Genomic DNA, 60,948 nt, shown 5'->3' on the forward strand with positions numbered 1-60,948 from the left:
GTAATAATGAATGTTTGGCACATATAGATGATGTATTAACTAATTTAAGAATTCTATCCCAATTCTCAATAGGAATAATAAGATTAAGTTCTCTTTCCCAATCATTTTTGGTCTTATCAAAGGGCACTGAACGTATCTTCATAATTATATTATAAAGTTTTGATATAAGCCCTTTTTGAAAAGGGTTTAGTTCAAACAAACTTTCCAAAGTATCTGAAGACAGAGAATTTGGGAACGAAGGAAGTACCGTACTTAAAAAATGCCTAACCTGTAAGTATCTAAAAAAATGAGATCTAGGCAAATTATATTTATTAGCTAGTTGCTCAAAGGACATAAAACAGTTGTCCAAAAATAAGTCGGAAAATCTTAATAATCCCTTAGTTTTCCAAGCCAAAAAAGCATGATCTATAATTGAGGGATGGAAAAAACAATTAGATACAATAGGACTATTTAACATGAATTGAGTCAACCCGAAAAATTTCCGAAATTGAAACCATATACGTAAGGTATATTTAACTATCGGGTTGTCAATTCGCTTCGGCAATTTAGAAAGAGCAAAAGGGAGAGATGTTAGAACAGATTCCTAAGGTACACCACTGGTCACCAGCCTCCATGCAGAATATGACCCATCTACAAACACACTTTGCCTTCTGTGGGCAAGCCAGTTCTGGATCCACAAAGCAATGTCTCCTTGGATCCCAGGCCTCCTTGCTTTCTCAATAAGCCTTGCATGGTGTACCTTATCAAATGCATTACTAAAATCTATATATGTACACTACATCTATGGCACTACCTTCATCAATGTGTTTAGACAGATCCTCAAATAAATCAATCGGCACGACCTGCCTTTGACAAAGCCATGCTGACCATTCCTGATCATATTATGCCTCTCCAAATGTTCATAAATCTTGCCTCTCAGGATCATCTCCATCAACTTACCAACCACTGAAGTAAGACTCACTGGTCTATGATTTCCTGGGCTATCTCTGCTCCCTTTCCTGAATAAGGGAGCAACATCTGCAACCCTCCCATCCTTCAGAACCTCTCCCATCTTCATTGATGATGCAACGATCAATGCCAGATGCTCAGCAAACTCCTCCCTCGCTTCCCACAGTAGCCTGGGGTACATCCCATCCAGTCCTGGTGACTTATCCAACTTGGTGCTTTCTAAAACCTCCAGTGCATCCTCTTCCTTAATATCTACATGTTCAAGCTTTTCAGTCTGCTGCAAGTCATCCCAACAATCACCAAGATACTTTTCCTTAGTGAATACTGAAGGAAAGTATTCATTAAGTACCTCTGCTATCTCCTCTGGTTCCATACACACTTTTCCACTGTCACACTTGATTGGTCCGATTCTCTCACATCTTATCCTCTTGCTCTTCACATACTTGTAGAACGTCTTGGGGTTTTCCTTAATCCTATCCGCCAAGGCCTTCCAATGGCCCTTCAGGCTCTCCAATTTTCATTCTTAAGTCTGTGAGACCACAGTAAAGAATACAGTCTGTGAGATCACAGTAAAGAATACTGTCTGTGAGATCGCAGTAAAGAATACAGTCTGTGAGATCGCAGTAAAGAATACTGTCTGTGAGATCACAGTAAAGAATACAGTCTGTGAGATCGCAGTAAAGAATACAGTCTGTGAGATCACAGTAAAGAATACAGTCCGTGAGATCACAGTAAAGAATATAGTCTGTGAGATCACAGTAAAGAATACAGTCTGTGAGATCACAGTAAAGAATACTGTCTGTGAGATCACAGTAAAGAATACAGTCTGTGAGATCGCAGTAAAGAATACAGTCTGTGAGATCACAGTAAAGAATACAGTCCGTGAGATCACAGTAAAGAATATAGTCTGTGAGATCACAGTAAAGAATACAGACTGTGAGATCACAGTAAAGTATACAGTCTGTGAGATCGCAGTAAAGAATACAGTCTGTGAGATCGCAGTAAAGAATACAGTCCGTGAGATCACAGTAAAGAATATAGTCTGTGAGATCACAGTAAAGAATACAGACTGTGAGATCACAGTAAAGTATACAGTCTGTGAGATCGCAGTAAAGAATACAGTCTGTGAGATCGCAGTAAAGAATATAGTCTGTGAGATCACAGTAAAGAATACCATCTGTGAGATCGCAGTAAAGAATACAGTCCGTGAGATCACAGTAAAGAATATAGTCTGTGAGACCGCAGTAAAGAATACAGTGTGTGAGATCACAGTAAAGAATACAGACTGTGAGATCACAGTAAAGTATACAGTCTGTGAGATCGCAGTAAAGAATACAGTCCGTGAGATCGCAGTAAAGAATACCATCTGTGAGATCGCAGTAAAGAATACAGTCTGTGAGATCGCAGTAAAGAATACAGTCTGTGAGATCACAGTAAAGAATACAGTCTGTGACATCACAGTAAAGAATACCATCTGTGAGATCACAGTAAAGAATACCATCTGTGAGATCGCAGTAAAGAACACAGTCTGTGAGATCACAGTAAAGAATACAGTCTGTGAGATCACAGTAAAGAATACAGTCTGTGAGATCATAGTAAAGAATACAGTCTGTGAGATCGCAGTAAAGAATGTAGACTGTGAGATCACAGCTTTCAAGTGTAAACAACACTTATGTAGGCAAGCATGAGGAAATCTGCAGATGCTGGAAATTCAACCAACACACACAAAATGCTGGAAATTCAATCAACACACACAAAATGCTGGCGAGACACAGCAGGCCAGGCAGCATCTATAAGGAGAAGCACTGTTGATGTTTCGGGCCGAGGTCCTGATGAAGTGTCTCAGCCCGAAACGTCGACAATGCTTCTCCTTATAGTTGCTGCCTGGCCTGCTGTGTTCCACCAGCATTTTGTGTGACTTATGTAGGCATCCGTTAGTCTCGAGATACTATGGATTTGCACCTTGGACAGTTTCCAAGCAGGGTTGTATGGGAGACCGGCAGCTGCCCATGCTGCAAATCTCCCTTCTCCATGCCACCGATGTTGTCCAAGGGAAGGGCAAGGGCCGATACAGCTTGTGATCGGGTTCATTGCAATGTGTGGTTCAATTCAAATGTGATCGAAGTGACTTTGACCGTGGAATGATTGTTGGTGCCAGATGGGGTGGTTTGAGTATCAGAATCTGCTGCTCTCTTGGGATATTGATGTACAACAGACTCTCCAGTTTACAGAGAAGATGTGAAAAACAAAACAAAAAAATCCAGTGAGTGGCCGTTCTGTGGGTAAAATGTCTTCTTAATGAGAGAAATTACAACTGTGGCTTGGGGAAGAGCATCTCTGAATGCACGACATATAAAACCTTGTGTGTATGGGCTACAGCAGCAGAAGATGATGAACATACACTCAGTGGTCACTCTATTTGATACAGGAGGTACCCCGAGTGTATTTCTGACCAATCAGAGCACAGGGAAATAGAGGCCACTGAAATCAATTGGGTCCACAATCGCCAATGTGTTCTCTTCTTATTCGGTATGTGGGTTCTGACCTAACAGGAAGGTAGAGTTGTCCCACTACCTTGAACTGCTGTCGTTCATGTGGTGACTGAGGTGTGTGCACATTGGCTTCAGTGGTTCCCAGTGACCAAACATCGAGCATTCGTCATTGGCTGTCAGGTTTTGGGGGCATCCCCAGGTAGTGGAAAGTGATGGAGAAGCGATTGCCTTCTTTGTATCCTCCTTTTCATACTTCCCATTCCACACCGACATGTCTGTCCATGGCTCGAGGCCAAATTCAGGTTTCAGGAGCAACACCTCATATTCCAATCTGATGGCTTGAGCATAACTTTCTCAAAATGAAGATTATTTGTCACTTGTACATCAAAACATCAAAATATTCCATTGTGTCAATGACCAACACAGTCCAAGGATTGTGCTGGGGGCAGCCCGCGAGTGTCACCAACATTGCATACCCACAACTTACTCACCCTCACCTGAACGTCTTTGTGGGAGGAAACCAGAGCACTCAGAGGAAGCCCATGAGGTCACAGAGTGGACATACAGACTCCTTACAGACAGCAGCACGGACTGACCCCCAGGTACTGGTGCTGTAATATGCTATGCTGACACTGTTATACCGTGTTGCCCTTCTCTAACTTCTGGTAACCATTCCCCTCTGTCACCCCCCACCTCTGCTTTTTAGTTGTATTCCTCATTACACATACTGGTGGCCCTCTAAGCCACTTCTCTTTCGCTGCCCCACCCACATGACCTGTCCAATACCTCGCTATCGTTCCCCACCACCTTTCCTTTCTTCCGTGGCCCACTCTGTTCTATTAGATTCCACCTTTTTCCCTTCATCTCTTCCACCTATCACGTCCCAGATTCTTTCTTCATTCACCCTTCCCCACTCACCCATCTACCCCCTCACTTGGACTTGCCTATCACCTGCCAGATTGTAAACCTCTCCCCCAGCTTCTCACCCCTTCCTTTACAGTCCTAATTAAGGGTCTTGCCTGAAATGTTTATTCATTTCCACAGATGCTGTCTGACCTGCTGAGTTCCCACAGCATTTTGTGTGAGTAGCTTAGATCTTCCTTGGTGTCAGATATTCCGTGTTCGAGAGCCACCCACCTCAGAGAGCCATATTAATCCATGGAGAATTACATTATGGAAGCTTGGCTACAATGACAATATTTTCAAATTGCAAGAAGCAGCAAATGATGGAATATTTGTGACCAGGCAAAGGTCACGGAATTGTCCATCACATTGGGCGGAGAGCTCTATAGTTCCCTGTTTTATCTCTCCCTCCTTAGAGAGTGGGATGATTTTTGCCTCATGACAATCCATGGGAAGAGTTGTGAAGGCAGAGGATAACTGGAGTTTTCACTTTCTTCTCAGCTCCCTCACACAGAGCTCTGAGATGTTGATGAACAGAAATACTTCAATAGGAGTTTGAGGAGAGTTGGAGTGTCACCAACCACTCAAGCAAGTTTCTACAGATGTACCGTGGAGAACATTCTGACTGGTTGCATCACCGTCTGGTATGCAGAAAGTTGTAAAAAGCTGCAGAAGGTTCTAGACTCAGCCAGCTCCATCACAGGCACAACCATCCCCACTATCGAGAACATCTTCAAAAGGTGATGCCTCAAGAGGGCAGCATCCATCCATCATGAAGGAACCTCACCATTCAGGACATGTCCTCTTCTCATTGCTGCCTTTGAGGAGGAGGTACAGGAGACTGAATAGACCCACATTCAACGTTTTAGTCAGAGCCTCTTCTCCTTTGATGTCAGGTTTCTGAATAGTCCATGAACCCATGAACACTACCCCACCATATTTGTTAATTTTTACTATATTTCTTCTGTTTTACACAGTACTGTTGCACAAAACAACACATCTGGTGATATATGTCAGTGATAATAATCCTGATTCAGATTCAGATTTGAACTTGGATATTTACCCTTCACTCTCAGAGGAAAATGCTGCCCTTTACTCTTGTTATGGCCCTTCTAAAAGCCTTCCACATTCCAGTCGACCCCAGCTAGATCCTGCCTGATGCTCTCCTAGTCAAACCTACTCCAGCTTCAGATTTAAGCCTGTGGTCCTGCACTGTCTTTATCCATAACTATTTAAAAACTAACATTGGTACTGAAATCAGTGTATTATTGTCTCATATACCAACACACTGAAAAGCTTGTGTTGCATACAGTTTCTACAGATCAGATTATTACACAGTGCATTGAAGTAGAACAAGGTAAAGCAATAACAGAATGCAGAATGCAGAATAAGCAAGCAGGATGGACAAAGGAGAATCAGTTGATATTGTGCACTTAGATTTTCAGAAGGCCTTTAACAAGGAGCCACACATGAAGCTTCTTAACAAGCTATGAATCCATGGTATTGCAGGAAAGATTGGAGATGGATAAAGCAGTGATTGATTGGCCGGAGGCAAAGACTAGGAATAAAGGAACCTTTCCTGGTTGGCTGCTGCTTCAAGTGGTCTTCCATTAGGGTTTGTGTTGGGACCGATGCTTTGTACATTATATGTCAAACATTTGAATGATGGATTTGATAGAGTTCTTGCAAAGTTTGCAGGCGATTTGACGATATGTGGAGGAGCAGGTAGTTTTGAGGAAGTCAAAAGGCTACAGAAGGCATTAGACAGATTAGGAGAATTGGCAAGAAAGTTTCAAATGAAATACAATGTTGGAAAATGTATGGTCATGTACATTGGTAGTAGAAATGAATGTACAGTCTATTTTCTAAACTTGGACAAAATCCAAAACCTGAGATGCCAAGTAAATTGGGAATCCTTGTGTAGAATACCCACAGGTTTACTTGCAGGTAGAGTTGGTGGTGAGGAAGGCAAATGCAATGTTCACATTCATTTCAAGACGTCTAGAACATAAGAGCAGGGATGTGATGCTGAGACTTTATAGGGCACCGGTGAGACCTCACCTTCAGTACTGTGAACAGTTTTGTGCTCTGATCTGAGAAAAGATGTGCCAGCATTAGAGAGGGTTTGGAGGAGGTTCACAAGTATGATTCTATGAATGAAAGGGTTATCGTACAAGGAACATTTGACAGCTCTGGGTCTGTACTCATTAAAACTTAGAAGGATGAAAGGGCATCACTTAGAAACCTTTTGAACTTTGAAAGGCCTAGGCAGAGTAGCTGTGGAAAGGATGTTTCCTATGGTGAGGTAGTCGAGGACAAGAATGCACAGCACCAGCATAGAGGGAAGTCCATTTGAAACAGAGATGTGGAGAAATTTCTTTAGCCAGATGGTGGTGAATGATTAGACTTTGTTACCACAGGCAGCTGTGGAGACCAGGTTGACGGGTGTATTTCAGGCAGAGTTTAATAGGTTCTCGATTGGACACGACATCAGTGGTTACGGGGAGAGCATCAGGCAGTGGAGCTGAGGAGGGGAAAAAGGAATCAGCCATGATTGATTGGTGGAGCAGATTTGCTGGGCCAAAAGGCCTAATACTACTCCTGTAACTTATGGTCTGTGGTTTCATGGAATTCTGAGGATTACAAGCCACAAGTCTACACTCTGCATCAGTGACCAGGACACCTCACTCCCCGACAGGCTGAATATCTTTTACACCCAGGTTGATGCACAGAGGAAAGTGCAGGCGAGGAAGGCACCCTCCCACCAGTGGAACAGACACTCCATCTGGCAGAAGCTGAGGTGAGGAAGACCCTGACCAAGGCAACTCACGCAAAGCTGTGGGCCCCATAATAGACCAGGTCAGGTTCCAAATGACTGCACAGCCCAGATAACTGAGGTGCTGATGAATATATTCAACATCTCTCTGGAAATGTTTATTGTCCCCTCAGTTTTCAGGATGGCAACGTTCAGTCCAGTTCTAAAGAAGGTGACGGTAACCTGTCAAAGTGACCATTGTCCGGTGCCATTAACATCAACCATTATGAAATGCTTGGAGTGGCTGGTCATGAAACGCATTAAAGCCTTAATCCCGGCCACATTGGACCCTTTCCAGTTTGCCTTTCCCTTGAATTGATCCACTGATGATCAGTGACCTCTGCTCTCCACTCTGTGTTGCCCCGATTGGAAAATGGGGTCTCCTATGTCAGGCTGCTGTTATAGAATTCATTTTGGCATTTAACACCATCGTATCTCAGGAAATAGCGGGGAAGCTATTTTCACCATGTTTTAACTCCTTCCTCAGTAACTGGATCCTGGACTTCTTAACAGAAAGGCCACATTCAGTCCATGTAGGTAGCAATGTCTCTGGGCCCATTACTCTGAGCTCGGGTACTCTCCAGGGCTGTGTGCCCAGTCCACTGGAATTCACAGTCCTGACCCGTGACTTAAACTGTGTCCTCTGGTTTGCAGATGAGACAACATTGGTTGGCATCATCAACAGCGATGATGATGTGGAGTACAGAGAGGCTTCTGAACTCCCTGCCGTATCGCATTCAATGTGTCACCGGCAAATCTGTCTGAGCCTTATAATATTTAATTTATAAAATTTACTTTGTTTATTTATACTTAATTCATCTGTAGATTTTAACCTTTAAGTTATTGTGCATGTATGTTATGTGTACTACTGTGCTTTACACCTTGGTCCAGAGAAACATCGGATCGTTTGATGGTAAATATGTATATAATGAAATGACAATAAATTTGACTTGATGGGAGAGGGGAGAGGTGAGAGTGTCCGGGGTGTGTGGGGTTTTTGACAATGCTGGCTGCTTTACTCAGGCAGCAGGAAGTGTAGGCAGAGGCCATGGAGGGGAGGCTTGTTTCTGTGATGTGAAGTTTCTTGCGGTCACAGGCAGAGCGGTTATTGTACCAAGCCGTGATGCATCCGGTCAACATGCTTTCTATGATTCAAATAGAGAAGGAAGTTCATGCTGAAACGGAACCCAAAGCTGTGAAGGTTAAAATTATTGCTTGTCCCTGCGGACGTGTAACCAGTGGTTTGATGTATGAGTGTGCTGGAGGGTGTGCAGTTATCCACTGAGGATAGTTGAGCCTTTTGTCTAGTTCTTTGCATTTTTTTCACTTCTCCACCCTCATCACGAGAGACCCTCAGAATCGTTCTCCACTCAACCCAAAGAACTGAGCTCCCTCAATCTGGAATAATTTCAGTTTATCTCTACCACACACACTGACATTTCCCCAAAATGTGATGACCAGACTAAACACTGGGGTCTGTGGACCCTTGGTTATGGTGGGGGTCCATGGCATAAAAAAGGTTTGGAACCCCTGTACTAGGTTTTCAGAATGTTTCATTGTGACCATAAGTCCATAAGACAGAGAAGCAGAAATAGACCATTCGGCCCATTGAGTCTGCTCCGCCATTCCATCCTGTCTGATTTATTATCTCTCTCAACCCCCATTCTCCTGCCTTCTTCCCGTAACCATTGACACCCTGACTAATCAAGATCCTAACAACCTCTGCTTTGAATATATTCTATGACTTCGACCCCATCTGGAGCAATGAATTGCTCAGATTCACCACCCTCTCATTAAAGCCATCTCTCATTTCTGCCACAATTCAAAACATTTCTCTGACCACTTCTTCACCTGTCTTGCCCCCTGTGATGATGTACGCACATTTTCTCTGAATCTTTCCCCTTTCTAGCACGGCTTGCAGAATTGCATCCTCTTTTCTTTCTTCCTCCCTGCATTTAGCACTTCTCTTTTCTCAGTAAAAGCTTACACTTGTTCCTTCTCTGCTACCTCCCCATACTATAATTATCTCCTTGAATTCTCCCACAATCCTCCTCTCGATCCACCACTTCTCCAAGTTCGCTTCACCTGTCAGCTTGCAAACTCTGTCCAGTGCAAAATTTTCAGTCATTAACATATGTTCATAAAGAGAATGCACTTCAAAAGGGCAAAACTAAAATAAATTTATTATCAAAGTATATATCTGTCACCATATGCAACCCTGAGATTGAATTTCTTGAGGGCATACACAGTTAATCCAAGAAGCACAATAGAATCAATGAAAGATCACACCCAAAAGGATGGACAGTCAACTCGTGTGCAAAGAGAACAAACTGTGCAAATAGAACAGAGAAAAAAAACAATAAATATCGAGAACATGAGATGAAAAGTCCTTGAAAGTGAGTCTATAGGTTGTGGGAACAGTTCAGTGATCTGATCCACTCTGTACTTCCATTCATTCTGAAAGATAACATTTTCAGATTTAATTCTTTCCTGTTGCTCAACAAACTCTCAGTCCAGTCTGTTTACAGTTCCGTATCTCCTTAGGACGTTGGAGACATTTGGCCCATCGAGTCTAAATCTGACAGTTTACGGGGTGATCCCAGCACCCACAATCTATTCGTAAATTCCCGTCAGTTCCTCTCAGACTGTACAGAATAGCTGTTCAGTCGGAATGGTTTAAAATGGCCAATTAACCTATCTGGGCTGCACCTTCAATCCTGACGTGGTCTCGCATCACTTGCCTTTTCAAAACTATCAGCTGGATTGTCCTCATCATCCCTATTTATTGATCAAGAGACTCTGAAATTTGGATGAGACAACTGGTCCAGAGGGGGTCGGGTTGCAGAGACAGGGAGGGGTGTGTGGTCCAGAGGGGGTCGGGTTGCAGAGACAGGGAGGGGTGTGTGGTCCAGAGTGGGGTTACAGAGACAGGGAGGGGTGTGTGGTCCAGAGTGGGGTTACAGAGAGAGGGAGGGCTCTGCCTGAGAGTCCTATCCCACAGTGCATCAGCCCCTAGGCTAAGCAAAAATAATGTCACTGTTGGATTGAATGGGTTAATCATTTGTGAATACTTCCTCATTTTGTTTCCCTTTCCTGATTAAAAGTGTTCTCTTCAACAATTTTATCCACACAGTGAAGCTGCTGCAGGAGAGGGCAGTGACCCCTGAAGTGTCTGTCTGATTAACTCTGGAGACGAGCAGTGGACTGATCCTGGGTATGTAATTCCATGCTTGTAGCCAACTCTGGCAAGAACTGGTGATGTGAGACATTGTACAGAGTCTGATCATTGGTGGACTTTGTGGGGCTCTACATCGTGTTTATTGGTGGACTTGGTTGTGGATCTCAATTCTCGGCTTTATCCGGGAATAGATCCACCACGCCACCACATTCCTGCCATCCCCTCTGCCCTTTTGCCCGCTTTATCCTTCTGTTCCTGCCCATTCTAGTGTCTGTTCAAATGCCTCTTAAACATACTGAATGTATCTGCCGGGAACCCCTTTGGCAATGCATTCAGTAATCAACAGGCAGAAAATAATTTCCCCTCAGACCCCCTTTAAAACCCCTCGTTGGCACCTGCACCCAGCATCCTCTTGTTGCTGACACCTCACCATGACAAAAATACATTCTAGTGATCAACCCTCTCTGTGCCTCTCCTAGCATTCTATTCCTATCAGGTAACCCCTTGTCCTCCTTCACCCCAGAGGGGGGGAGAGGGGAGAGGGAGAGAGGGGATGGAGAGGTGTGAGATAGAGAGGGAGAGAGGAGGAGAGTGAGGGGGAGAAAAGAAAATGGATCCCCTCCAAACGAGGAGGAGACATTTTGGTGAATCCCCACTGAGTTCTCTGCAGCACAATAACTTCCTCTGTATAGTGTGATGACTGTAACTGCACGCAGTTCTCCGAGTGCAGTCTGACCAGTGACTTGTAACATTGCAACATATCATCCCAACTCTGATATTGTGCACACTGACACATGAAGGGAAGTATACTGTATGCCTCTTTCACCATGTATGAGGAAGCTAAACAGAATGTACAAACTTCTTACAGAGAGCAGTGGGAATGGAACCCTGGTCACTGGTACTGTAAAGTGTTGTGCTAACCACGATGCCACCGTACCTCAGTGGACTGTGTCGCACATCAGACAAACCACCGCAGAGTCAGTGCTCAAGGAGTGTCACACTGTCGAACGATGGTCGAGTCAAACAGCACAGGAACAGGCCCTTCAGCCCATCCAATGCACGTCGACTAAGCCAGCCCATTTGTTAGCATTTTCCCATAAGTGCATTTTAAGTGTAATTGTACTGCCTCATGAAGTTTCACTGGTAGCTTGTTCCAGGGTCAGAACACCGACTGAGTGAAAAAGTTATCTCTTCAGGTTCCATTAAATCTCAGCCCTCTTACCTAAAACAGGAGCCTTCTGGTTCTTAATTCAGTGGACCTGGTAAAAGACTGGGCTTATTCATCCTATCTCTGCCCCTCATGATTTTATGTACCTCTAGAAGACATCCCGCATTTCCCTAGGCTCCAGTGAATATATCCCAAAATACACAACCTCTCTGCATAACTCAGTGCCTCGAGTCAGAACAACACACTCCTTAATCTACGCTGCATTCTGTCCATGTAAAGAGCTTTGTACTTTGAAAGACCAGTGAGAAGGAACAGGAAAAATCATTCAAGCGACAGCAAAGGGGCAGTGTCACACTGTCAGAGGGACAGTACTGAGGGAGTGTCACACTGTCGGAGGGGCAGTAGTGAGGGAGTGTCACACTGTCGGAGGGACAGTACTGAGGGAGTGTCACACTGTCGGAGGGGCAGTAGTGAGGGAGTGTCACACTGTCAGAGGGACAGTACTGAGGGAGTGTCACACTGTCAGAGGGACAGTACTGAGGGAGTGTCACACTGTCAGAGGGACAGTACTGAGGGAGTGTCACACTGTCGGAGGGGCAGTAGTGAGGGAGTGTCACACTGTCAGAGGGACAGTACTGAGGGAGTGTCACACTGTCGGAGGGACAGTACTGAGGGAGTGTCACACTGTCGGAGGGGCAGTAGTGAGGGAGTGTCACACTGTCAGAGGGACAGTACTGAGGGAGTGTCACACTGTCGGAGGGGCAGTAGTGAGGGAGTGTCACACTGTCGGAGGGGCAGTAGTGAGGGAGTGTCACACTGTCAGAGGGACAGTACTGAGGGAGTGTCACACTGTCGGAGGGGCAGTAGTGAGGGAGTGTCACACTGTCGGAGGGGCAGTAGTGAGGGAGTGTCACACAGTCAGAGGGACAGTACTGAGGGAGTGTCACACTGTCAGAGGGGCAGTAGTGAGGGAGTGTGACACTGTCAGAGGGACAGTACTGAGGGAGTGTCACACTGTCAGAGGGACAGTACTGAGGGAATGTCACACAGTCAGAGGGACAGTACTGAGGGAGTGTCACACTGTCAGAGGGATAATACTGAGGGAGTGACACACTGTCAGGGGGACAGTCATGAGGGAGTGTCACACTGTCAGAGGGAAAGAACTGAGGAAGAGTCACACTGTCAGAGGGACGGTACTGAGGGAGTGTCACACTGTCAGACGGATGGTACTGAGGGAGTGTCACACTGTCAGAGGAACAGCACTGAGAGAGTGTCACACTGTCACAGGGACAGTACTGAGGGATTGTCACACTGTCACAAGGACAGTATTGAGGGAATGTCATAGTGTCAGAGGGACAGTACTGAGGGAGTGTCACACTGTCAGAGGGACAGTACTGAGGGAGTGTCACTGTCAGAGGGACAGTACTGAGGGAGTGTCACACTGTCAGTGGGACAGTACTGAGGGAGGGTCACACTGTCAGAGGGACAGTACTGAGGGAGTGTCACACTGTCAGAGGGACAGTACTGAGGGAGTGTCACTGTCAGAGGGACAGTACTGAGGGAGTGCCGCACTGTCAGACGGACAGTACTGAAGGAGTATCACACTGTCAGAGGGACAGTACTGAGGGAGTGTCACACTGTCAGGGGGACAGTACTGAGGGAGTGTCAGACTGTCAGAGGGACAGTACTGAGGAAGTGTCACACTGTCAGGGGGACAGTACTGAGGGAGTGTCACACTGTCAGAGGGTCAGTACTGAGGAAGTGTCACACTGTCAGGGGGACAGTACTGAGGGAGTGTCACACTGTCAGAGGGTCAGTACTGAGGGAGTGTCACACTGTCAGGGGGACAGTACTGAGGGAGTGTCAGACTGTCAGAGGGACAGTACTGAGGAAGTGTCACACTGTCAGGGGGACAGTCATGAGGGAGTGTCACACTGTCAGAGGGACAGTACTGAGGGAGTGTCACACTGTCAGGGGGACAGTACTGAGGGAGTGTCACACTGTCAGAGGGTCAGTACTGAGGGAGTGTCACACTGTCAGGGGGACAGTACTGAGGGAGTGTCAGACTGTCAGAGGGACAGTACTGAGGGAGTGTCACACTGTCAGGGGGACAGTCATGAGGGAGTGTCACACTGTCAGAGGGACAGTACTGAGGAAGTGTCACACTGTCAGAGGGACAGTACTGAGGGAGTGTCACACTGTCAGAGGGTCAGTACTGAGGAAGTGTCACACTGTCAGGGGGACAGTACTGAGGGAGTGTCACACTGTCAGAGGGTCAGTACTGAGGGAGTGTCACACTGTCAGAGGGAGAGTACTGAGGGAGTGTCACACTGTCTGAGGGACAGTGCTGAGGGAGTGTCACACTGTCAGAGGGACAGTACTGAGGGAGTGTCACACTGTCAGAGGGTCAGTACTGAGGAAGTGTCACACTGTCAGGGGGACAGTACTGAGGGAGTGTCACACTGTCAGAGGGACAGTACTGAGGAAGTGTCACGCTGTCAGAGGGACAGTACTGAGGGAGTGTCACACTGTCAGGGGGACAGTACTGAAGGAGTATCACACTGTCAGGGGGACAGTACTGAGGGAGTGTCACACTGTCAGAGGGACAGTACTGAGTGAGAGTCACACTGTCAGAGGGACGGTACTGAGGGAGTGTCACACTGTCAGAGGGACAGTACTGAGGGAGTGTCACACTTTCAGGTGGACAGTACTGAGGGAGTGTCACACTGTCAGAGGGACAGTACTGAGGGAGTGTCAGACTGTTGGAGGGACAGTACTGAGGGAGTGTCACTGTCAGAGGGACAGACCTGAGGGAGTATCACACAGTCAGAGGGACAGTACTGAGGGAGTGTCACACTGTCAGAGGGACAGTACTGAGGGAGTGTCACACTGTCAGTTAGGCAGTTCATGAGTAGAATACCCCAGTGTTATGTCTGCATCCCTCTCAATTAATGCTTGGACCAAGATCCTCAGCTGAGCCTGAAATCTTTCCCCTCATGGATTTTAATCATTAATAACCTCTCCCATTTTGGGGAAAACTGTCCCAGCCAGTCCAGTCTCTCCTTCTAACTCAAACACTCTAATGTTGGTAACATGTTTCCTGCATTCTCTCCAGCTTAATGACATCCTTCCTGTAGCTTTGTGACCAGAACAGCACAAAATGCTCCAAGTGCAATCTACCAACACATCGAACAGTTTTAAGAAAACATTCTAACTTTAGATCTCACTGTCCTGACCAATACGTCCAATGTGTCAAACGCTCCTTTCACCACTTTTTGTCAGTTTCCTGTTCCCTTCTGGTTCACTGGAACCCAGTTCCTCTTACAGGTGTCCTTGTTTTCAAAGCTCCCTTTAAAATGCTCAATACAACATTAAAACTGAATGAATTAGTAGTGTGTGGGATTACTAATGGGAATAGTGTGGTACAGACTGGGAATCTTGTCCCTCACACTGATGTTGGAATCACAGCAGTTTGCTGGAGATTCATTGTAACTACTTTCTTTTTCAGTCTAAGGGAGGAAAACTGACAGAATATGCTGGATCTGAGAACAATCGGAAAGGTGTACTTCCTCCTGCCACTTCTTCAAGGTAAATCAGCAGCAGCTCGGGCAGCAAATCCCTGATTTTCCTCTAGTCTGGCTGGTGTGACACTAACCAGGGTACTCAGGGCTCAGTAGGGGGCTGGGCTGTGTGTCCGGCTGGTTAGCTGAAAGAGCCAGAGTCGTACAACTCATAAAGAGGCCCTGCAGCCCAAATTGTTCCTGCCGACAAAGATTCTCATCTAAATTATTCACAAATGGAAAATTTTCTACAGGTGTAGGAAATTTTGAGCAACACACACAAAATGCTGAAGGAATAGAGCAGGTCAGCAAGCATCTCTGGAGGGGAATAAACATTTTGGGTGGAGACCCTTCATCTCGACATTTGGCCACCTCTGCCCCATATCCTTCTAAACATCTCCACTCCAAGTTCCTGTCCATATGTTGTTAATCTACCTGCCTCAACAACTTCCTCTGGCAACTTGTTCCTCATAGAGTGGCGTTTCCTATCGTGGCAGAGTCTCAGACTAGATGCCACTATCTCTGAACAGAATCTTCCCTTTAGAACAGAGAAGAGGAGGATATTCTTCAGCCAGAGTGTGGTGAATCTGTAGAATGACTTGCCACAGACAACTGTGGAGGCCAATTCATTCGGTTTATTTAAAAGCAGAGGCTGATAGTTTCTTGATTAGAAAGGACCTCAAAGGTGACAAGAAGGCAGGAGAATTGGGTTGAGAATTCCATTGTGTGAGTATGGTGGAACAACTCGATGGGCTGAATGGCCTAATTCTACTTCTGTGTGTTATAGTTTTATGGTCTTCTATATTGTTCACTTTCTGGGAGAAGAAATTGCTCCTCGATTCCCTATTAAATCTCTCCCCCATCACTTTAAACCTGTGCCTCTGTGGTCTTGATTTCCCAACTCTGGGAAAAAGACTTTGAACTTTTACCCTGTCTCTGTCCGTTATGATTTTATACACCTCAATATGATCACCCTGTATGATACACTACGATGAAGAGTGTCCCAACCAGTTCAACCTCTCTCCGTTACTCAGTCTCTCATCAGGGTTGTGGAAGCAGCTTTAACAAGATTAACCGGTGGGAATTAGATCATTCGGGGATGGAACGTGTGGGGCAGTGGGGCGAGAGCCCGGCTGATTGGTGAACAGCTTCACAGAGACATCACTGGCTCGATAAGAATAGTCAGTGACAACTCAACAGTGTAGGTTCAGTCTTGCTGACGGTGGAAATGTGTGAAACCACGGGTGTGACGGTGGAGTTGATGTTGGTGCTTGTGAAGTTGGTTATTATTTCCAACACCCACCTCCAATATCCCTGGTACGACCCTCCTCCCCAGCTGCGCTCTCCTGGTGCGGTGAAATACAACCCCAGTGTGGTACAGGACACCTCTGCAGGGGTTTGATCACCTTTTCTCATTTCAGCGCCGCTTGCTGATGCAAATGGAATGGGGTGGGGATGCAGATGGGGGCTTTCAGGTGCAATTTGAGGGGCATTATTATAGTACCGCGACAACGTGCCTGTAAAGACTTTGGACATTCTCGAAGGGCCGCTAACTTCACTTCAGAGGCAGAGGACAGCACTGCGGAGCCTTCCCGAGATGCCCCTACTCCTGCTGATCCCCCTCCAGTCAATCTCCCGCACCCACCCCCCACCCACCAGTGGTGGTGAAAGTCAGGGATGGGCGCGGCGTGGATGACGCTGAGGGGTGGGTTCAGGTGACTGAAGGGAATGTGAAGAAAAAGAACAACCATCTCGAGGCCTCTCCCCCAGAGGAGAGGGGCAGGAGGTTCCTCCTGAACCCGGCCCGAAGGGCCCTGTGGTGTCTGAGATTCAGCAAAGGCCTGGGGAGGCCGGGGTACAGAAAGTGGTGCCTGAGTCTGAGGGAGCCTCCGATACGGAGGGAGTCCAGACCCGGTGCATGAGGGGAACCGGAGTATTCCCGGATCACCATTCTGCTCAGTTATTCAGAAGGAGGGAGTCTCAACAGGCGAGGAGGGAGGGACTCTGATAATGTTGTTACCAGGGAGGGTGACAAATGTGTAGAGATGAACATTTCCCGGATGGCTCGTGCCCTCTGATCAAACTCCAGGAGGATCAGTGAGGTGTCTGCTCTGAGATCAGATTATACGGTACTGGGTGGTGGCAGTGAGTGGGAGACCTGCCCTGTCCCGCCTCAGGACCTGTCTCTGGGAGGGATTCTGGATCCTGGGGTGGTGGCCTTTCCTCTGTCACTGATCATGAAGATAGGGTGGTACCCGCGGTGCGAAGCTCACAGTCCCTTTTCGTGATGCACCCAGGCTGTTCTTGTAAGAGCGACATTTCACTTCCTTGCCTTCAATTGTGGATGAGACATGCCTTGGCGGTCTGTTTTTACCCCCCAGCGGGGTTGTTCCTCAGGTTTTGTTTGCACTTCAGCCCTGTGCTCCTGATATACAGGCACCCAGTACGGAAGGGGCAGGTCCTTCCGAGGATCCACTGGTGGGCTTGGCCAAGTTGGCCATTCCTATGTCCGGGCGGAAGACAGTCAAGGTGTCTGCTCGGCCCAGGCCGACTCTCTGCCCCTCCCTGTTACGGGGATATGTTCATGCCCGGCTGTCCTTGGAGAGAGAGCATGTGTTACTCTGGGTACACTCGGGGATTTCCGGGAACGGTTTCCCTCCCACCCCAAGGATTTGGCTGATTAACATATTTTAATTGGAACTTGTTCACCGTCTTGTACGTTTGTATTTGGTGTATTTTTGTGTGAATAAACTTGTAACAGAAAAAGGGTGGTGCAGAAGGAACACTGCACTGTAGATAGTGGAGTGTCACACATTCAGAGTCACGTGTGTTAAAGTGGAGTTTATCATCAGACGCTCAAGTCCATGTCAGCACGTGTAATGAAAAACTTCCTTGCAGCAGCATCACAGGTACGTTAACACGAGATGTACAACATTCAGAGGAACAACAAATTATAACACAAGTTTACAAGAAAAAACACAACTGAAACAAAAGAAGCCCATTGTAATGCGAAGTGGTCACGGTGTTGCGATACTGAGGATGTGGTTGTGTTTGATCAAGATCAGGATGTTTGAAGGGAAGGAGCTGTTCCTGAACCTGGTGATGTGGGCCTTCAGGCTTCTGCCCCTCCTGCCCAATGGGAGCTGTGAAAACAGGACACGGTCCGGATGGTGGGGATGTTTGACGATGGGCGTTGCCTTCTTGAAGTGGCGCCTGTTGTAGATAGTCCCAGTCGTCGGGAGGGATGTATTGTGATGCATTGTGCTAAGTCCACTACTCTTGCCAGTTTATGTTCCAGCAGATTCAAATCGCCGCAGTGTGACGTACTGTGACGTTACACGTTGACTGGGCTGCAGTACGAGCAGGACAGTGTGTGGGATTCCTGCATTGTTGACTGGGACAGGTTGTGAGAAAGCTGCACTGTTAGTGTGGGAACTGTCAGAACGGGCCCCTACTGCAGTCTGTCTGTCACCAGCATCTGTGGGACTCAGTCACAGGCACGTCAGCATCCTTGTACCTGTGGGAGTCCCACAGGGATCCCTTACATAATAATGATCCACATTCATTCCTAGATCCATAAGATCTGACGGATCCAGTGTAGTAGATGGATGGAAGGAGTAGAGACAGTGACACGTGGTAGAGCAAACAGGAAGTGATTCCCAATAGAGGAGAGCAGACCAGTTTTGGCCACTCCATTTCTTCCTGCACTGTTAGATGACACCTCTATCTTGATTCTTCCTGACAGTGAGAGACCAACTTTTTGTTCCTGAGCCAATGAGGCAAAACAAAATGAACCTGCACCACTCATCCTTCCACCCCCCCCCCCCCCCGACTAACAGGACCATCCAACCATGAGGAGGCCTGGTGGGTTTCCTTGTGTCTCCCACGCATAGTACGCACCATGTCCACAGTGCAGGAGTAATACAGGGGGTGGATATCAAGTCCGATGTGTTCACAAGTCATCCATTACCAAACTTTGTTCATTCTCTCCTCAGGCACAGTGTCGAATGAGTGGAGAGCTGACAGACCATTACATGTGACAGCACAGAGAGGTTTGTGTGCCCGGATTCCATGCCACTACCGTTATCCGTCACGTGTGGATAAGAAGTCAAGGACTGGTATCTGGTATAACAGTGAAAATCAGGAAAATCGTCATATAGTCTTTCACTCCAGCGATCACAGTCAGGAGATACAGAAGTTTCAGCATCGGACCCGTCTGTCTGGAGACTTGAATGATGATGACTGTTCCCTGGTTATCGACAACATCACACAGGAAGATGAAGGGCCATACTTTTTTAGGATTGAGTTTACCGGAAGTAATCGTTACAACTATCACCCTGTCACGCGGCTCCGTGTTTCTGGTAGGTGTTCTGTGTAGTGACTCAACAGCAGACATTCAGCAGTCAGTGGGGAATAATATAAACTTGTACTGGGTCCATATTCACTTCATCACAGCTCCCAGTTTTCAGGAAACTTCCCATTCATTCCCGAAGCAGCCCCTGTACCTTTAGCGTACCGACTGTTACTATGTTATGAAAGCCAATTTATGTTCCCAAACATATTGAAGTACCACTGTCATGGACACAAGAGGTTGTCAGAGTTACATGAAGTTTCTTTCCAAACTAGGTACCTCTCATGTGGCAGAGTTTGGCTTCCCAGCGACCCTCCACTCCTTCTCCATCCCGACCATCCGCACTTCCTTCCATTCCTTCGTCCTTTGTGTTTTTATCCACCATCCAGGCCACGCCCTGATCTCACTACTAACATCGGGCAGGAGGTACAGAAGCCTTGTGACCCACACCACCCAGTTCAGGAACAGTGAATACCCTTCAAACACCAGTCTCCTGGAACGGTGTGGATAACCTCAAACACCCCTACTCTGAGCTGATTCTGTGCCGTGCAGACTCACTTTCAAGGACACTTTTCAACTCATATTGACAGTACTATCATTTCTGAATTTGCAATTTGTCTTTTTGTTGTCAGTCTTTGTCTGCTTGTGTAGATTTTTATAAATTTGGTTTGATTTCTTTTTTTCCTGTAAATGCCTGCAAGAAAGTGAATCTCAAGGTAGTACAGTACATGGTAACAACCTGTATATGTACTTTGCTAATAAATTTAATTTGAACTTTTTGAACATCTTCACCATGACCAAGTCCACTTGGCCCATGTCTCACTGTTTGGGGAAGGACGTACCCCACTGGATGTATCAGTGACTGAGTGATATTGTGGCTCTCAGTGGAGGACTCTGTTTCCCATTTCCCCTCTCAACAGCTTTCAGAACAGTAATGAACCCCACACTGTTCAACTTTCCCTCACACTCTACCCTCATTGTTCAGGGATCATCCCATAAACACCTTTCCTGTTGTGGGGCTGGGATTTCTATCTGAACTGATGCATCTGGTGATATTGAACTAAAAGGATTCATTTCTCTCTGTTAGATTTCACAGATAAACCCACGATATTCGCTGCTGAACTTGTTGAAGGAAAGTCTGTGGACATAACCTGCATCTTCAACACCACGTGTAATGGAACTTCACCCACCTTAACCTGGGTCACCCCCACGGATGGACCACCATCAGTCTCAAGCAGTGTAACTCGGTGGCACAACACTCTGACATATACTTCTGTCCTGACCATGACCCCAGCACTCAAACACCACGGGCAAAATCTCACCTGCAGAGTCAGATACCCATCTGTTTCATCGGAGCAGACCCTCACACTAACTGTGCAGTGTAAGTATGGAGAACAGTTATCATACAGGTACAGCAATACTCCACAGAGTACACAGAAATAGTCTGCAAATTTCAGCAGGAGGATAACTAAATCATTTATTTAGTAACAAGTATTGCCCTGAATATCCATGAGAAAATGATAAAACATAGGAGCAGAATTAGGCCAATTGGTCCATCAAATCTGCTTAAACATTCAGTTATGGCTGATCCATTTTTCCCCTCCTCAGCCCCACACCCCGGCCTCTTCCCCATAACCTTTGATGCCATGGCCACTCAAGAAGCTATCAATGTCTGCCTTAAATACACCCAATGACCTGGCTTCCACAGTTGTCCATAACAAATTCCAGAAATTCACCAACATCTGGCTGAAGAAATTTCTCCACATTTTTGTATGAAATGGACGTTCCTCTGAGGCCCTGTTCGCCTGTCCTAGACTCCCCCACCATGGGAAACATCCTTTCCACATCTACTCTGTCCAGGCCTTTCAACATTCAAAAGATTTCAATGAGATCCCCTGACATCCTTCTAAACTCCAGCAAGCACAGGCCCAGAGCCATCAAACATTCCTCTTATGATAAACCTTTCATTCCCAGAATCATCCTGTGAACCTCATCTGAACCCTCATCTGAACCCTTTCCAAAGCAAGCACATCTTTTCTTAGATAAGGAGCCCAAAACTGTTCACAATACTCAAGGTGAGGCCTCACCAGTGCCTTATAAAGCCTCAAGATTACATCCCTGCTCTTATATTCTGGCCTCTTTGAAATTAATACAAACATGGCATTTGCCTTCCTCACCACCAACTCAACCTGCAAGTTAACTTTCAGGGTGTTCTGCACAAGGACTCCCAAGTTCCTCTGCATCTCATTTTCTCCCCATTTAGAAAATAATCCGCACATTTATTTCTACTACTAAAGTGCATGACCATGCATTTTCCAACATTGCATTTCATTTGCCATTTTCTTGCCCGTTCTCCTAGTCTGTCCAAGTCCTTCTGCATCCTACACACACAAAATGCTGGTGAAACACAGCAGGCCAGGCAGCATCTATAGGGAGAAGCGCTGTCGACGTTTCGGGCCGAGACCCTTCGTCAGGACTAACCGAAAGGGGAGATACTAAGAGATTTGATAGTGGGGGGAGGGGGAAATGCAAAATGATAGGAGAAGACCAGAGGGAGTGGGATGAAGCTAAGAGCTGGAAAGGTGATTGGTGAAAGTGATACAGAGCTGGAGAAGGGAAAGGATCATGGGACGGGAGGCCTCGGGAGAAAGAAAGGGGGGGGGGGGGGGAGCACCAGAGGGAGATGGAGAACAAGCAGGGTGATGGGCAGAGGGAGAGAGAAAAAAAACAACTAAATATGTCAGGGATGGGGTAAGAAGGGGAGGAGGGGCATTAACGGAAGTTAGAGAAGTCAATGTTCATGCCATTAGCATGGTGGCTACCCAGCCGGTATATAAGGTGTTGTTCCTCCAACCTGAGTGTGGATTCATCTTGACAGTAGAGGAGGCTATGGACATTCTGATATGTCTATCCATGGCCTCCTCTACTCTCAAGATGTTTAACAGGAAATGCCCGCCCCTTCGCAGTGGTAGAAGCCTCGGTGTGTTTCTAGTTTCTATTTCCCTTCCTACCTCAACCCACTCCTTCACCCGTGCCGCGCCCATCACCGACCTCCGTCGCCACAGGCACGGGGAAAGGGGGAGGTGTGTGCCGACGGGAGGAACAGAAAGAGGGAGCAGCGGGGGGAGGCCCAGCGACGTCGGCTTCAAAGCGTCATTCCTACTGACTCAAGTTGGTTCCGTACGTTGTACAGCATCTTTCAGAGCCATTAATTTGAAAGGGTGACTCACTTCGCGGGATGTAATTTCAGAGCCCGCAGTCTCCGCATACGACTGCGATGCCGACATGTTGGAGATGCACTCTGTCATGGCAGTCACTACTCAGTCCGAAATTCGACAACTACAGAACGCTAAACACAGCGAGACCCCAGCAAATAATCTCTCAAAAGGAAACAGTTCAGAGAGGGGAGGGAGATGGGAGTTATCCGTGGATAGGCTGGATGTCCGTCTGGTTGAAAAACCTCAGCGCCATCCGTGCTGCTGCAAAAACGAAGGTGTCTCCCAGGTCAGTCCGCTCTTCCTCCGGCCGCGCCGAAGTCTTCCCAATCGCCCTGGGCTCGGCAATCTAAACGGGAGGGGTTTCCGCTGTTTCAAAACGGATTTAATCCGTTCCCGCTCCGGACAAAGTTAAACACTCGAACTTTGGCAATCCGTCAGCTGCAGCCACTGCTCAGCGCTCGAGAAACACGGACCGAAAACTTCAAAAACCGGGTCCTTGCAGGAAAGAAACCGCTCTAGTCCACTGTCAATATGACACCCTCACTCCCAAAACTTTCTGGAGGTCTCTAAACCCGTTCTTTTAGAATTTGGCCGCTATTTTCAACTTTAGGAGAGAGATCTCACACTGTATCACCCCTCCCACAGTTTGACTCTTCCTCAGAATTACCCCTCCCTCACTGTAACTCACTATCGCCCCCCCCCCCCCACAGTGCGGCGCTCCCTCAGTGTGACAACAATATTCATTGATGATGCTCAGCATTGTCTCTGCGATATCACACTGTCCCTCGTTTCTGCCCTTCAGACTGGACAACTCCTTCTCCGTAAGAGTGTGGGGCTGTCCTTGGTAGTGAGCTTGCGGCGACTGTGGCGGCTGCAATTACCGGCCGCACCACCAAGCGGGCATATCAAGTGTCCTGTAGCCGCCCATCCTCCTGATAATCTGGCAAACGGCTGAGCTTCTGCTTCTTCTTATTTTGTTGTATGACGGTTGCCAAACCAGCTTTAAGGTGCATTACCGCCACCTGCTAGACTGGAGTGTGGATCGTTTGATAAACAGGAGGAATGAAAAGAAATGCATTCCCTAAATTCTATACAATAAAACAGAGTCTTTCAGATACTCCATGATATAGGTCCGTATTTCTCTTGAACTCCCAAAATGTCTTCGATACCCACAGCAGTTTTATTTTTGTTCATCTTAAGCGCCCCTATCATCTTCACCCTTTCTCTTTCATACTTCTTACATTTAATCAATACATGTTCAACTGTTTCTGGTTGATTGCAGTTTTCACACAACCCAGTTGGACATTTCCCTATTTTATATAATGTGTCAGTAAGACTTGTGTGTCCAATTCTTGAACGACTGATGATCACTTCTGTCTTTCTATGCCCACCTGATATTCTTTGGTATCTGACTTGTCCTTGTATTTTGTACAGTTGTCTCCCTGTTTCACTCTCATCCCAATGTTTCTGCCATGTCTCCTCAATACGTGTTTTTATAATGCTTTTGACTTCCGCTTTGCTTAGAGGGATCTGGACCTGTATTATAGATGATTTGAGAGATTGTTTAGCTATAATGTCAACTTTTTCATTACCCTCCACACACAATGAGCAGGAACCCAAAGGAAGCTTACTTCTACCCCATTTTGGTCAGTGTATATAACTTGCATAGAACCTCCAATAAAATATCCTGTCTACTTTCTGATTTTCTTGATTTGATAGAGGTTAATGCAGACAAACTGTCTGAACAGATTACAGCCTTTCTGACATTATTTTCTTCTAACCAAGATAATTCACTCAATATTGCCATTAATTCTGTTGTATACACTGATAAATGGTTTGATGTTCTTTTCCTGATACTAGTTTTGCACAGAGGAATGTAGACTGCAATACCTGTGTGGCCAGAGCTAGGGTCTTTGGAGCCATCCGTAAATATTACTAATTTGTTTCTAAAATGCAGGTCTATATATTCTTGTACTATCAATTTGATTCCACAGTTAGACTACTTTTTTAAAAAGTTGTTGCAGGTTTGTATCCACTGTATGTATTGTAAAGAGCCATGGAGGAATATCGGATAATGGAACTGAAGGGCTATATTCCATTTTGTGCAGACCATATTTTTGTGCTGCTGCATCCCCAATCCATCCAAGGCTATTATAATTTGGATTATTATGTTCCCAGCAGTCTTTTAATATAGCTTTAGCTGGATGTGAGTAGTTATGCCCCATGATGTTAACCCAGTAATGTAGCATTAGCTTTATTCTTCTAAGTCTTAAAGGCATTTCCCCTGTTTTGACTTGAAGGGCTGATACAGCTGATGCACCACTACATATCCTGAGGGCCTGAGCTCGCTCAACATCCAGCATTTTTAAATTACTTTCAGCAGCTGACATGTATACTGCACATCCATAATCCAATGTAGCCCTTATTAGAGCTTGATAAATATTTAATAACGATATCCTGCTTGTACTCCAATCCTGTCCAGCAAGACACCTCAATAAGTTGTTTATTTTGTTACATTTGTTCGTAATTTTCTCAATTTGCTTTTTCCATGTAAGGTTCTCATCAAATAACAAACCGAGGAATGGAATTATCTTTATCTGCTCTAATTTTTGTTCATTTGATTTCACGCAAACTGGTTCCTGATTTCTTGAGAAACATATCACTTGCGACTTACTTAGAGACAATTTGAAACCCCATTTATTTGCCCACTCCTCCACTTTATTAATTGCGTCTTACATTTTCCTTTGTATATGAATTAAATTTCTTCCCCTCACCCATAAAGCCCCAGTATCTGCACATAGGGATTTCCCCACACTATGTTCAACTTGCGCAAATATGTCATTTATCATTATGGTAAATAGTAATGGAGTGCAGACACTACCTTGTGGTGTTCCATTTTCAACTGAATATGTCCTGGAGTACTCTTCTTCCACCTTGACTTGAATTGTTTGATCAAAAAGAAAGTCTAGAACCCAGTTATATAATTTTCCTTCCACCCCTAATTCTTTCAATGTAATTAACACTCCCTCTTTCCAGAGCATATCATATGCCTTTTCTCTGTCGACGAATACTGCCAGGACCATTTCTTTCATTGTTTGAGCCTTTCTAATTTCAGATTCCAAGCTAAGTATTGAATCTACTGTAGTTCTTCCTTTGTGAAAACTGCTTTGGTAGGGAGAAATAAAAATTCTTTTTTCTAGAAAGTATGTAAGCCTATCAATTATTATTCATTCAGTAAGTTTACCTAGCTGTGAAGTTAATGCAATTGGTCTATAGTTTGTCGGGTCTGATGAATCTTTACCAGGTTTTAATATTGGAACAATAGCAGAATGTTTCCATGCAGATGGTATTTTACCTCTTCCCCGTATATCATTAAACAGTCTCTGCAGAACTAGAAGTGCACTTCCTGATAAGTGCTTCAACATTATATTCCAGACTTGGTCCTTCCCAGGAGAAGTTGGCCGCGTATTCATAATAGCCCTTTCTATTTCTGTTTTGCTAATAGGTGTCTACAGCACTTCTTCTGATGTTGCTCTTTTGTCCGTAATTCCTGAATTTTGCTTAAGCCTCTCCTCCCTTTGCTGTCTAGCCTCAACTGTCAAATTTTCCAAGCTATGTATGCTAACAAAAGTTTTCGCCAATATTTCTGCTTTTTCTACATTGTTAATTGCAATTTTGTCCTTGCTTTCTAGCACAGGAATCTCTTTGCTACTTCTTATACCATTCATTTTCCTTATCATGCCCCGTATTTCAGACGGTTGAGTTTCTTTTCCAATTTTGTTACAATATTGTCTCCAGTGTGCTCGCTTTGCTTGTCTGATTATTTTCCAAACTTCTGCTTGTGCTCTCTTTTATATTGTATTAATGTTTCTACCAAATGTTGTCTTTTTAACACTTTAAATGCTTTTTTTCTTACTTTTATACTTCTACTACATTCACAATTCCACCATGGAACACTTTAACTCTTTCCTCTACCTTTAAGTTTTGGAATTGTTTCTTCTGCTGAATTTTTAACTGCTGCTGTGACTAATTTATCATTCATTTCTTCTATATCCAATATATTTTCATCTAAAATCTTTATTCATCTTACTTCACTTCTTCTTTGAAATATCTCCCAATCTGCCTTATTTAGTTTCCACCTTGACACTCTAGGTCCTTTATTTTGTTCTATTTTAATCTGAATCTTTGTGAGTATGGGATAGTGATCACTTCCTAATGTAGTTTGTTTTAATACATTCGAAGTACTGATCCCTGTTAATTCTCTACTTACAAATGTTAAGTCTATTGTGGATTCTGTGTTTTGGGAAATGTTAAATCTCATACTTTGTCCATTATTTATAGATGCCAATTTTTCTTCATCTATAAATTCTTGTATCACTAATCCGTTTTCATCAATATTTTTACATCCCCATAGTTTACTGTGTCCATTGAAATCCCCACACCATATTATTTTCCCTTTCATCCCACTACCCACTGTGTTTACTGCATCTTTGCTTAATCTTCTACATGGATTATAATAATTTATTATTACCAAACTTTCTCTGCCTATCCAAATTTTGATTGTTATTGATACATATTTCTGCCCTATGTTGATTATATTATACCTCATCCCACTGGTTATAAATATTGCTACTCCTCCAACATTGTCATTACTTCTATCCTTCCTAATAGCTGTAAAACAAAATCTAATTGTGGTTTCAACCATGTTTCTTGTATACATAAAATCTGAGGTTTTTTCCTTAAGCTCTGATACATATTTCTTAAATTCTTGACTATTTGTGATAAGACTCCTTGCATTCCGTTGTAAAATATATATACTGCCATTAAGATCCCGCCTCCCCTGCCTTTGAACTGTTTGATCCTCCATTCAACGTTTCTTTAGCTACTTCCCACCCAAGCCCTGTAATACCAAGATATTTTTCTGCAGACTTGACTATAATTTTAGCTTTCTCGGTTCTCTTGTCCGTTAACACTAAACAGTTAATTACATCTACCATGAACAGTACGAAATCCTTTCTACTCATTATTAGTGTATCCTTATTTATCACATTACAGCCCTCACAGTTCACTGGTTTATTATTCCCTATATTTGTTCACTTGATAGCCTTCTCTTTTTCAGCAATTCCTTTCACTGCCTCTGTATAGCTAATCTCTTGTTACTTTAACATATTGTATCTCAGCTGTCTTCTTGCTATTAATGCCCCCTCGATAAGCTGCACCGTGTTCCCCGCCATAATTGCAGCATTTCAGCCTAGCTTCCGCCTCGCATTTCCCATATTCATGTTCTCCAGCGCATCTCCCACATTTTTGTTTCCCTCTGCAGACCGCCGCGATATGCCCGAATTTCTGACATTTAAAGCATTTTAAAGGCGGTGGTATATGTATTCTGACCTCATAACACATATACCCGAAATAAAATTTTGTCGGCAATTTTTCTTCATCGAAATTAATCATATCTGATAAACTATCACAATTGTTTCTTTTTCTTGTAACTTTCAAACGTTTGGCCTCAATTTTTGCTCCTTTTATGTTCTGTTTAATCTCAACCATAGTAACCTCTGTTGGTATTCCTGAAATAACTCCTCTAGTCCACTTTCTATTGTTGGGTACTGAACATTGTACTTTTCTTCTGTCTATTCTATTTAATCTTATCACTTTGCCTTGCTGAGCACTATCCCGACAAATCACTAATTTCGATCCATTTCGTAATACCTTTGCTCTTTTGACCTCGCCAGTAAGTTTGTTGATCATCTTCATCAAATGAATCAGGTTCCATTCACCAAAAGGCTCAGTTTTATAACTGCTTTAATCTCATCTTCTTTCCATTGTTTTGCTATCCTACAGCATTAGGAGGTAGTGACCAGAATATGATAACTTTTAATCTACAATTTGAGAGGGAGAAGGGAAAATCGGAAGTGTCAGTATTCCAGTTGAACAAAGGGGACTATGGAGCCATGAGGGAGGAACTGGCCAAAGTTGACTGGAAGGATACCCTAGCAGGGATGACAGTGCAACAACAATGGCAGGTATTTCTGGGAATAATACAGAAGGTACAGGATCAGTTCTTCCCAAAGATGAAGAAAGATTCTAAGGGGAGTAGGGAGCGACCGTGGCTAACAAGGGAAGTCAAGGACAGTTTAAAAATAAAAGAGAAATATAACATAGCAAAAATGAACGGGAAGCCAGAGGATTGGGAATCCTTTAAAGAGCAACAGAAGATAACTAAAAAGGCAATATGGGGAGAAAAGATGAACTACGAAGGTAAGCTAGCCAAGAATATAAAGGAGGATAGTAAAAGCTTCTTTATGTATGTGAAGAGGAAAAAATTAGTTAAGACCAAAGTTGGGCCCTTGAAGGCAGAAATGGGTGAATTTATTATGGGAACATGGAAATGGCAGACGAGTTGAACAGGTACTTTGGATCTGTCTTCACTAGGGAAGACACAAACAATCTCCCAGTTGTAATACTGGCCAGAGGACCTAGGGTAATGGAGGAACTGAAGGAAGTTCACATTAGGCAGAAAATGGTGTTGGGTAGACTGATGCGACTGAAGGCTGATAAATCCCCAGCGCCTGATGGTCTGCATCCCATGGTACTTAAGGAGGTGGCTCTGGAAATCGTGGATGCACTGGTAATCATTTTCCAATGCTGTATAGATCCAGGATCAGTTCCTGAAGATTGGAGGGTAGCTAATGTTATCCCAATTTTTAAGAAAGGAGGGAGAAAGAAAACAGGGAATTATAGACCAGTTAGCCTGACATCAGTAGTGGGAAAGATGCTGGAGTCAATTATAAAAGATGAAATAGCGGCACATTTGGATAGCAGTAACAGGACCAGTCCAAGTCAGCATGGATTTACAAAGGGGAAATCATGCTTGACTAATCTTCTGGAATTTTTTGAGGATGTAACTATGAAAATTGACAAGGGAGAGCCTGTGGATGTAGTGTACCTGGCCCTTCAGAAAGCCTTTGATAAGGTCCCATGTAGGAGATTAGTGGGCAAAATTAGAGCACGTGGTATTGGGGGTAGGGTACTAACACAGATAGAAAATTGGTTGGCAGAGAGGAAACAAAGAGTATGGATTAACGGGTCCTTTTCAGAATGGCAGGCAGTGACTAGTAGGGTACCACAAGGCTCGGTGCTGGGACCACAGCTATTTACAATATACATTAATGATTTAGATGAAGGGATTAAAAGTAACATTAGCAAATTTGCAGATCACACAAAGCTGGGTAGTAGAGTGAAATATGAGGAGGATGTTAGGAGAATGCAGGGTGACTCGGACAGGTTGGGTGAATGGGCAGATGCAGTATAATGTGGATAAATGTGAGCTTATCCACTTTGGTGGCAAAACAGGAAGGCAGATTACTATCTGAATGGTGTCAAGTTAGGAAAAGGGGAAGTACAATGTGTTCTTGTACATCAATCACTGAAAATCAGCATGCAGGTATGGCAGGCATTGAAGAAAGCTAATGGCATGTTGGCCTTCATAACAAGGGGAGTTGAGTATAGCAGCAAAGAGGTCCTTCTGCAGTTGTACGGGGCCCTGGTGAGACCACACCTGCAGTATTGTGTTCAGTTTTGGTCTCCAAATTAAAGGAGGAATATTCTTGCTATTGAGGGAGCGCAGCATAGGTTTACGAGGTTGATTCCTGGGATGGCGGGACTGTCATATGTTGAAAGATGGCAGCGACTGGGCTTGTATACACTGGAATTTAGAAGGATGAGAGGGGATCTGATTGAAACATATAAGATTATTAAGGGATTGGACACGCTAGAGGCAGGAAACATGTTCCTGATGTTGGGGAAGTCCAGAACCAGAGACCACAGTTTAAGAATAAGGGGTAGGCCATTTAGAACAGAGTTCAGGAAAAACTTTTTCACCCAGAGAGTTGTGGATCTATGGAATCCCCTGCCTCAGAAGGCAGTGGAGGCCAATTCTCTGGATGTTTTCAAGAAAGAGTTAGATAGAGCTCTTAAAGATAGTGGAGTCAAGGGATACGGGGAGAAGGCAGGAACAGGATACTGATTGTGGATGATCAGACATGATCACATTAAATGGCGGTGCTGGCTCGAAGGGCTGAATGGCCTACTCCTGCACCTATTGTCTATTGTCTGCTTCAGTCATCCCCTGACTCCTCAGAGTTTGACATCTCATACCTCTGTTTTCTTTTCTTGCTTTTTCCACTCCATTCCTCTTTCCCGCCAACCTCCATCTCTAACTCACTTCCCAAATCATCAGTTCCCCCGCCATCCTCCGTCCATTCACAATCTAGTTGTTTAGTCAACTGCCGTCCTTCCTCCACTCCCAACCACCCGATTCACCGAGTTGTCAGCAGTTCAACCTTCCAGATCAAACGACTGAGCTGTTGCATTACACCGGCGGAAGTAGAGGGGACTGGATAATTGAATTGTGCCATTCTGCTACAGCCAGAGGGTTCTCTGGAGCTGCTTCATTTATGTTTTCTCACCCCTGCTATTTACTATGGACTGGCCAGCATTGAACATAAACCCACAGTCAGGAGATGATGGTGTCACTTGGTCTGAGGAGTATTTATTATGTTGTAACCAAGTTCTGTTCTGTTTAGCTGATTCAAGATTGGCACCTAGAACAGTTCTGTTGAGTTTGTAAATATTTTGGGTAAATAAAACCCCTTTTTTTTTCACCTTTACCTACTCTGCCAGTTTTATGCTTACCCTGGTCCTTCACAGATGTGGCAGTGGTGGGGTCAGCAGTAGGAGGTGCAGGAAAGGTGTTTTGAATTTTTTTTTCAATCAAGCCAATCGAGAGCAGCAGCTGGAGTTGGGGGAGCAGTCTGAAGCTGAAGCGGAGGTGGGGCCTTCCGGGGCATTCTGGGGCCTCAGAAATAGAGAAACCCTGGGAGCCCACTATTATCGACCTGGCCAATATTCTTCACACGTATATGGGACAGCAACAGGTACGAGATGCCCAGTTGGTGAGGCCAAGAGCAGCGATTTAAAGCACTGCAGCCCCAGTTCAATCTGCTCCAGTCAGAGGTGCAGGCCCACACCCCTCCAACATGTGATCAACCTCCTGGTAAGACAGATACTGTGGGGGCAGATGTTGTGGGTTCAGACACAGGCCCCCCTCCTGCCCAGGTAAACTTTGGGGTCTCCCATGAGGATGGCTCTACAGCAGTACACTTGAGATCTACTCAGGAGCCAAAGCTTCAGCAGCTGACTGCTACTGATGATATTGAACATTTTCTTGTCACTTTTGAGAGAATAGCAACAGCATGCAGATGGCCAATTGGAGATTGGGCCTTTAGGCTCATTCCATTATTGATAGGCAAAGCTAGGAATGCCTATGTTCATATGGACATTGATGATGCTGCAGACTATGAGGAAGTTAGAAGGGCTATTACAAAAAAATGATATAGATCCAGAAACCTACAGACAGAGATATCGCAGCCTTGATATTGAACCAGATGAAGGCCCAAAAGAACTATATGTCAGGTGAAAGGTGTTTTATGGAAAGTGGGTTCACCTGAAGGGGAAGACAGTGAATGAAATTGGAGAAGTTACTGCCCTGGAACAATATCTGAGAATGCTTTCCCCTGAGCTACAGGTCTGGATTAAGGAGCACAACCCTGCAACGGCCGTAGAAGCAGCTGGCCTAGCTGATGTGTTTGTTGCTGCCCGACGGAAGAAGCAGCCGTGGAGCTTCTCTGCCTGGAAGTTAACTAAGGATCACAAATGGCCAGGTGTCTCCCGGTCAGTACAAAGGGTGATTCAGTGGGGGGTAAGGCTCCTGTAAAGGTGAAATCTACAGAGGTTAACTCATTTTCTAGATCTTCCAAGAGACTTATTGGTTACATGTGTGGTGTAGAGGGGCACACTAAATTTGTCTGCCCCAATAATTCTCTGAAACCAATCCGGATGTGCTATGTGCCCAGAGGTGATCTGAAGTCAAAGAGGGAGCCACGACAATCGCAGAGAGAGATCATGGTGGAGGTGAATGGCTGTGAGTTAAAGGCACTTATTGACAGTGGCAGTGACCAGACCCTTGTTCATAGACAGTTCATTCCTCCTCATAGTGCGTGTATGACTGAGACTGTGCCCATCTGTTGTGTACATGGAGATGACAAGCTTTATCCCACAGCAGATGTTCATATCAAAGTGCAAGGCCAGAATTATCTCCTGAACGTAGGGGTTGCTGATCATCTCCCCTTTCCGGTGGTGCTGGGTCAGGATTTGCCTGTTCTTCTTGATCTTTTACGTCCAGGTCAGGTCTGTAAAGTTGCACTTACCCGGGCAAAAGCCAAGGACATCAAACAATCTACCCAACCTCTCAGTGAACTTCCTTTTTATAATGTTGAAATTGAAACTAAACCTGGAAGGGATGGTAAACGTCTTCACCACACATGTAACCAATAAGTCTCTTGGAAGATCTAGAAAATGAGTTAACCTCTGTAGATTTCTCCTTTACAGGAGCCTTACCCCCGGCTGAATCCACCCTTTGTACTGACCGGGAGACACCTGGCCATTTGTGATCCTTAGTTAACTTCCAGGCAGAGAAGCTCCACGGCTGCTTCTTCCGTCTGGCAGCAACAAACACATCAGCTCGGCCAGCTGCTTCTACGCCGTTGCAGGGTTGTGCTCCTTAATCCAGACCTGTAGCTCAGGGGAAAGCATTCTCAGATATTGTTCCAGGACAGTAACTTCTCCAATTTCATTCACCGTCTTCCCCTTCAGGTCAACCCGCTTCCTATAAAGCTTCCTTAACCTGACACATAGTTCTTTTGGGCCTTCATCTGGTTCAACTTCAAGGCTGAAAATCTCTGTCTGTAGGTTTCTGGATCTATATCATTTTTTTGTAATAGCCCTTCTAACTTCCTCATAGTCTGCAGCATCATCAATGTCCATATGAACATAGGCATTCCTAGCTTTGCCTGTCAATAATGGAATGAGCCTAAAGGCCCAATCTCCAATTGGCCATCTGCATGCTGTTGCTTTTCTCTCAAAAGTGACAAGAAAATGTTCAATATCATCAGTAGCAGTCAGCTGCTGAAGCTTTGGCTCCTGAGTAGATCTCAAGTGTATTGCTGTAGAGCCATCCTCATGGGAGACCCCAAAGTTTACCTGGGCAGGAGGGGGGCCTGTGTCTGAACCCACAACATCTGCCCCCACAGTATCTGTCTTACCAGGAGGTTGATCAAATATTGGAGGGGTGTGGGCCTGCACCTCTGACTGGAGCAGATTGAACTGGGGCTGCAGTGCTGTAAATCGCTGCTCTTGCCCTCACCAACTGGGCATCTCGTACCTGCTGCTGTCCCATATACGTGTGAAGAATATTGGCCAGGTCGATAATAGTGGGCTCCCGGGGCTCCTCTATTTCTGAGGACCTGGCCCCACCTTCCACTTCAGCTTCAGACTGCTCCCCAACTCCAGCTGCTGCTCTCGATCGGCCGGTGTTTTCCCTCCTCCTACTGCTTTCTTCATGTTGGAAAAAAAATTCAAAACACCTTTCCTGCACCTCCTACTGCTGACCCCACCACTGCCACATCTGTGAAGGACCAGGGTAAGCATAAAACTGGCAGAGTAGGTAAAGGTGAAAAAAAAGGGGTTTTATTTACCCAAAATATTTACAAACTCAACAGAACAGTCCCAGAGTCCAAACATGAATCAGCTGAACAGAACAGAACTTGGTTACAACATAATAAATACTCCTCAAACCAAGTGACACCATCATCTCCTGACTGCGGGTTTATATTCGACGCTGGCCAGTCCATAGTAAATTGCTGAGGAGGGAAAACATTCCTCTCCTTAAAAAGATACGGCATAAATGAAGCAGCTCCAGAGAACCCTCTGGCTGTAGCAGAATGGCACCATCCAGTTATCCAGCCCCCTCTACTCAGGCTGGTGAAATGTAACAGCTCAGGCATTTGCCAGATTATCAGGAGGATGGGAGGCTACAGGACACTTAATATGTTATACTTAACACTCGGCCCATCGACACTGCTACACAAATTCCATCATGGCTGATTTGTTATCCCCCTCAAACCCAGTCTCTGGTCTTCTCCATAATATTTGACACCCTAAGCAAGAAGCTATGAAATATACCCAATGACACCCTCCACAACCGTCTGTGGTAATGAATTACACAGATTCACCATCCTCTGGCTAAAGAAATGCCTCCTCGTCTTCATTCTACATGGACATCCGTCTGTTCAGAGGCTGTTCCCTCTGGCCCTCGACATACACACTATAGGAAACATTATCTCCACATCATCCAGTAAAGGCTTTCAATGTTCGATGTGTTTCAATGAGATTCCACCTCATGCTTGTAAATTCCAGTGAGTTGGCCCAGAGCATCAAACACTCCGCATGGAACTGTCTCCAACTCACTCTGTGATCTCTTGCTCCGCAGACATGTCCCAACAGGCCCAGCTCGCTTTCAAAACTGATTTATGATCTTCTATTGCCTCAAAACTGTTCCACTGTTAACCATTGGTTTGTCCTTAGATGCCCCACAGAATTTCTCAGTCACTTCTACCAACAGCGTGAACAATTCCTGGGTGAATATGAAGGAAGGGATTCCTACATCGATCCTCTGATCCGTCCAGAGTTTCCCAGCATCGAACCTGAGGTGGAGACATCTCGGGGTCACACTGAGCACAACAAGTTCCAGCAACAAGCTGTGGCTGGTGTTTGGAGAGGGAAATAGCCCTCACTGTGGAATGTGAGTGGATGGTCTTAGTCCAACAGTTCCCTCTAAATCTATCTATTTGTTTATTGAGATACAGTACTGAAAAGCCCCCTCCAGGCCTTCGAGCCACACTGCCCCGCAATTCCCCAGTTTAATCCTTGCCTAATCACAGGGAAATTTACAATGAGCATTAACCTACTGAGCGGGACGTCGCTGTAGGGGCATCAGCAACTAGTCCCGAGTGTGAATCCGGCCAGCTCCTTGCACGCTTTCCATCCGTCCGTGTTGGTTTGAGCAAACATATGCTATGGAAATGGAAAATTGTGCTGCCTGATGCGCCTCAAGGCAAGAACTGACCTTGATATCCCACAAATCCAACCTCCCTCACCCACCTATATCTCCGGTGCCCACATCGCCATGCTAAGTTTATGGTGAGTTGTTGTTCTGAAGCTTTGGAGAAGTTGTGAGAATGGAGAAAGTTCCTTCTTCTTGTGGGCATCCTGGCTTGTGGGTCTGTTTAATTTACCATTTCCTAAACTGGTGTTGTTGTGGACAGTGAATAATGTTGCCAAAAGATTAGGCGGGATAGAGATCAGTTGCAGATGGGGCAGAGAAGTGGCAGATGGAGATTAATTGAAGTAAGTGTGAGGTGTTGCAGTTTGGAAAATCAGGTGTAAAGTGACAGGAACAGTCAATGGCAGAACGCTGAACAATGCTGATGATCAGAGGAATCTGGGGATCTGAGTTCATAGCTCCCAACAGTTTGATAGGCTGGGAAAGAAGGTGTAAGGCATGTTTGCCTTTATAAGTTCTGGAGTTGAGAAGTTATGTTAAAGGTGAATAAAGTTTCAGTTAGACCCCATGTGAACTATTGCATTCAGTTCTGTTCACCGCATTATGGGAAGGGTGGAGAGGCTTTGGAGAGGGTGAAGAAGAGGATGCTGTCTGGATGACAGAGCAGGTGTGATATGGAAAGGTTGGACATACAGATTGTTTTCTCCAGACACAGAGAGATTTCAGAGCAAATATAGACAGTCGGTATCTTTTACCCGGGGTTGTAATGTTCAATATTGGAGTCCATGCATGAAGGCGAGAAGGCGTAAATGCAAAAAGGATTCGCGGGACGAGTTTGCTTTTTATACAGCGAGCTGAGGAAGCCTGTAATGATCTATCAAGTGTGGAGGTGAAGGTAGAGGTGTTTCAAAGGCACTAAGGTTGGCATATGAATGTGTAAGGAATGGAGGGATATGGACATGTTGTAGGCAGAATAGGTTATCTTAGTTTTAGATTTGGTTTCTAGAATAATTCTCTCACCATAACATCATGAGCCACAGGGGCTGTTCCTGAGCTGTACTTTTCCACATTCTGTGTACATTGGAACACATTGCAAAGGTGGAATGGAATTGACTGTAGAAATCTTTCAGGTGGTTGACACGTGGAATCTTGTTCTACACCATGTGTTCTCATGTTTACCTCTTTATTTGTCTTTATTAGATGCCCCACAGAATCTCTCAATCACTTCTCCCAACAATGTGAACAATTCCTGGGTGAATATGAAAGATGCATTGCTACATCTCTAAGTACAAGTGCAAAGTCAATGGACTATTTATCCTTCGATACACAATACACACTCAGTGGCCACACTATTAAGTACCTGTACACCTCCTCGTTTATGCAAATATTTAATCAACAAATCATGTGGCAGCAACTCAATGCATAAAAGCATGCAGACATGGTTAAGAGATTCTGTTGTTGATCAGACCAAACACTGGAATGGGGAGGGAATATGATCTATGTGACTTTAACCATGGAGTGATCATTGGTGCCAGACAGGGTGGTTTGAGTATAAAGTTCAAAGTAAATTTTATTATCAGAGTACATACACGTCACCACATACAACCCTAAGATTCTTTCTCTGCAGGCAGACTTAGGAAATCTGTAGAACAGTAACTGTAAATTGTAAAGATCAGGAACTGTTAACTGTAAATAAACTGTGGAAATGCAGATATTAATCAATCTTCATAAATAACGAGCATGAAATAGCGATATACAGAGTACTTAAATGGGTGTAACTATCCACTTCTGTTCAAGAGCCTGACGATTACAGAAACTGCTGATCGTGTGGAGTTTTCACGCACAATAGACTTTAGAGTTTACAGAGAATGGTATGAAAAACAAACACAATAAAACCCAGTGAGTGGCAGTTCTGTGGGCAAAGCACTTTGTTAATGGGAAAGGCCAGAGGAGAAAAGCCAGACTGGTTCAATCTGACAGGAAGGCGACAGTAATTCAAACAATCACACGTTACAGCAGTGATATGCAGAAGAGCATCTCTGAATGTGGAGGAGGGGGATCCAATGCATCAAAATGGAGACAGCCTCAGTTTACAGAGAATGGAAAGGGGTGTCTAACAGAGGACAGCTGATGCTTCAGAATAACACTGGACCATTACAATATATCAGTGCTACCAACATCTCCTGCCTGTTTCTTCCCAGATAAGCCTGAGATTTCTCGGGACTCAGGATGCACTCGGACTCCCGAGGTCATCACATGTGTGTGTGCGGCCAGATCAAACCCACCCGGAGAGCTCACCTGGCACCTCCCCCTCGCCAACCTCAGCGGGAACCAGACACACGGTCGTTTCCAGACGTGGCAGGTGGCAGACGGGCAACTGGTGACTGGCTCGCTGATCTTGGGTGTGGGCGAGGAAGAGGAGGATGTGACTGCTTTCTGTACAGTCCAAAACCAACATGGAGAGGTCATGTTCGCAGTTTTCCTGTGGATGACAGGTGAGGATATCTCTGAGAAATATTCTCCATTCTGTGAAGTGCAGCCCTTCCTCAACAATTCCCTCCATCCCCCACTTAGCTCCATGTGAGCAAAGTCCACCTTCACTTCCGGCGGGAGGGGAAAGATCGCACAGATAGAGGGGAATTTACGCCAGCATCCCAAGCCCACTAATGGTCATCATCACATTGCTAGTCATGGGATCTTGCTGTGTACAGACTGCTGCCCTGCTTCCCTTGGGATCAGATCCCAAGCTGAGGAACACATTGGGATGGTGAAATGGGAATCACACTGTTCACTCTCCTTTAAGACCCCACTGCCTTTATCCAAGAATTTAGGTTTTTCTCTCAATGTGCTGAGGACAAAGCCCAAGTAAAATTGGGAAGGAACACATGGATCTCTGTCTCCTACAAAATGTTGGCAATGAAAAGCCGAATGTCCTGGATATTACATTAGAATCAGAATCAGAATCAGGTCCAGTATCACCAGCACATGCTGTCAAATGTGTTGTTCTGCAGCAAGACTACATGGCAATGTACAGTACAATATCTATAAATTACAAAGAGAACTACATATAGTGCCTATAAAAAGTATTCCTCCCCCCCCTGAAAGTTTTCATGTTTTATTATTTTACAATATTGAATCGCAGTGGATGTAATTTGGCTTTTTTGACACTAATCAACAGAAAAAGACTTATGTGTCAAAGTGAAAATGGATCTCTGCAAAGTAATATATATTAGTTACAAATATAAAACACAAAATAAGTGATTGCATAAGTATTCACCCCCTTCATCTCAGTATTTAGTAGATGCACCTTTGGCAGCAATTACAGGCTTGAGTCTGTGTGTATCGGTCTCTTTCAGCTCTGCACATCTGAACACTGCAATTTTTCCCTGTTCTTCTTTACAAAACTGCTCTTGCTCTGTCAGACTTGATGGGGATCGCAATTGTACTGCCTTTTTCCAGTCCAACCATAAATTCTCAATTAGGTTGAGGTCCATACTGTGACTTTGCCACAACAGGACATGAACATTGTTGTTTTTAAGCCATTCCTGTGTAGCTTTGGCTTTATGCTTGGGAAACAATTTTTTCTTGCTGGAAAACAATTTGATTTCCCAGTCCCAGTTCTCTTGCAGACTGCATCAGGTTTTCCAACAGGATTCCCCTGTACTTTGCTGCAATGACTTTACCCTCTGTCTTCCAAGCCTACCAGGGCCTGCTGCAGTGAAGCATCCCCACTGCCATGTTTCACTGTGGGGATAGTGTGTATTCATGATGTGCAGTGTCTGGCTTATGCCAAACATAGCGTTGACTCTGATGGCCAAAATGTTCAATTTTGGTTTTATCAGACCGTAGAACCTTCTTCTACCTGACTTCAGAGTCTCCCACATGCCTTCCAGCAAACCCTAGCTGTGGTTTCATGTGAATTTATTTTCAACAGTGGCCTCTGTTTGCCACTCTCCCATAAAACTGCAACTGGTGAAGTGCCCGGGCAACAGTTGTTGTATGCACAATCTCTCCTATCTCAGCCACTGAAGCTTGTAACTCCTCCAGAGCTGTCATAGGTCTCTTGGTGGCCTCCCTCACTACTCTTCCTCTTGCACGGTTACTCACTTTTTGAAGACATCCTGCTCCAGGCAGATGTACAGCTGTGCCATATTCTTTTCATTTCTCGATGATTGACTTAACTCTTCTCCAAAGGATAGTCAGTGACTTGGAAATTTTCTTGTATCCTACTCCTGACTTGTACTTTTCAATAACCCTATCAGGGAGTTGCTTGGAGCATTCTTTTGACTTCATGGTGTAGTTTTTGCCAGACCCCTGACTCACAAGCAGGTGGACCTTCCCGACACAGGTGTATTTTTACCACAATGAATGAAAGCACCTTGACTGTACACAGGTCTCCAAAAACAAATCTCCATGTAACTAATTATGTGTTTTCTAAAAGCAATTGGCTACACCAGTGATGATTTGGTGTGCCATTGTTAAAGAGGGGTGAACAATTATGCAATAAAATATTTTGTTTTGAATTTGCAATTTCTTTCTATCTCTTTACAGAGATCCGTTTTCGCTTTGACATGAAAGAGTCTTTTTCTATTGATTAGTGTCAAAAAAGCCAAATTAAAACTTTTTATAGGCATGATATATATTTATAGAAAGTAATTTGAATTAAATAAGTTGTGCAAAGGGAGAGCAAAACAAAAAGTGAAAAGAATGGTGAGGCAGTGGCAGTGAGGATGAAGCTGTTCCTCACACATGAGTGTGTGTCTTCAGGATGTACTTCCTCCTTGATGGAAGCATTGAGAAGAAATCATATCCTGAGTGGTGAAGGTCCATAACAACGTCTTTGTGAGGCTTCAACTTTTGAAGATGATTTCGGTACTGAAGAGGCTAGTGCCCGTGATGCTGCTGAGTTTGGAATTTACTGCAGCTTTTTTGAGATCCTGTGCAGTAGCCTGTCCATAAATGAGAAAGGGTTTGACTTGTACAGTGGACTATTCTGAAGCTGTCCTGTTGCTTGATGTTACAGGTGGAGTCTCTGCTGTTTGGACCACAGTGTTACTCACGAGCAGTGTCATTCTCAGTATGCTACTGGCTGGGTTCTTCATCTCCAGGTACATCCAGAAGTAAGTCCAGATGAACGTTCAAGTTCGGTTTTATTGTTGTTTCAATTGTATACATTTATACCATGAAATGAAACAACGTTCCCTGGACCAGGGTATACAAAACAGTGCATATAACACACACACAGCACATAAAACAACATTACTAAATAAAATAACAAATAATTAAATATATTCTGTAAGATTAACATTGATCATAAGGTGCATTAACAACACTTCATAAGTGATGAGATCTGGGTGGTTTCAGGGAGTTCAGTAGTGGGGAAGAAGCTGTTTCCCATCCTCACAGTCCTTCTCATAATGCTACGGTTCCTCCTGCCTGATGGTGGGGATTGGAGGGGGCAAAGATGGTCAAAGAGGTTGTGAGACGGATGGGAAGGATCTTTGACAATCCTAAGGGTCCTGGTTAACATCTTTCCAATTGCTGTACCAGACAGTAATGCAGGTGGTCAGGATACTCTTGATGGCACTCCTGCTAAAAATTGGTTAGAATTGAGGGAGAAGGTAGCCTCAAACACCTCAATCTGTGAAATCCTGGCTGAGGAATATTCAGCTTCTATTCAAACCCTACCCTCTGTTGTCTGCCTGTGGGTGACTGCTTCGATCGGGTCTGCATCTGTTCCTGTCCATCTCCCTTACTGACTGGGAGCCAACAAACATTCACGTTCATTGTTACATCCTACATGCTGGTGGTATACAGTGCCTATAAAAAGTATTCACCCGTCCTTGGAAGTTTTCATGTTATATTGTTTTACAACATTGAATCACAGTAGATTTAATTTGGCTTTATTTGACACTGATTGACAGAAAGACTCTCACATGTCAGAGTGAAAACAGACCTCTACTAAGTGATCGAAATTAATTACAAATGTAAAACACAAAATAAGTGATTGCATAAGAATTCACGCTCTTCATGTCAGTATTTAGCAGATGGACCTTTGGCAACATTGATAGCCTTGAGTCCGTGTGGATAGGTTTCTTCCAGCTTTGCACATTTGGACGCTCTGATTTTTCCCCATTCTTCTTTAAAAAACTACTCAAGCTCCATCAGATTGCATGGGGATCATGAGTGAAAATCCCTTTTCTAGTCCGGCCACTAACTCTCAAGTGGATAGGTTTCTTCCAGCTTTGCACATTTGGACGCTCTGATTTTTCCCCATTCTTCTTTAAAAAACTACTCAAGCTCCGTCAGATTGCATGGGGATTATGAGTGAAAATCCCTTTTCTAGTCCGGCCACTAACTCTCAAGTGGAACGAGGTCTGGACTCTGACTTGACATTACATTTGTTGTTTTTAAGCCATTCCTGTGTGGCTTTGGCTTTATGCTTGGGGTCATTGTCTTGCTGGAAAACAAATCTTCTCCCAAGTCCCAGTTCTCCTGGGAAATAAGGATTTTCCTGTATTTTGCTGCATTCATTTTACCCTCTACCTTCACAAGCCTTGCAGGGCTTGCTGCAGTGAAGCATCCCCTCAGCATGTTGCAGCCACCACCATGTTTCATGGTAGGGTTGGTGATTTCTGATGTTCAGTTTTGGGGTTATGTCAAACATAGCATTTAGTCTAATGGCCACCAAGCTCACTTTTGCTTTCAATCTACCATAGAACCTTTTTCCAGCTGACTTCAGAGACTCCCACATGCCTTCTGGCCAATGCTAGCTGAGATTTCATGTGAGCTTTTCTCAACAGTAGCTTTCTCTTTACCAACCTCCCATAAAGCTGGGACTGGTGAAGCACCTGGGCAACAGTTGTTGTTTGCGCAGTCTCTCCCATCTCAGCTACTGAAGCTTGCAACTCCTCCAGAGTTGTCACAGGTCTCTTGGTGACCTTCCTCACTAGTCCCCTTCTTGCACAGTCACTCAGGTTTTTGAGGATGGTCTGCTGAGGCAGATTTACAGCTGTACCATATCCTTTACATTTCTTGATGATTAACTTAACTGTTCTCCAAAGAATATTCAGTGACATGGAAATGTTCTTTTATCCATCTTCTTTTATCTTGTGCTTTTCAATAAGCTTGTCACAAAGTTGCTTGGAGTGTTCTTTTGTCTTCATGGAGTAGTTTTTGCCAGGATACTGACTCACCAGCAGTTGGAGCTTCCAGTTAAATGTATGTTTTTACTACAATCAATTGAAACACCCTGACAGCACACAGGTTTCCATTTAACTAATTATGTGACTGCAGAAACTAATTGGCTGCACCAGTGATAATTTGGTGGTCATTATAAAGTGGGGGGGGGGGTGAATATTTATGCAATCAGTTATTTTGTGTTTTATATTTGTAATTTTGTAGAGATCTGTTTTCATCTTGACAATAAAAACAGTATTGATCAGTGTCAAGAAAGACAAATTAAATCCATGTGATTCAATGTTGGAAAACAATGAAACATGAAAACTTATGGGATGGGGGTGTGAATACATTTTAGAGACTGTATACTACAATCAACTGAAATATCTTGACAGTACACAGGTCTCCAAAAACAGATCTCCACTTAACTAATTATGTGACTTTGAAAACCAATAAGCTGGACCAGTCATGATTTGGTGTATCACATTATAGGGGGTGAATACTTATGCAATCAATTATTTTGTGTTTTATATTTGTAATTAATTTAGAACACTTTGTAGAGATCTGTTTTGCATCTTGACATGAAAGAGTCCTTTTCTGTTGCTCAGTCAAAAAGGCAAATTGAATCCATTGTGATTCAATGTTGTAAAACAAGAAAACATGAAAACATCCAAGAGATAGATAGATAGATAGATAGATAGATAGATAGATACTTTATTCATCCCCATGGGGAAATTCAACTTTTTTTTCCAATGTCCCATACACTTGTTGTAGCAAAACTAATTACATACAATACTTAACTCAGTAAAAAAATTATGATATGCATCTAAATCACTATCTCAAAAAGCATTAATAATAGCTTTTGAAAAGTTCTTAAGTCCTGGCAGTTGAATTGTAAAGCCTAATGGCATTGGGGAGTATTGACCTCTTCATCCTGTCTGAGGAGCATTGCATCGATAGTAACCTGTCGCTGAAACTGCTTCTCTGTCTCTGGATGGTGCTATGTAGAGGATGTTCAGAGTTTTCCATAATTGACCGTAGCCTACTCAGCGCCCTTCGCTCAGCTACCGATGTTAAACTCTCCAGTACTTTGCCCACGACAGAGCCCGCCTTCCTTACCAGCTTATTAAGACGTGAGGCGTCCCTCTTCTTAATGCTTCCTCCCCAACATGCCACCACAAAGAAGAGGGCGCTCTCCACAACTGACCTATAGAACATCTTCAGCATCTCACTACAGACATTGAATGACGCCAACCTTCTAAGGAAGTACAGTTGACTCTGTGCCTTCCTGCACAAGGCATCTGTGTTGGCAGTCCAGTCTAGCTTCTCGTCTAACTGTACTCCCAGATACTTGTAGGTCTTAACCTGCTCCACACATTCTCCATTAATGATCACTGGCTCCATATGAGGCCTAGATCTCCTAAAGTCCACCACCATCTCCTTGGTCTTGGTGATATTGAGACGCAGGTAGTTTGAGTTGCACCATATCACAAAGTCCTGTATCAGTTTCCTATACTCCTCCTCCTGTCCATTCCTGACACACCCCACTATAGCCGTGTCATCAGCGAACTTCTGCACATGGCAGGGCTCCGAGTTATATTGGAAGTCTGATGTGTACAGGGTGAACAGGACCGGAGAGAGTACGGTTCCCTGCGGCGCTCCTGTGCTGCTGACCACCGTGTCAGACCTACAGTCTCCCAACCGCACATACTGAGGTCTATCTGTCAAGTAGTCCACTATCCAATCCACCATGTGAGAGTCTACTCCCATCTCCGTTAGTTTGTGCCTTAAGATCTTGGGCTGGATGGTGTTAAAGGCACTAGAGAAGTCAAGGAATGTAATCCTCACAGCACAACTGACTCCATCTAGGTGAGAGAGTGATTTGTGCAGCAAAAGGGGGTGAATAGTTTTTATAGGCACTGTATATGTTATGGCAATTAGCAGCAGCACTGTACATTACAGACATGACAAATTAATTTATTAAGAGACACAGCATGGAACAGGCCTTTCATTCCCAAACCCGAGCTGATCACAGGACAATTTATAATGACCAGTTAAGCTACTAACTGGTACGTCTTTAGAATGTAGGAGGAAACTAGAGCACCCGAAGGAATCCACGTTGTCACGGGGAGGACGTACATGGCGTCTGAATGTTATACGTAACTTACATGATAAAATAAACCAACCTAAACAAAGAGAGCTCCAGATCCAAAAGCACAATGAGGGAGACTGGGAATTCCCTGCCTTCCAGTCAGGTCCTTGTCATCCCGTGGTCACACAGCGCTTGGGTAGTCACACCTTGATCAGTGGTCAAAGAATACGTACACGACACTGGAAGAACTCAGAAGGTCAGGCAGCATCCGTGAGAAAAGTGTAGCCAACGTTTCAGGACTTCATCAGGAATGGGGAGAAAGAGGGGGCCGAAGCCCAGTAATAGAGATAGGGGAGGGGGAAGGGCTAGGGGCGCCAGGTGGAGAATCAATCAGAAGAAGGATAAAGGGGGGAGGGGATAAGCATGAAAGAACTGTAGAGATAAAGGAGCAGAAAGTTGAAAGGGGAGAGAGACAGAGAGAGACCTGGGATAGGGGGAGGGGGAGGGAATTACCGGAAACTGGAGAATTCAATGTTCATACCACCAGGCTGGAGGCTACCCAGATGGTAGATGAGGTGTTGCTCCTCCAACCTGAGTTTGGCCTCATCATGGCAGTAGAGGAGGCCATGTATGGACATATCTAGATGGGAATGAGAGGCAGAGTTGGGTGGCAACCGGGAGGTCCTGTCTATTGTGATGGACGGAGCGGAGGTGCTCGATGACGCGGTCCCCCAATCTGCGTCGGGTCTCGCCGATGTAGAGGAGGCCGCACCGGGAGCACCGGATGCAATAGACGACTCCAGCAGACTTGCAGGTGAAGTGTTGCCTCACCTGGAAGGACTGTCTGGGGCCCGGAATGGTGGTAAGGGGGGAGGTGTGGGGACAGGTGTAGCATTTGTGCTTGCAGGGATAAGTGCCGGGTGGGAGTTCTGTGGGGAGGGATTTGTGGACCAGGTAGTCGCGGAGGGAACGATCCCTGCGAAAAGCTGAGAGGGGAAGGGAGGGAAAGATGTGTTTGGTGGTGGGGTCCTGTTGAAGGTGGCGGAAGTTGCGGAGGATAATGTGTTGGATCCGGAGGCTGGCGGGGTGGTAGGTGAGGACAAGGGGAACCCCGTCCCTGTTGTGGTGACGGGAGGATGGGTTAAGGGCTGAAGTGCGGGAAGTGGAGGAGATGCGGGTGAGGGCATCTTTGATGACGCCAGAAGGGAAACACACTTCAACTCTGCCTCTCATTCCCATCTAGATATGTCCATACATGGCCTCCTCTACTGCCATGATGAGGCCAAACTCAGGTTGGAGGAGCAACACCTCATCTACCATCTGGGTAGCCTCCAGCCTGGTGGTATGAACATTGAATTCTCTAATTTCCAGTAATTCCCTCCCCCACCCCTTCCCCTATCCGAGCTCCCTCTCTGCCTCTCTCCCCTTTCAACTTTCTGCTTCTTTATCTCTACTGTTCTTTCATGCTTATCCCCTCCCCTCCCCCTTTTATCTTTCCTCTGATTGGTTTTCCACCTGGCGCCTCTAGGCCCTACCCCCTCCCCTATCTCTATTACTGGGCTTCGGCCCTCTGTCCCCACCCCCATTCCTGATGAAGGATCTCGGCCCGAAACATTGGCTACTCTTTTCTCATGGATACTGCCTGACCTGCTGAGTTCTTCCAGCGTCGTGTACGTATTCTTTGATCCACAGCATCTGCAGTTGTGTTTTTATGTTTTGATCAGTGGTCAATTGTCAACACCACAGGTGAGGTGTCCAAACGAAGAAGGAAACTATTAAACTTTCAGATATTTCTCTCTCTCTCTGAGTGGAGTAGAGTTAATTGAGGTGATGGGAAGGTGGAAGTGGGGAGGATGAGGGTTGGGAAAAGGGAAGGGAGTGGGTGGGGAAAGTGGGGAGATGGGAAGGAGGAAGGAGGAGGTGGGGCAGAGTGGTGCTGAGGGTATCAAATGGTCTGGATGTCGCAGTGAGGTGAGATTGGGGTGTCGATTTGGCTGACAACAATGCTCTGTAACTCTAGTCCAACCTTCTGCTGTTCCAGGCGGGATGCACGGACCAAGGAGAGAGCCTCGGAGACCCTGGACACGACCGTCAGCTCCACTGCACACTTGACCACACCTCAGGTACAGGTCAGAGTTCAGTCCAGTAAAGGGCAGGACACCGGGAGCACGGCGCTGCGGGGGGGACATTGAGGGGGGATTGCTCACAGATTACTATGGCCTGGGGTTTAGGAGCATGGGTGAGTGAATGAGAGGGAGGGAAGGAGCAAAAGTGAGGGAGTGTGAAAGAGAGATGGAGGGAGTGAAAGGGACGGAGATAAGGTGGCAGAGGTGGAAAGAGAGAAAAAGGAGGAACAAGAGAGGAAATGAATGAAATAGACAAAGATAGGAGACTCGCAGGGAATTGGGAGGAGAGAGTAACTGAGAAGAAATGAGGGAGGGGAGGGGAAAGAACAAGAGGACTGTGCCCACAGCAGGGTTCTAGCCTGTTATTCACTAGCCAGTGTTCAGCGTTTTAATATCTTTGTCCTCAGTATTCAAAGTTTGAAGTAGATTTATTATCAAAGTGCATACATGTCACCACAATCCATCCTGAGATTTATTTTCTTGTGGGCATTCATAATAAAAACTAAAAAACAAAACAGAAGCAATTAAATATCCACACATCATTGATGCAAACAACTAGTGAGCAAAAGCTAACAATCTGGAAATACAAAATAAAAAGTAACAATACACAAATAAGTAATAAATATTGGAGAGCCTGAGTTGTAGAGTCCTTGGAAGTAAATCCAGAAGTTGTGGAATTAGTTTCGTGATGGGGAGTGAGCAGTTCAATGGTGTTTGATGCAGAATTGAGATTTGCTTTTATTTCTGCCCCAGGACACGGAGAGGCAGAGGACGAGACAGATCCCACAGGAAGTTTCACCAGTAACGTCCGTTGGACAGGGGGAGGAGTGTGACCCAGTGTACGCCAACCTGCGGGAGCTGCCCGGTGGTGGGGGCCCTGCTCGCAGTGGGGAGACGATCATATACTCAGAGCTGCAGTTCCGATCAATCGGGCCAGCCTGAGGTGTCACAGCGCTAGTGGGCAGGGGATTCGGGGTGGGGGGGTGTCGAGAGCCTTCTGGTTCTCGGGAAGAAGGCCAATGATATAGGGAACTTTGCAACCAACTACACAGCAGGATCCCACACAGCACTGGGTCCCACAGACCCAGGTTACCACCTACATTCTGATCATGTTCATTCATATTAACAGAAACTAGAGACTCGTTAACTCAGACAAATAAAATCACATTGCTTCTATTCAGGGGTGGGAGGCGCAGGGTGTGCAGTGAGAAGACAGAATCACTCACGCAATGCCGCTCCGGGGTGGGGGGAGCTGTTGAGGGGGTAGTACAACGGGGGTGGTGGTGAAGAGGATGCACCACGTTGTGGAAAGGGTGGGGAGGAGGAAGCACAGTGTTGTGTGAGGGGACTGTGAGGTGAGTGGATCGTGGTGTGAGAGGGACTGTGAGGAGGGAGCCCCATGGTGTGGGAGGGGAGGTGAAGAGAGATCACCGCAATGTGTGAGGGGAGGTGTGGAGTGAGTGCCGCTCTGTGTGAGGGGAGGTGTGGAGTGTGTGCCGCACTGTGTGAGGGGAGGTGTGGAGTGAGTGCCACAGTGTGTGTGGGGAGGTGTGGAGTGAGTGCCGCACTGTGTGAGGGGTGGTGTGGAGTGAGTGCCACACTGTGTGAGGGGAGGTGTGGAGTGAGTGCCACACTGTGTGAGGGGAGGTGTGGAGTGAGTGCCACAGTGTGTGAGGGGAGGTGTGGAGTGAGTGCCACACTGTCTGAGGGGAGGTGTGGAGTGGGTGCCACACTGTGTGAGGGGAGGTGTGGAGTGAGTGCCGCACTGTGTGAGGGGTGGTGTGGAGTGAGTGCCACACTGTGTGAGGGGAGGTGTGGAGTGAGTGCCACACTGTGTGAGGGGAGGTGAGGAGTGAGTACCACACTGTGTGAGGGGAGGTGTGGAGTGAGTGCCGCACTGTGTGAGGGGTGGTGTGGAGTGAGTGCCACACTGTGTGAGGGGAGGTGTGGAGTGAGTGCCGCACTGTGTGAGGGGTGGTGTGGAGTGAGTGCCACACTGTGTGAGGGGAGGTGTGGAGTGAGTGCCACACTGTCTGAGGGGAGGTGTGGAGTGGGTGCCACACTGTGTGAGGGGAGGTGTGGAGTGAGTGCCGCACTGTGTGAGGGGTGGTGTGGAGTGAGTGCCACACTGTGTGAGGGGAGGTGTGGAGTGAGTGCCACACTGTGTGAGGGGAGGTGTGGAGTGAGTGCCACAGTGTGTGAGGGGAGGTGTGGAGTGAGTGCCGCACTGTGTGAGGGGTGGTGTGGAGTGAGTGCCACACTGTGTGAGGGGAGGTGTGGAGTGAGTGCCGCACTGTGTGAGGGGAGGTGTGGAGTGAGTGCCACACTGTGTGAGGGGAGGTGTGGAGTGAGTGCCACACTGTGTGAGGGGTGGTGTGGAGTGAGTGCCACACTGTGTGAGGGGTGGTGTGGAGTGAGTTCCACACTGTGTGAGGGGTGGTGTGGAGTGAGTGCCACACTGTGTGAGGGTGAGGTGTGGAGTGAGTTCCACACTGTGTGAGGGGACGTGTGGAGTGAGTTCCACACTGTGTGAGGGGAGGTGTGGAGTGAGTGCCACTCTGTGTGAGGGGTGGTGTGGAGTGAGTGCCACACTGTGTGAGGGTGAGGTGTGGAGTGAGTTCCACACTGTGTGAGGGGACGTGTGGAGTGAGTTCCACACTGTGTGAGGGGAGGTGTGGAGTGAGTGCCACTCTGTGTGAGGGGTGGTGTGGAGTGAGTGCCACACTGTGTGAGGGTGAGGTGTGGAGTGAGTTCCACACTGTGTGAGGGGACGTGTGGAGTGAGTTCCACACTGTGTGAGGGGAGGTGTGGAGTGAGTGCCACTCTGTGTGAGGGGTGGTGTGGAGTGAGTGCCACACTGTGTGAGGGTGAGGTGTGGAGTGAGTGCCACACTGTGTGAGGGGAGGTGTGGAGTGAGTGCCACACTGTGTGAGGGGAGGTGTGGAGTGAGTTCCACACTGTGTGAGGGGACGTGTGGAGTGAGTTCCACACTGTGTGAGGGGAGGTGTGGAGTGAGTGCCACACTGTGTGAGGGTGAGGTGTGGAGTGAGTGCCACACTGTGTGCGGGGAGGTGTGGAGTGAGTGCCACACTGTGTGAGGGTGAGGTGTGGAGTGAATGCCACACTGTGTGAGGGTGAGGTGTGGAGTGAGTTCCACACTGTGTGAGGGGACGTGTGGAGTGAGTTCCACACTGTGTGAGGGGAGGTGTGGAGTGAGTGCCACACTGTGTGAGGGTGAGGTGTGGAGTGAGTTCCACACTGTGTGAGGGGACGTGTGGAGTGAGTTCCACACTGTGTGAGGGGAGGTGTGGAGTGAGTGCCACACTGTGTGAGGGGACGTGTGGAGTGAGTTCCACACTGTGTGAGGGGAGGTGTGGAGTGAGTGCCGCACTGTGTGAGGGGAGGTGTGGAGTGAGTGCCACACTGTGTGCGGGGAGGTGTGGAGTGAGTGCCACAGTGTGTGAGGAGAGGTGTGGAGTGAGTGCCACAGTGTGTGAGGGGAGGTGTGGTGTGAGTGCCACACTGTGTGAGGGGAGGTGTGGAGTGAGTGCCGCACTGTGTGAGGGGAGGTGTGGTGTGAGTGCCACAGTGTGTGAGGGGAGGTGTGGAGTGAGTGCCACACTGTGTGAGGAGAGGTGTGGAGTGAGTGCCACAGTGTGTGAGGGGAGGTGTGGTGTGAGTGCCACACTGTGTGAGGGGAGGTGTGGAGTGAGTGCCACACTGTGTGAGGGGAGGTGTGGAGTGAGTGCCACACTGTGTGCGGGGAGGTGTGGAGTGAGTGCCACACTGTGTGCGGGGAGGTGTGGAGTGAGTGCCACACTGTGTGAGGGGAGGTGTGGAGTGAGTGCCACACTGTGTGCGGGGAGGTGTGGAGTGAGTGCCACACTGTGTGAGGGGTGGTGTGGAGTGAGTGCCACACTGTGTGAGGGGATGTGAGGAGTGAGTGCCACACTGTGTGAGGGGAGGTGTGGTGTGAGTGCCACACTGTGTGAGGGGAGGTGTGGTGTGAGTGCCACACTGTGTGAGGGGAGGTGTGGAGTGAGTGCCACACTATGTGAGGGGTGGTGTGGAGTGAGTGCCACACTGTGTGAGGTGAGGTGTGGAGTGAGTGCCACACTGTGTGCGGGGAGGTGTGGAGTGAGTGCCACACTGTGTGAGGGGATGTGAGGAGTGAGTGCCACACTGTGTGAGGGGAGGTGTGGTGTGAGTGCCACACTGTGTGAGGGGAGGTGTGGTGTGAGTGCCACACTGTGTGAGGGCAGGTGTGGAGTGAGTGCCACAGTGTGTGAGGGGAGGTGTGGAGTGAGTGCCACACTGTGTGTGAGGGGAGGTGTGGAGTGAGTGCCACACTGTGTGAGGGGAGGTGTGGAGTGAGTGCCACACTGTGTGCGGGGAGGTGTGGAGTGAGTGCCGCACTGTGTGAGGGGAGGTGTGGAGTGAGTGCCACACAGTGTGAGGGGAGGTGTGGAGTGAGTGCCACACTGTGTGAGGGGAGGTGTGGAGTGAGTGCCGCACTGTGTGAGGGGTGGTGTGGAGTGAGTGCCATTCTGTGTGAGGGGAGGTGTGGAGTGAGTGCCGCACTGTGTGAGGGGAGGTGTAGAGTGAGTGCCGCTCTGTGTGAGGGGTGGTGTGTAGTGAGTGCCGCTCTGTGTGAGGGGTGGTGTGGAGTGAGTGCCACACTGTGTGAGGGGAGGTGTGGAGTGAGTGCCACACTGTGTGAGGGGAGGTGTGGAGTGAGTGCCACAGTGTGTGAGGGGAGGTGTGGAGTGAGTGCGACAGTGTGTGAGGGGAGGTGTGGAGTGAGTGCCGCAGTGTGTGAGGGGAGGTGTGGAGTGAGTGCGACAGTGTGTGAGGGGAGGTGTGGAGTGAGTGCCGCACTGTGTGAGGGGAGGGGTGGAGTGAGTGCCGCACTGTGTGAGGGGAGGTGTGGAGTGAGTGCCACACTGTGTGAGGGGAGGTGTGGAGTGAGTGCCGCACTGTGTGAGGGGAGGTGTGGAGTGAGTGCCGCACTGTGTGAGGGGAGGTGTGGAGTGAGTGCCACACTGTGTGAGGGGAGGTGTGGAGTGAGTGCCACACTGTGTCAGGGGTGGTGTGGAGTGAATGCCACAGTGTGTGAGGGGAGGTGTGGAGTGAGTGCCGCACTGTGTGAGGGGTGGTGTGGAGTGAGTGCCGCTCTGTGTGAGGGGTGGTGTGGAGTGAGTGCCACACTGTGTGAGGGGAGGTGTGGAGTGAGTGCCGCACTGTGTCAGGGGTGGTGTGGAGTGAATGCCACAGTGTGTGAGGGGAGGTGTGGAGTGAGTGCCACACTATGTGTGGGGAGGTGTGGAGTGAGTGCCACACTGTGTGAGGGGAGGTGTGGAGTGAGTGCCACAGTGTGTGAGGGGAGGTGTGGAGTGAGTGCCACACTATGTGTGGGGAGGTGTGGAGTGAGTGCCGCTCTGTGTGAGGGGAGGTGTGGAGTGAGTGCCACAGTGTGTGAGGGGAGGTGTGGAGTGAGTGCCACACTGTGTGTGGGGAGGTGTGGAGTGAGTGCCACACTGTGTGAGGGGAGGTGTGGAGTGAGTGCCACACTGTGTGAGGGTGAGGTGTGGAGTGAGTGCCACAGTGTGTGAGGGGAGGTGTGGAGTGAGTGCCACACTGTGTGTGGGGAGGTGTGGAGTGAGTGCCGCACTGTGTGAGGGGAGGTGTGGAGTGAGTGCCACAGTGTGTGAGGGGAGGTGTGGAGTGAGTGCCACACTGTGTGAGGGTGAGGTGTGGAGTGAGTGCCACACTGTGTGAGGGTGAGGTGTGGAGTGAGTGCCGCACTGTGTGAGGGTGAGGTGTGGAGTGAGTGCCACACTGTGTGAGGGGAGGTGTGGAGTGAGTGCCACACTGTGTGAGGGTGAGGTGTGGAGTGAGTGCCACAGTGTGTGAGGGGAGGTGTGGAGTGAGTGCCACACTGTGTGTGGGGAGGTGTGGAGTGAGTGCCGCACTGTGTGAGGGGAGGTGTGGAGTGAGTGCCACAGTGTGTGAGGGGAGGTGTGGAGTGAGTGCCACACTGTGTGAGGGTGAGGTGTGGAGTGAGTGCCACACTGTGTGAGGGTGAGGTGTGGAGTGAGTGCCACACTGTGTGAGGGTGAGGTGTGGAGTGAGTGCCGCACTGTGTGAGGGGAGGTGTGGAGTGAGTGCCACACTGTGTGTGGGGAGGTGTGGAGTGAGTGCCGCACTGTGTGAGGGGAGGTGTGGAGTGAGTGCCACAGTGTGTGAGGGGAGGTGTGGAGTGAGTGCCACACTGTGTGAGGGTGAGGTGTGGAGTGAGTGCCACACTGTGTGAGGGGTGGTGTGGAGTGAGTGCCACACTGTGTGAGGGGTGGTGTGGGGTGAGTGCCACACTGTGTGAGGGGAGGTGTGGAGTGAGTGCCACAGTGTGTGAGGGGAGGTGTGGAGTGAGTGCCACACTGTGTGAGGGTGAGGTGTGGAGTGAGTGCCACACTGTGTGAGGGGAGGTGTGGAGTGAGTGCCACAGTGTGTGAGGGGAGGTGTGGAGTGAGTGCCACACTGTGTGAGGGGAGGTGTGGAGTGAATGCCACAGTGTGTGAGGGGAGGTGTGGAGTGAGTGCCGCACTGTGTGAGGGGAGGTGTGGAGTGAGTGCCACACTGTGTGAGGGTGAGGTGTGGAGTGAGTGCCACAGTGTGTGAGGGGAGGTGTGGAGTGAGTGCCACACTGTGTGAGGGGAGGTGTGGAGTGAATGCCGCACTGTGTGAGGGGAGGTGTGGAGTGAGTGCCGCACTGTGTGAGGGGAGGTGTGGAGTGAATGCCACACTGTGTGAGGGGAGGTGTGGAGTGAGTGCCGCACTGTGTGAGGGGAGGTGTGGAGTGAGTGCCACACTGTGTGAGGGGAGGTGTGGAGTGAGTGCCACACTGTGTGAGGGGAGGTGTGGAGTGAGTGCCGCACTGTGTCAGGGGTGGTGTGGAGTGAGTGCCACACTGTGTGAGGGGAGGTGTGGAGTGAGTGCCACAGTGTGTGAGGGGAGGTGTGGAGTGAGTGCCACACTATGTGAAGGGAGGTGTGGAGTGAGTGCCACACTGTGTGAGGGGAGGTGTGGAGTGAGTGCCACACTGTGTGAGGAGAGGTGTGGAGTGAGTGCCACACTGTGTGAGGGTGAGGTGTGGAGTGAGTGTCGCTCTGTATTAGGGGAGGTATGGAGTGAGTGCCACAGTGTGTGAGGGGAGGTGTGGAGTGAGTGCCACACTGTGTGAGGGGAGGTGTGGAGTGAGTGCCATTCTGTGTGAGGGGAGGTGTGGAGTGAGTGCCACACTGTGTGCGGGGAGGTGTGGAGTGAGTGCCACAGTGTGTGAGGGGAGGTGTGGAGTGAGTGCCACACTGTGTGAGGGGAGGTGTGGAGTGAGTGCCGCACTGTGTGAGGGGAGGTGTGGAGTGAGTGCCACAGTGTGTGAGGGGAGGTGTGGAGTGAGTGCCGCACTGTGTGACGGGAGGTGGGGTGGGGCACCCCACTGTGGGTGGGGCAGTGCTGTGCTGCGGAAGGGGAGGTAGCCATTTCCAGGGGGGCTAGAGATATTCGATGAAGCCACTGTGGGAAGAAGTTGTGGAGCTCAGGAGTGGAACACCCCAGTTTCACCACATTGGAATCAAAATCTGGAGATCTCCCTCTGACCAAGATCAGTGACATTTGGCAGTATAACATCGACAAATAGCAAAGGTTTGACATCCTCATTGAGATCCGTTACGCTGAAAAGGAAATTACCTTCCGGTTTGACTAGCTATTCTCTGATTGAATAAGCAATAGTGAAAAAGACGGTGGTGTTGGCATTGAGGGACACAGAAAGGAAACGAGGTGTTGCACTCCTAACCGAAGAATGAAAGCTGGGCATTTCTAAAACACAATTTGTCAAGCTATCGTTAATGATAGATCATGGAAAAGGGAAAATGAGAAGGGGGCACTGCACTGAGAAAGGGGTGGGGAGGAGGGAGAACCTCGTTGTGGGAAGGGAGGTGAGGAGGGAGAACCACGCTGTGGGAAGGAAGTGAGGAAGGGGAACTGTGCTGTGTGAGGGGAGTTGAGGAGGGAGTATTAACTGTCCGACATGGGTCTCTTTAGAAGCTAACTCCGTTAATAAATTTTTATTATTTCTCTTCTGGGATCCTCACTCCCCTTATCTTTTAGTAAACTAACTGAAAATCTGGCAGTTAAACATACTTTGAGGATCTGGGTACAATTTAGGAAATTCTTTGGTCTATTGAGATTTTCTTTGTCTAGTCCCATTTGTTTTAACTATTTTTTTAAACCTTCAATGACCAATTCAGTTTTTAAAGAATGGGATAGATGCTTTCAGGATTTGTTTGTTGGAGGAATTCTTCTTTCATTTGAGCAAATGTAGCTAAATATAGTTTACCCAAAGATAATTTTTTTCATTATTTACAAATTATAGTCTTTCTGTGTTCATACTCAGTGGTTACGGGATGTTATGTCATGCTTAAGTTTAAGGAAGATCCAATGTTCAGTTTTTGAATCTAGCCAAAACTTTTATACACTGTGGGGACTATTTTTGAGTTATTTTCAAAACCGTTGATTTGTTGTAAAGTACAGATGGTGGCTAATAATATATTTTATTATATGATAAGGGGTTTTCCCCCTTTTTCTTGCTTTTCCTAACAGCTCTGACTTTGGTAGTGGGTTTAGATATTTTTTCTGTATATCAAAATTATTATATTTCAATATTATGATTTAATTTTTATGAATACAATGTTTTGTGATTGTAACTCTATTTTTAATGGAATGTATTTGGTACTATTTTGTATTTTCTTTTGACTTATAATATATATCTTGTACTCTGTATTCACTAATGCAGAAACTAATAAAATATATTGGAAGAGGAGGGAGCATTTCACCTTCTGAGGTAGGTGAGGGAGCTCTGCACGGTGAGAGGTGAGGTGAGAAGGAAGCACTGTGCTGTGGGAGGGGAGGTGAGGAAGGAGAACTGCACTGTGGGAGGAGAGGTAAGGTGCTTTGAAGGAACCTCTGAAAGTTCAACACTGTTGGGAAGAAGGCACTTGGTTCCCTTCAGCCGAGGGGTGGGGGGCTGTGGCCAGTATTCATCCCTCTACTTAGAGATGACTTGGGTCACCCTCGCTGCTGTGGACTGACTAGTGCGTTCCCCACGTGACAACAGTGAGCGGACTTCAAAACCTTTGAGTGAGGGGGTGGGGTGATGTTGGGATAAATTGGAAGGGTTTCCCAGATGGCTGCTGGGTCTCTGTACTGATCTCCGCCTGGTTACCTCCTCATGCTGGAGTCAGAGACAGAGGCAGATTAAACGGGGCTGTGAGGAGGACATAGACCATGTGGGGGTGGGGTGGGGGGTGGGTGCAACGTACAGGGACAGGCTGATTGAATGGGCCCAGATTCTGCAGCTCCAATATCATTTGGGACAGGAAGACAAATATTTTGCTTTGTAAAGTAATGAGACGTTTTGAATACAGACATCCTTTTACCCAGGTTTCGGGAATCAATGTTCAGTTTTAGTCTCCTTGCTGTAGGGAAGAGTGAAGATGAGTTTTGCGAGGACATTGTCAGGACCCAAACAACTGAGTTATGGAGAGAGGATGAACAGGCTGAGATTCAGAGAGCAGGAGAATGAGGTGTGACCTTATGGGGTTGTGTAAAAGTATGAGGGGCACAGGTAGGGTGAATGCACAGTTTAAGGTGAAAAGGGAGAGGTTTATCAGGGACTCAGGGGGCATCTTTTTCAGCTAGAGGCTAATCCACATATGAAATGAGCTTCCAGAGGAAGTGGTTGAGGCAAAGATGCCTGGACAGGTGCATGGACAGAGGGATATGGGCTAAAGGTCACTTGGATGGTACTCTTTGTTGGCATGGACCAGGTGGGGGGAAGGGCCGGTTTCCGACCTTGTGACTCGATGGAAGTTGTCATAGTTCACTGTGCACAGGTTACTGATGGTTACAACGCAGGTACGCTGGGCATGTGAAGGGAAACACTGCATTGGCACTAATTGTATGGGGGTCCAAGTTCAAGGGCAGAGATATCTTTCCAAAATCATACGTGCTCCTCAAACATTGACCTGGTTCTCCTTGCACAGAAGGTGCCTGGATGGTTGGAATATCGCAGCCAGCTCTGGGCTCCGTGTGAAGGGGAGTCTACTCACGCGGTGGTGGGGGCTCAGACACTGCCTGTGTTCAGTGATAGTACTGATTTGTTGCATATTAATGGAATCGGTGGCCATGGGGTTAGGGGAATGAAGTGACGATCAGGTCATAAATCAGTCATATTCATTGAATAGTGGAACAGAGACGGTCTTGTCCTGATATTACGGGTTATGTGGTTTTCTGCTGCTGTAGTTCACCCATTTCAAGGTTCGGCCTATTATCCACTCAGAGATGTTTTCCTGCACACCACTGTTGTAACTTGTGGTTATTTGAGCTACTGTCGCCTTCCTGTCAGCTGAATCAGTCTGCCCATTCTTCTCCGAGTCTCTCATTAACAAGGCATTTTCCCTCAAAATTGCAGCTCACCAGTTTTTATTTTTTGTTTGTTTGTTTTCACACAACATGCTGTAAACTCTAGAGACCGTTGTACATGAAAATCCCAGGAGATCAGCAGGGTCTGAGGTACTCAAACCACCCTGTCTGGCACCAACAATTATTCCACAGTCAGTCACTTAGATCACATTTCTTCACCACTCTGATGCTTGGTATGAACCTCTTGACCATGTCTGGATGCTTTTAAGCATGAAGTTGCTGTCAGATGACTGGATGTCCCTAATAGAGTAATCACTGAGTGCATGTTCCACAGAGGATTTGTCTAATGTTACATTTATTAAGAGTGGGATTAAAGGTCTATCAGTTTTACATCTCTGAACCGTTTGCCTCTATTGGATTTCCTTCCTCTCCTTGACAATGCAGCTCCCTGTCCCAAATTTTGCCACAAATTGTCCCATCAAAGCTTTGATTTCCTGCAATGTGGCATCTAAGGTTATTGCAGGAGATAAAGAGGTGCAGGAGATAACACAGAAAGTCAAGGTGGGCTGGCTGATGGGGAGAAAGGGGAGGACTAACCAATCTGGTGAGGAAGATGTGATGAATGGTTTGCCACAAAGGGCAGTGTGCAGCCAAGGATTTTCACATCAGAGCCAAAGCAAAAGCTAAAGAAAGCATTTGCTGCCACCTTCATCCAGAAGGGCTGAGCTTGTCTTCCTGCAGTGGGTGATGGACTTCACCCTCCTGCACTGGGCCCCAGCACAATAGACACAAGTCTGGAGTGGGTGATCGACTTCACCCTCCTGCACTGGGCCCCAGCACAATAGACACAAGTCTGGAGTGGGTGATGGACTTCACCCTCCTGCACTGGTCCCCAGCACAATAGACACAAGTCTGGAGTGGGTGATGGAATTCACCCTCCTGCACTGGGCCCCAGCACAATAGACACAAGTCTGGAGTGGGTGATGGACTTCACCCTCCCGCACTGGTCCCCAGCACAATAGACACAAGTCTGGAGTGGGTGATGGACCTCACCCTCCCGCACTGGTCCCCAGCACAATAGACACAAGTCTGGAGTGGGTGATCTACTTCACCCTCCCGCACTGGGCCCCAGCACAATAGACACAAGTCTGGAGTGGGTGATGGACTTCACCCTCCCGCACTGGGCCCCAGCACAATAGACACAAGTCTGGAGTGGGTGATGGACTTCACCCTCCCGCACTGGTCCCCAGCACAATAGGCACAAGTCTGGAGTGGGTGATGGACTTCACCCTCCTGTACTGGGCCCCAGCACAATAGACACAAGTCTGGAGTGGGTGATCGACTTCACCCTCCTGCACTGGGCCCCAGCACAATAGACACAAGTCTGGAGTGGGTGATGGACTTCACCCTCCTGCACTGGGCCCCAGCACAATAGACGCAAGTCTGGAGTGGGTGATGGACTTCACCCTCCTGCACTGGTCCCCAGCACAATAGACGCAAGTCTGGAGTGGGTGATGGACTTCACCCTCCTGCACTGGTCCCCAGCACAATAGACGCAAGTCTGGAGTGGGTGATGGACTTCACCCTCCTGCACTGGTACCCAGCACAATAGACGCAAGTCTGGAGTGGGTGATGGATTTCACCCTCCTGCACTGGTCCCCAGCACAATAGACGCAAGTCTGGAGTGGGTGATGGACTTCACCCTCCTGCACTGGGCCCCAGCACAATAGACGCAAGTCTGGAGTGGGTGATGGACTTCACCCTCCTACACTGGGCCCCAGCACAATAGACACAAGTCTGGAGTGGGTGATGGACTTCACCCTCCTGCACTGGGCCCCAGCACAATAGACACAAGTCTGGAGTGGGTGATGGACTTCACCCTCCTGCACTGGGCCCCAGCACAATAGACACAAGTCTGGAGTGGGTGATCGACTTCACCCCCCTGCACTGGTCCCCAGCACAATAGACACAAGTCTGGAGTGGGTGATGGACTTCACCCTCCTGCACTGGGCCCCAGCACAATAGACACAAGTCTGGAGTGGGTGATGGACTTCACCCTCCTGCACTGGGCCCCAGCACAATAGACACAAGTCTGGAGTGGGTGATGGACTTCACCCTCCTGCACTGGGCCCCAGCACAATAGACACAAGTCTGGAGTGGGTGATCGACTTCACCCTCCTGTACTGGTCCCCAGCACAATAGACACAAGTCTTCGGCCGGTTTAGTTGACTCTACAATATCAACAAGAGATGACATTGGGTACAGGAAAGACCATGGTTCCTGATGTCATTCTGGCAATGGTACTGATGCCCTGTGATCCAGAGCCTGCCACCTCCTTAGCCAGACTGTTCCGGGGCAGCTACGTCACTGGCAACTATCCATCAATCTGCCTGAGTAGATCCTATCCACGCTGAACAGGACACGTCTATCCTGGCCAGTTGCCAGGCAACAAGCTGCTCACAGAAGCTGTTCCTCTAAAGTCACCTCCTCTCCAGATTTCATCACAGCTGGGATCCAAACACAGACAAGAGAACCAAACTCCCAGGGTGAGGTGGCATTCTCTACCCTCAACATCAGAGCCGCATTTGATCAAATGGCACTGGACAGCCATTCATTTTCCACTCTCATTCCCATTGATTCTAATATTGCACAGTTCAGTCAAGCACTGGTCTCAGTTACTTCAGGTCATTCTCCTCATCAGCCCGCAGATTCTATCATACCAAATGAGATCTCAAACAGATTACGGTTTGGAAATTATCTCTGGTTTAGTGGGTTATCGGGAGAGACCTCATTGCGTGTACCTTCAGTTGCTCTGATCAAACCATTCCTGACCACGAAACAGAGCGAAAACAGTTTACAAAGTGGTGGTCACGAGAACAGGTTCACAGAATGACAGCTTCCGATATCATCCGGCATAGATTTGCCTACTTCCACATTCCTCAACTCATGTCTGTTAACCGTTTTGCCAATTTTAATTCCGTTATGGTCAGTTTGTGGCTGTCACCAAGATGGGTGGCATGGTAGACAGTGAGAGCATCTAGATCAGCTGGGAAAGTGGGCAAGGGACTGGCTGATGGAATTTAAATTGGATAAGTATAAAGTGTTGTAGTTTTATCAGTTAAACCAGGGTAGGATTAATGGCAGTCTCAGGGATCTGTTGTAGAATCTAGTTCCCAGAACATGGAGATACAGGTAGACAGGATAGTGAAGAGGGTGATTGGCACACTGGACTTCATCGGTCAGGGCAATGAGTACAGGAGTGGGATGTCATTTTACAGTTGTACAGGATGTTGTTGGGACCACACTTAAATATTGTGTGCAATTCAGGACACTCAGGATGTCGTTAATCTGGAAAGGGTACAGAAAAGATTCACAAGGATGTCACTGGGACTGGAGAGACTGAGTTATAAAGAAAGATGAGAAAGGCTCAAGCTTTTTCTCTTGGAGCTTAGGAGGCTGAGAGCTGACGTGATTG

At 46.9% G+C, this 60,948-nt stretch overlaps 1 pseudogene; it reads left to right on the top strand.

Moving 5' to 3' along the window:
* The first annotated feature begins 15,037 nt into the window (after nt 1-15,037).
* LOC140726186 (sialic acid-binding Ig-like lectin 12) lies at nt 15,038-47,936 on the top strand (annotated as a pseudogene).
* The last annotated feature ends 13,012 nt before the right edge of the window (nt 47,937-60,948 follow it).

Source organism: Hemitrygon akajei, chromosome 1, assembly GCF_048418815.1.
Source record: "Hemitrygon akajei chromosome 1, sHemAka1.3, whole genome shotgun sequence".
NCBI lineage: Eukaryota > Metazoa > Chordata > Chondrichthyes > Myliobatiformes > Dasyatidae > Hemitrygon > Hemitrygon akajei.